Source organism: Rhinolophus ferrumequinum, assembly GCF_004115265.2.
Source record: "Rhinolophus ferrumequinum isolate MPI-CBG mRhiFer1 chromosome 13 unlocalized genomic scaffold, mRhiFer1_v1.p Super_scaffold_3, whole genome shotgun sequence".
NCBI lineage: Eukaryota > Metazoa > Chordata > Mammalia > Chiroptera > Rhinolophidae > Rhinolophus > Rhinolophus ferrumequinum.
The window spans coordinates 802,352-874,440 of record NW_022680356.1 but is presented as its reverse complement, the minus strand read 5'-3'; the positions used below and the strand labels follow the sequence as shown (position 1 = coordinate 874,440).

At 50.0% G+C, this 72,089-nt stretch overlaps 1 long non-coding RNA gene across 1 annotated transcript; it reads right to left on the bottom strand.

Annotated features, from left to right (window-relative positions):
- Positions 1-12,660: 12,660 nt before the first annotated feature.
- LOC117019317 (uncharacterized) lies at positions 12,661-65,094 on the bottom strand. The gene is made up of 2 exons (XR_004422475.1): positions 64,888-65,094; positions 12,661-12,977 (listed from the first exon to the last, which is right to left on the bottom strand). It is a non-coding gene; the product is annotated as an uncharacterized LOC117019317 (long non-coding RNA).
- Positions 65,095-72,089: the final 6,995 nt, after the last annotated feature.

The following is a 72,089-nucleotide window of genomic DNA, read 5'->3' as shown; positions in this document are numbered from 1 at the left end:
GACCCAGTGCCTAAAAATCTTAGGGTGTTGGTAACACTTGCAATGATGGCTTGGGTTTAAAACTGCGGGGTCTCAAACTGTGGCCTGTGGGCCAAATCTGGACCTCTGCCTGCTTTGTAAATAAAGTTTTATTGGAACACAGCCACTCTCATTCCCTTCCAGATCGCCTATGGCTGCTTCTGAACCACAGTGCTAGGCAGAGCGGAATAGTGAGATGGAGGTCACGTGGCTGCAAAGCCTAAAAGAGTCACTACCTGGCCCTTTACAAACCTGAGCTCACTTGAAGCACTGACTCCATCAAGCCCCAATATCATGGGCAGTTCAATTCCGAGTGCCTGTAATTTGGATGGATGCAGGTTGTGCAGTGGTAGGTGATTGATATCAGTGGCCTACACAAGGTTCAAGAGTGAAAAAGGGCATGTGCGTGTGTGCACGCACACATGTGTGTGCAAATGAAGTGGACGAGAGTAGGAATGGGGACGGGGTGGGGGGGAAGTTTCCCTGCTGAAGCACATTGGATTGGGAGCCAGAACAGGGCTCAGATTCCAGCTGCATTACTGGACACGACCTCTGACCCCACAGAGCACTCGGCATTTCTTGTTCTGTATGCCCAGCACGGGGGCAAGTGCTCAACCAGTGTGGCTCCTGTTCAGGAGTCATTCAAGGGAGCCCTAGTCACGGGGGTGGGATGGGGTGGGGAGGGGAGGCCAGATCTGGGCAAACAAAGCCCCTTCCCCTCCTGGATGAATGCCAGGTGCTAATTTGGATCACCTGCATGTGACCTCCCGCCCATTCACAAAGACCAAGTTTGGGCCTTGCTCACCAAGAACCATGGATAAAGCACATGACCGCTGGCCAGGAGGCAGGTGGCCCTGTGAGCGTAGCCCATAGACCAAGAATGACCCCTGGACCAATAGCAAGGACTTTGACACAGGAATACATGACGGGACATCTGCCTTCTAGGCAACACTGAGCAGCCCTGCTGGCCACGGCAAGGCTGGCCTGCAGAGACCCATGTTTATCTGCCACATCCTTCAGTTTTTATTGTACCCAGCCGCCTTGTATAGTTAATGGGGACATTGGCTGAGGTGGTTACCAAGCCTCGGGGAAGGAAGGGAGGTCTGCGCCACCACTGAGGGGGCAGACCTCAGTGTTGTTCAGGTTGCGGGGTTAAAACCACAAGCTAACGTTGTAGCAGGAGTTGGTTGGAGTACAGGCGGCCTGTCCCTCTGCAGTAGATTTATGGACCTTCCTCCGCAATGGATGGGAACGTCCAGAACCAGAAGGACCTCCCGTCCCTCTTTCCCAAACGCAGTGATCATGTTCCTGATTTGGGGCGGTGCACAGAGCAGATCCTGCGTTTGACCTTCACCTTTCAGAGCTCAATCGAAGGAGGGCAGGAAGGAGCCACCTGTGAGTCTGGTGGTGATTATCTGCCCGGATGGTCTATGGAGTGCCACCCACACAGGCCCTGACGTCGAATCCGGGACATCTGACCACTGTGCCACCCACAGGGACTCAGAATTCCTGGGGAAGCCCCCACATTCCAAGCTAGGGACTTGCTGTCTCGTGGTAACACTTCTTGGACCTGATTGCTGGCGACTTCAGAAAAGTGAGGCTTCCTATCTCCCACGTTGCTGGTCGTACCTCCTTTCCACAGTGAAACCAGAAATGGGGAGAGTCACCCCCTTCCATGTCCACGCAGGCAGATGCTGCCTCTGGGTCTCACAGAGTGGAGGTAGGGCGTTAGCCGCTCAGACGGGGATGCTTTCCAGAGGGGGTTCCCTCACGGTACTGCGCGGGGAGCACTCACCCTGCAGTTCTCCCCCTGGACGGGGGCCTGCAGGCTCCTGAGTGAGCTTAGGGGAAGGCGAGCTGGCACAACGGGATGTCTCCCTGCCGTGGGCCTGGCAGATTGGGACACACTGGGGACAATTTTGCCAACCAGAGAGGGTTGTTTCGCAAACTAAGTTCACCTTTATAAATGACTTCACTAAATAAACCCACATGGAGCGCGGGCCTTGCCACTTCCTCATGGGTCCCTGTGGGCAAGTTGCTTGCTCGCTCTGAGTCTGTATTTCTTGGCCTTCAAGTGGGGGTGAAGCTATTACTTTCAATAACTATTAGACTGCTGTCTTAATTTGATGGAAAGATGCACTTCTCCTCAAATTTAGGGGGGAGGGCATCAGAGATTGTGTTTCATGCCAAAGTCACAAAGTCTGGCATAAATCAGACTAAATGTCCCTCCACTTAAACAGGGGGCTCTAAACAACTCCCCAACGTGTTACTCTTAGAGGGTCTGAAAGTCTCGCCTAGAGTGAACACTGCAATGTCACAGCTTTTCCTTTAAAGGCTCTCCAGCTTCTTAGGACTTGTGTGTTTGCTTGTTTTGTCATTTAAGCCCCTGGGCTGCGGCCGATTTAAAGTCAGCACCACGTTGCTTTCCACCTCCTCCCCAAGTAAACACTATAATTTCCCTGTTTGAAATTACTATAAGAAACACGATGTTAACAGCCCCCCAAGTTGTACTCTGGGGAGCCCTTCCCTAACAGAGGACAGCTGACGGAGTTCCACATGTGATGAGCGTATGGTGACGATTGTGGGGACAGCTACTTACCAATGCCAGGAGCATCTTCTAACCTGCCCGGAGCGTAATGGGGTACGTTTGTGCGCATGCCGCAACTTCCACACGAGTCTTTATATAATTTTGCAAGAACTTTCAAAGCAGAGTCACACGCGTGTGTGCACACAGAAGCTGTAATTCACTAACACTAGGTAGGCAGTCTCGGCCTTAAAAACTCCCGTGTCATCATCTGGCTGGAGAACCATCGGCCTCGTCATCACGGAGGATGGGTCTTGTGGGAACCAGACCCAACCACCAACCAGAGCCGTGACACAAGCACCGCCACCACAAAGGGACTTTGGCAAGACTAAAGTGTGTGACTTTCCAATTTAAATACTTTGAAATGAATCAAGGACAGAAAAAAGAGAGCATTACCCACAAGCAGCTGGATTTCTAAAGAACCTCTGACTGACAGCCTTACAAATACATCCTCAAGCTCACCAGCCTCAGAAAACTCTGCTCCTGTCCGCTAAGAAGGAACCAGGTCGGGAAGGGAATGAAACCCCCATTCTTTGGCATTCATCCGCTGTCTTACCTTGTTTGCTTCAGGAGAGAGGCTGTTTTCAAAGCTACAGTTTGCAGCACGGCCAGCTCGGGCTTTCCAGAGCTAAACCTCCCAATGAATGCAGAGTCCCAGGACCTAGAGCCCCGTTTTCTGCAAAGCAGATGTGTGTGTGTGTGTGTGTGTGTGTGTGTGTGTGTGCGCGCGCGCCATGTACCTGGAGAACAGGAAGGGGCTTTACAAGCTTTACAAGCAGAGATAAGATACAATCAGGAGCACAGGCCAATCAGATAAAGACACCACCAACACATGAGGATTTTGGCCAGTTCTTTAATTTATTTGGAAAGGAAAAGTAGGGGACAAGGACGGGCTGGGAGGGTGTTGGGAGCTGACCTCCCATGAGCTGCCTCTCAAACAGGCTTCTGCTTGGTCTCATCCCGTCTTTAGGAAAGGTGAGCAGTTTGGTTCATCTCTCCTTCTCCTTTCCTCCTTTTCCTCTTTCTTCTTCTAAGAAGGCAGGGAGAAACTTTCCTAGAAGTCCTGTCACCACTGCTCTTGAAATATTCATTTTCCATGTCCTCAGTTTACCTTCTTGTATGAGCATTCTTTGAAAGAGATTCTCCCACTGTTCACCTGAACAGACACGGTGTCGTCAGTATAAATAGTGAGGACAGGGAGTGTTGTCCCTAAGGCAGGGGTCGCTACCAGGCTTAGGGACGCTGAAGGACCACCATCACCTGCTGCTGTGCTGATGACAGTCTGTCACAACTTGGCCTGGTGTGAGGACAGGCTCTCGGCCTCACGTGGAAAGGTGCTGGCTCAGGTAGTAAATGGCCATCGACTGTGATTGGATGGCCATCAGCTGTGGCTAGTTAGTTGGCCGTCAGCTGTAACCAGTGAGCAATTGGCCACTAATATAACCGTGGCTATGCTAGCAGAAAGGGGGAGCTAGCAAGAAGATGGTGGCTGAGCTAGCAAGAGCAGATTGCAGAGAGGCGGATGCCGCCAGCGAGAATATAGTGGTATGACTCCCCTGTCTATGGCTCCGTGGGTGTTCCTTTTTGGCCTCACCATGTCCTGTGTTCTTATGTGGGGAGCTGGACTAGAGAATCTGCAGGCCGCCCCACATGACACCTGGAGAGGGCTTCTCCCTCTGACAATTTCAGAGCAAGTTACAGATCCTGTGTTTTGACAACACTTCCATGAGGCTTGAAGACCAGAAAGTCACATCTTCACTTAACAGTTCAGGAAGTGACAGGGCAGAGGTTAGATGACACATTCAAGTGAAAAGCTCGTGCGAGAATCCAGGTCTTCCTTGTTTGGGTTGGTTCCTTGTCACCGTTCTCCTTTATCACAAAACAGCCTTGCACAATCCGTTGGCAGGGTCTGTGTTTGCAAACATAGCTGGCTCTGTCCGCCACCTGCCTGGAGAAAGAAAGGTGGCACCTGGCAGCATGTGGCTCATGCTCTGCACCCAGGGCTTCGGATGCCTCCTTCCTTCCATCACAAGGTCTCAGAAGTGACAACGGATGGACGTATGAAGCAGAGGACCAGGGACCGTAGGGAATGGCCCGTCGCAGTTTCTATTAGAAAGACACATTGGAGTTAGGATTGCCTGTTTTTCTTGTCTCAGAGATCTTCCACAGAATGACTTTCCTCTCTCTATTATGTTGTAAGTTTTCCTAGTTTTGAACAGGTGTATTTACACATTTTAAAGGTTTTTTTTAATAAATTAAAATAAAGCAATTTTTTGGTGGCTAAGTGTCTCCTGATGCAGAGTTAAGATGCAGAATAATGAGGGTTTCAATCCCGCACAAGACTGACAATTAACTAATAAAAATTGTGGGTTTTTTCCTATTTGCTTAAAAGTCAGTTCTCAAAAAAACAATTCATTTACTCTTGGTACCCTGTTTACCGCAAGGTTAAAATTTCAGGGAAAGAGAGGCATCAAAATATTTACATTAAAGCAAATCAGTGTTCCTATACCATGTCTGGCTCTGCGGATTCTGGCCCCAGCCCTTGTCACACTTGTCACAAGTGGAGGAAGCGGGGCTCCAGCCGCTGGCCCTACACTCCTGCCCGCTCTCTCTCCCGCTACTATAATTCTCCCCCCCCCCCCCCCCCCGAGACTGCTGTCTCTGCTACCTCTGCTTTCTAGATCTTTTCTTCCTTTTGATATTTTATGGCTTAGGTCATTAGCGTGTTTTTACTGATGGCATGTTTCTACTACTTGATACGTTTATTTTTTTAAAAACCCTCAGTTTTTATGATGTAAGATGGTAATGCTGACAGCCACCGTTTGCGGATCTGTGCTCTGAGCCAGCTGTCATGCTCCGTGTCTTCACGTGTTTCTGCAAATGCCCCGTGGATGCATCATCTCCCGTGGATGGATTTGGACACAGAGGCTAGATGGACTGAACCACTTCCCAGGGACCCTGCAGACCAGAATGGTCTGGTCTGTCCAGTCTATTTCTCCAACCCCAGCTACGATCATGTCTTCTGAAATCCTTTCCTGGATCAAGGAACAGCCGATGGCCCTCAGCTGACTTGAGCAATGCTCTTTCTGAGGGGATAGCAGGTGAGGGCCAGGCAAGGGCGGAGCGGGCAGTGGGCAGGTGGCCTCCCTCACCTGGCCTGAGTGATTTGGCCACCTGTGCCGTCTGCTCAGGAGCAGCATTACTGGGGATGCTAGTAAGAGACACAGACACCGGACGTGAGACTTGCAGCGCCTCCACGGCAGTTGGCAGGGCACAAGGAAGGGGCTTCTGTTCGGATGATTGCGCCCTGGGCACATCCTTCCTGAGGCCCTACTGTGTGCCAGTCACCAGCTGAAAGACGTGGCCCAGTCCTGTTCTCAATGGCTTCAGGCAGGTGGCTTGGGGCCTGTGCCCGACTTCACCTCCACCACACCCACCCATGCCTCCCCCCGGGGGGCCCTCCTCCCCCGTGGTGCTATGTGGAGTTCTGCATGGGCCTGAAGAGCACATGCAACCCGCCCTGAGTACATGCACCTCTGTCCTCCCTCATACGCTCAGGAAACACCCCCCACACCCACTCCACACACCCACACATGTGCACACCACAGACACCCCCATGTCATGTAAAAAGAGAACAGACCCGTTATTTCAGAGAACCACACACCATACATGTACACCCACATATACATGCATATGCACAGAAATGCACACACACCAGACACACACACACACACACACACACACACACGACGCCCACAGGCAGTCATACACACCAGAAAGGTACGTACACACACATCCCAGACTCTCCCCACACCCCCCACACCCTCTCCACACACGCACACCAAACAGACATCCACACTCAGCCACACACAAGCACACTTACCACAGATATGCCCACTGAACACACACATTCACCTACACTCTACCACACACGTGCCATATCCACATCAAGGCACACACACGTGCCATAGGCCCCACACGCCCATCCACCCACACACCACACACACCACACACCGCGCACACTCACAATGCATACCACTCTGTTCACATGACCACACATGTGCACGCACACACGTGTACCCGCACACACGTGCACATGCGCATTCTCACCCCATTGCTGGCTCGGCCACTCTGAGGCCATCCTACCAGAACTGCGGGTAACCTGCCCAGGGCCTTTCTTCTTAGAGATGATGGGTGTGAAGGGCTTTGTGTCTGCGCGCAAATTCTTGGGGAAATAAAATAACAGATCTAATGCAACCTGTGACAGGGGACCATGGAATTTACTGTCCAAACCAGGATGTGTCTGAGAGCGAAAGGCACAGCTGAAAGTAATTAACAAACATTAATTTGGTTCCTAATAGAATAGGACCATCCTGGTAACCAGGCATGGTCCCCTCACTTGAAGGAACCAAGAACAGTCATTAGTGTCGAGTTCTGCTGCCTGCAGAGGTCCCAAAGATAAAATAACAGAGTAAGAATTAGTGTGGGCTCTGGCTAGACACTCATAAACTATAAACAGTCACCAACTGGGTTAGTCTATTTCCCTCATTTTTACTTTCCCTGCTCAGATGGCAGCAGCGCCCCTTCTGTGGGGTTTGCTAGCCCTTCCCCGCCCCATACCGCTCGCTGGTCCTCTGTCGGCCGAGTGGTGAAGGCTGGCCTGGGCCTTAGAGCTGTTCACTGCTCCCCACCCCCTGACTAGCGGCCCAGAATGACGACGGAACCCATTTTACCAACACCTCTTCCCCACTGACTAGAGGTGGGTATGTGTGGGGCTCTGGAGATAAAGGTGTGACCACAGAGCTCTGGCTCAGGGGCCCAGAGGGGCCAGCAGCTCCTGTCCTCTGCCTTTCTGACCCCCCTCTCCCCCCCACCCAATCGCACTGAGGAGCAGCAGGCAGTTTTCAGAGAACCAAGTCTGTCCTCAGCCCGGCCCTCTAGCGAGTCCCCTCAGGAGACTCTGGCGGGGGCAGGGCCAGCCTGGCTGCAGCATCCAGGCGGAAGAGGCCAGGGGGCCGCCACACCCACTGAAGCCAGAGGGGGCCCCAGGACAATGGTCATGTGACCTCCAGTTGCCTGCTGCTTTCAGCTGTGCTCTGGTGTCTTTCTTCCGAATGCCCTTACCACTCACAGCCCATTTTAAGGAAAAAAGCACTTGCTTTTGCACATTTATAACATACAAAGCACAGTATGGTGGAGGCTGGGGAGGCCCGAGCACCTGAGTTAAATCAGGAGGCACCATCACGTTCCTAGTTCCGTGAGCCTGGGCAGGCAAGACTCAGTTTTCTTCACAGAAATGAAAGGATGGTGACCCCACCCTTGTGCCTGCTGTGAGGACTTGAAATGATGTCATGACCCACCGAGCCCTGGGTGGCAGCAGGGGTTAGTTACTCTGAAGGCACTAAGCCACCTACTTGGGCAGCCACTGAGAACGCAGTACCCATACGCCTGGGGAGGAGGCAGGGGCACCGGGCAGAGGACGAGCCACGGGGACTCAGGGTGGCTTTTGAGTTCCTGCCAAGTCATGTAAAAAGAGAACAGACCCATTATTACAGAAGTGAGAGCGTCACGCGCAGGTCGACTTTCAAGCAGTAACCAACATCTCGGATTTGGAGATACTTGGGAGTCAAGGCCAGATATCCCCCAGGTTCACCCCCTTCCACCAGATCGAAGCCAAGGTGACCCCAAAGCACTCAGTATTAACAAGAAAGGTTTAAGCCTAGAAAGTTCAAGTAGAGCCATTCGTCCAAAGGCTTCAGCACCAATAAGCATGAAAGTCTGGCTGCCTTTGAAAACCGAGTCAGAGAAGCCTGCCTGGAGACTCCCGTGAGTGCAGCCAGGCCAGCTGTGTTGGTGCAGGGCATTTCTGGCCAGGTGCTCCCACAAGGCAAAGGGGACAATGCCCACTGAGTCCCATCTCCCCGGAGTCATGTATCTTACTGGCATCTCTGATGCAAAGGGGACACGTGGCCCCAGCAGCACTAGGAAAGAGCTACCTGAAGGCCACATGGGGGGCTTGCATGTGAGTCCATGGCCCGGGGACATCCAGGGAGCGCCCCCCACCCTGGAGAACACTTTTGCTGTGTGGATGTAACCTCGGAGCAGCTTGCAAACATCTTCCGGACCCTGGAGTGAGAGGGGGAGGGTCTGGAAGGCTGGGATCGAGCTCCGGCACCTCCATTTCCCAAGCCCTGGGCCCTGACAGCTATCGAAGCGCACACTGAGTCCGGCTTCCGGGCAAACCCAGAGGAGGTATCATACAGGCTCCCAGAGTTGGGGACGAAAGAGGTGGTCTCAGAGGCAACATGACTTCTCTGAGAGAAAGTCATTCCATGCTAACCTCATTTCCTGTTTTGACGAGCTTCACCAGAACAGTCGATTAGGGGAATGCCCCAGAAAGTGTGTCTTGCTTTCAGTAAGCATCTGAAAACCTCTCATTGTGTCCTTTGTACATAAGATACACAGATGGGCAGGGGTGGTTGTGAGCAGGAGTGTTCACCGTCGGCAGGACAGCTCCCCAAACAGGCCACGCCCTGGCGTCACGTCAGCCCTGCGGCCTCTGTGACATGGCCAGGCTGGCCAAGCCACCAGGCGGCCTCAGATGGACAGGCTGCTCAGCGTTTCCTCCCTGCTGGCAAGTCTGCTTTGAAATGATTCTCAGCAGTTCCACACTTAGAGAAGGCGGAGGACTTCAAGTTGTCAGTGTCTGTCTGGGGCTGGGGAGCACCAGTTATGTCATTTGAATGTTTCCATGAAGAGCCACAGAGCCCTGTCCCACGTTCTGTCCACTCGCCATGCTGAAAATAAGTTGGAGGAAGAGACACAGAAGGCGTGTTTATCCAATTTGCAAATCACACGAACCCTGAGGAGAAAGCAGCCTCAGAGAGTCACTTTAGAGAGCTGGAGGGACCATGGAGCGAGTGGGGACGCCCGTGCCTCTTTCAGCAACACGATCACTGCAGGAGGACACAGTCCAGACCCCTCAGTGCTCGTCAGGCAGCCACGTGCCCAAGCGTGAAGAGGAGACAAGACAGCGAGCGTTCCAGTGTTTTCACCTGTCCTTCTGAAGGCTTTCCACAACATGGAGCTATTAGGCTGGCGCTAAAAACCCCTTCTTCCCTGCTTAGTTATGGCCTGGTGGTGAGGGCGAAATAAGTCAGAGTGGGTGAAGTGCTTTGAAAAAGGGAAAGCTCTGAAATTCAAAATAGTATTATTTGTCGTAAGGTGCTTTCCCTCCAAAAAAAGAAAAAGAAAATCTGACAGTCTGTGAGCGATAAGCAGAGAATGATTCAGCTTGGGCTCTGCTTCTCCAGCTTTAACCCCAAAGTGGTTAAGCTTGCTGAGCGTCTCCTAAGCCTGGCCTCCCTTAGCTCCAAGCCCCTCCTCTGGCAACCTGCTTTTCCAGAAGTTCTTCCGGGAAGGCTGGCTTCCCAGTCTTAAATTCCAGGATCACTGTGGTTCAGTCATCATTCGGCAAGCCTCCTTTCCGGGGTTGGGTCTTCAAAGATGCACGCTGACTGCCCAGCCAGAGTGACCGCTGGACGCCCAGGGTCAGGACCTTAGAGTCACAGGCATGTCAAACTCTTTGCACCCTTCTGGGCAGCGTTGCCCAGGCACACGCCCTGGGTGGGGCACAAGCTGTGGCTCAGAGCGGACATGAAGGATGCAGGCACTGCCTCCAGTGCCTTTCAAGCTGGTGTGATTTCACTGGGGGCTCGCAGGCTCAGAGGCCCCCCCAGGCTGAGCTGCCCGTAAAACTTTCTATGATAACACACGTGCCTTGTGTTTGCACTGTCCACCATCGCAGTCACAGTCACATGTGCATGTTTACATTTAAGTTAATTACAAGTGAAAATTCAGTTCCTTGGTCACACCAGCCACATTTCCAACAGACACGCGGCTAGGGGCTAACGTGTCAGACAACACAGCCCTAGCCCACAGTTGTCAGCCTTGGATACACAATGGAATTACCTGGGGAGTTTTAAAAAACTGACATCTGGCCCCCATCCTAAATTCTGATGTAAGTGGTCCTGGAGGGTTTGGGCACTTGGATTTTAAAAAACTGAGTAATTTGGATGTCTGGCCAGGATTCAGAATCATTGCCCCAACTGTCTAGAAGTGTGTGGTCATTTCTCTCCTGATTTTATCCTTGTGAGTGTGTGACTTCCTTCTGCTCCAGGTTATAAATGCCCTAGTGGGTCAGTCTCTTGGAGGCTCAACAGTGCAGGGGAAGGGAAACATTCATCCCCACGAGATCCCCTTGTGCCAGGACACAGGTACATCCAAGGGGTCTGATTTAGGTCTGTGTGAGTGCCCCCAAGGGACATCCACAAACCCACCACTGGGCCTTGGCTCTGAGCGCTCTCAGGGGCTTTGTCCTGCTGTCCCCACACCCTCTGCGCTGCCTTCTCCTCTTCTAGAACCAGAAGTAGAACACTCAGAGAGGGGAGAATATACGGAATCTCCGGGCAGGGTGGGATCTGTGACACCACGTCATCTGGTCCCCTACTGTTCTGCTGAAAGAAGTAGCATCCAGAGAAGTCAGGTGGCTCACCAGGGACAAGAGCTGACAGAGGCCATGAGAGCCCACACGAGAACGTGTCCCTCCAGCACACGGTCACCTTTAATCTTCCAGAAATGCAAGCAAATAAAATTCGACCTCAGGACATTTAGGACCAAGTCAAAATTTGTCTGAGACGAGAGTCTGATTATTCAGGGAGCATGGAATTAGAACAGCCTTTTCTGCGGGGTGGGTCTGGGCAGAAAGCCTGGCTCCTCCCCTCAATGCTCGCCACCTCATCAGAGGTCAATGGAGGCAGTGTCCTCGGCCACCAAGCAGTTGGGCTGCCCAACACCAGCGTTGAGATGAGAAGGAATAAGATAGTAGGTGTGGTCCCCACAATCATTGAACAGAGTGCCAGGCGCTTATTCCAGTAGACAGAATAAGACCTGCCTTTATAAAGGTGACACTGAGCGCAGGCAGGTGGGAGGCAGACAGCTAACTAATAAATGAACGATCAGGGTAATTGCAGACAGTGGTAAGTTCCATAAAGAAAAGAAAATCGTCACAAGGTAGAGAGAAATGGGAGGGGCTCTCTCAGGACATGGTGGCCAGAGAGGGCCTTCGTGAGGGGACGTGTGGGCTGAGACTGGTGGTACGTACCAGGCCCCGCGCACAGGGGTTTGAGATTATCCTCACGGCATGTGGTAATTAACACCAAGAAGTGCAAACAGTATACACCGTCATTTAAAATTATTCTTGGATGCCTGCTAAGTGTAAAAGGGAAGATGAAAACGAGTACTGGGAGGAAACGCTAATGGCCTCTGGGCCAGGTCCCTAGGAGGGTGGAGCTGTCCTACTCAGGTTGGGAAGAGAGGGGGTCTCCACAGAAGGAAGACTTTGACATTTACCCCTTCTAAAGGCATATTTAGCTGCCAGTTCCAGGGCTCAGCCTTCATGGAGGTTCCAGGAAGTGAGGATACCCAAGTGAAACGGCAGGGCTGTCCATCCACGATGAACCCCACAGCACCCCTTCCCTCCATGAGCAAAGCCCCAGCAGTGCCGCTCACAAGAGGTGTTGGGGATGCCAAGCAAAACCGGTCCCATCCACTGCTTCCTCTCTGGAACCTGGCACACAGTAGGCCCCAAGGAAACCTGCGTGGGATGACAAAGTGAGTGGGTGACGGATGTGTGGAGGAAGAAGGGGAGGCAGCTGAGGAGACAGAGGTCTCCCGTCGAAAGCTCAAGGCTGCTGATAGTTTTGAGGACACCATTTTCAGGCCACGATCAGAGTGCACCCACTTTCAAATGTCTTGCAATGCTTTTCCCAAACACCAGTGTGCTATGCTGACTTGAGATAGGTCTTCTAGAGAAGGAAAAGAAAAGGCAGGGCAAAGAAGGCCGAGTAATAACAGACTCAAGTTCAACACAGTTCTCAGGATGTCATAATGATCTGTGTGTGGTTATGGAAGATTTCCCTGTGGTCCCATAGAAATTAATCTCAAACACTGGTGTCCTTTAAATTTGTGTTTAAATATGGCTAATAAGCAAACAATTCTTTTTTTTTCAGTTTTGCTTTTAATGAAGAAAAGGGATTAAGACACATGGAACCTGGCCAGATAAGTAGGAAACCGCCCATATGAGACCATGGACGTAATGCCACAGACGCATCACCAGCGAACACAGAAGCCTTTGACATCCAGGCCTGTCAGAGCTGGAACCAGGGCAGACCGGTCATCGGCACCCCTGCCATGGGCAACAGGCAGCCAGGAGAGGCGTCGGAGGGGGCTGAGTCCTGATTTTTTTTTTTTTTTTTGTCTGTGTCATTTTCGATCAAGTGTGTCATAGAGCTTCCTGTTTCATCTCCCAGTTATTCTGAAACACAAACATGCATGAAAAACACAGGTCACTGCCAACCGCATTGAGAGACAGTCACTCCAGTACAAGGAAACCGAAAAGGGAAAGACAGATTGTAAATGCCACAGTGAGCTGGCGGATCAAATTTATCAGCATCTATTCAAATAGTGATCGTCAACAAAAATTGAGGGTGGTGATGGGGGGAGGGGGTGGCATCCGCTTAAAAATAATTCAGAAGACACTGAAAAGGCAAATGTTCCCAGAAGCCCACTGACTGTTTACTGGGTCAGGGTCGACTCTGGGGTGACCCTGTGGCCCACCTGGAGTCACACTGGACTTTCAGGACAATCTTGTGTGTGCCTGGGTAATGCCCGGATCCTCCTCCCCAGGGTCCAAAGAGATTTGAAGGAGGTCACCAAGGAATTGCCATCCCATGAGGATGGTCCAGGTCGATGGCACCGACCCAAGTCCTGGCTCCTCTCCCCATCCTGGGAGAGACGTCCTCCCGGGTGCATGAAAGCATCATAGCAGACCAGCTTGTTCCAGGCAGCCCCAGTGAGGCAGGGGAAGGGAAAACAGAGGGGTCCTTGACCAAGCCAAGGCCTGAAGATGGCCCCAAGGACTGTGGCTCTGCTAAGTCTCACCTTGCCACTTGAGACCAGCATGGTTTGGCTCCCAAGAAGCACATTGTTTGCCGAAAGCTAATGTTCCCAAACAAGTGGAAGGGAACTTGCAAAGACACACAGAGGGAGGGAGACTGAAGAACAGATGGCATCTTTGTGGTTCTCCACAAGCCAGCTTTGCCCTTCAATCCCAGGGCAAGCACTGCTATGGGTGGAGGGTCAACCCCAATCTCCCCGCTGGGCCCCACCATGTTGTCCACACAGCCAGTCCTGATGCTGAGAGTAGGGGAGTCCTGGATACACACAACTTTCTTGGGGCCCACCCATGCCCTGCACACATGGCCTGCCCTGATGCAGCCCTGAGCTCCCCAGGAGAAACAGCTGCCTCCGTCCTCCCATCCCCTGACCGTCGTTGATGGCACAGAACTCCCTGTGACAGGGGAGAAAGTGCATGCTTTTGGAAGAGCTCATCCTTCCCCAAGCATGGTCCCACACAAAAGAGCCTGAGAGGTAGGAAGTAAGGAAAACCGTTTGTGTTAGTGTATTGTGTGTATCCCACACATCTGTGGGGCACAGTCCTCACACCCCAGGCTTCAGGGCGTGGGAACACTGCTGAGGACAACCTGTGGCCCTTCCGAGAGCACACTTCTCTTACCTGCATCACCCCACTGCCCTGGCACTGAGGGCCAATTGTGGCCGTCTGTGTTTATCTCTTCACACTTTGTATTATTTTTCCACAGTCTCTGCTGGAGGGCCTGTCCACAGGAGTTCGCCCATCCACGCCAACACCTGTAGCTGTTGTTTGTTCCCTCAAAGTCTTCGTTTGCTGGTGGCAATGAAATAGTAGGCTTTGTGAGAGGTGATGACCCTGTGGGATCCAACCTCCTGGGGAGGACTCTGCCTTGGTCAGTCTAGTGGGAAGCCAGCTTCCTGGAGCGTGCTCGCATTTTACAATCCCGGATGAGGGCCCAGGCTTTCACAGGCAGAGCCTGCTGGGTGGGCCAATTGAGAAAGGAACTAAGAAATGCTCTGTGTGGTGGCCGGATGGCTCAGTTGGTTAGAGCGTGAGCTCTGAACAACAGGATTGCCGGTTCGATTCCCATATGGGCTAGTGAGCTGCGCCCTCCACAACTAAATTGAAGACAACGAGCTGCTGCTGAGCTTCCTGAGGGACGGCTGGATGGCTCAGTTGGTTAGAGCGCGAGCTCTCAACAACAAGGTTGCCAGTTCAATTCCCGCATGGGATGGTGGGCTGTGCCCCCTGCCACTAAAGATTGAAAACAGCGACTGGACTTGGAGCTGAGCTGCACCCTCCACAACTAGATTGAAGGACAATGACTTGGAGCTGATGGGCCCTGGAGAAACATACTGTTCCCCAATATTCCCCAATAAAAACAAACAAACAAAATCCCCCATCCCTCATTAAAAAAAAAAGAAAAGAAAAAGAAATGCACTGTAGCTGGTAGCCGGCGTGGTTGGAAGGGGGAAGCCTGGTTCTGTTAGTTCCCCACCGAAATGGACAGGGTGCTGAAGAACTTGTACTGTTCTCTGTACCCCCACTTCTGAGTGGGGTGAGAAACATAGGGCAGCAGCCACGGCTTCAGCATGGGATTCCCAGCCATGTGGACGTGACCAAAATCAGAGTGAGAGGTGGTAGGGCCTTAAGGATCATCTCACAGGCATTCAGATGGAGGAAGCTGGCAACCTCCTGAGGTCACACTAGAAGGGACACCTTTCCTACCCGGTCCTAGATCCACGGCAAGGCCTGCGCTGGTCTGTCTGGGAGCTCTGGCACAGATGAGTCGGTCCCTCTGGACTCCATGTTGGTCTGGCTGTCCAGCGACCCCAAAGATAGCCAAGGTCCATCCAGGAACTTTAAAAGGCTTGTGCCTGCTTCACAGCCATCACACGTGTGGCTCCCCATATGCCCATGTGCACTGGGCGTGGGTGGGGACCACCAGCACCTCACACGTTGGGTCAGTCCTGGAGGAGCTTCTGTCCCACATTCTGCCTTAGTCTTTCTCCAGTGTGGCTGAGCTGTGCTGCTCCTACAAGTCTTTAGTATTCGAGGGACTTGAATATTCCAGTTAGGCCTCCCCACAGGTACACAACGTCACTGTCCCTCGTGTCTGAGGGATGGCCTCAGGGTCACACACATCCCACTGTGAATGTGGTCCCTCACCAGGGGCCTCCAGTGTAGCCCAGCAACCTTCTGGTACTCCCCGAGAGAGCTCCCAAATCATGCTCTCTGTACTCATGGCAAGCAGAGGAAAGAGACTGAGAAGAGGACAGAAACAGCAGCTCAGGCACCCACCCCCAGACTGATGGTTTCACAGGCAGGGCATTTGCCCAACTTGGTCCAAGCCTCTACTCCCCAGGCAGGGGGACAGGAAGACCACAAATGTCACTTGGCTGTGACACTCACGACGCTGCCCACACATCATGCTGAGAGGCCATACCAGATCCCCAGCCGCCCACGGGCAAGATATGCCCCGAGCCTGCTGGGCAGCGGGTTTTCCTCAGCACTCACAGAACGAGCCATCAGTACACATATCCCGACAGGCGTGACTCCCATTGGATCTGACTGTGTTGGAAGCCCACCTTTTGAGACTGCAAAGTGCCTTCCCAGGAGGTTGTAGTAAGCCAAGGTGCTCAGCTCTCAGGAGGGTTCCATTCTCACCACACAGAAAGTTGAAAGCCGGAGGGCACGCTCAGGAAATCCTCACTGTCTGTCACAAGCAATGGGGCATAAGTGACATTGGTCCCTTGTGTGAATGACGAGGATGTGTGCTGCTGGGGATGTCAGGCAGGAGAGAGGAGCCCATGCTGGAGGCCTCTGCCCGTTTTGAGAGCGGAAGCCACGTAAGGCCGTAACGCTGAGCAGACTCAGAAGCTTTTCTCGTGGGACCCCCAAAAAGCAGTTTTTGCAAAGTGCTCCACACACTGCAGACCTACTTGTGGTTCAGAAACAGTCCATGTCCCTCAGCCCCCAGGCAGCAGGGTGCGAACCGGTCTCTGGGCGGCCCCAGAGCTCACCCAGGTCCTCCCGCCAGACACCACTCCTGACGTGCGCTCCCAGCTGAGCACCCCACGACCTCCTCAGATCCCACTGTGGGGTCCATCGCTCCCACCCGAGGGTGGGGGGCATCCGGCCACGAGGGGTAAGCGGTGCCCTCTTCCAATCCAGCATCCTGACAGTGATGCTTGGCTACCTTCGGGGACAAGCATCCACTCACGGGTGACTCCAACCCCTTGACACCCTGAGGACCTTGGAAGCTTGCCCACCTTCTGGGACAGAAAGGTCTCTCCCTCTGTTGGTACCAAAAGTAGAAATAGAGATAAGGGTGGGCAACCCACAGGCTCCCCACGCTGGATTATTTCCTGGCCCAGCCACACCACCCCTCACCGTGGCCACTTTCTCTATCTATAACAAAAAACCCACTCTTCAAGAACTAAACTTCAAAAACATCTTAGCAGATCTGTAGTCGGGTTGGCATTGTGACAAGTAACCTTGCTGTCCAGTTCCTGAGAGATGCACAGGGTCCCCTGAAAGACTGGCTGTACAAGTCCAAAGCCGTGCTCGGACATGAAGGGACTCTCAGTGTTAGGGGACAATGCAGACAGCCAGCAGGCTTCGGAGGACTTTGAGGTACCCAACCACTGCCGGCCATGGCCCTAAGAGTGCCTCTCCGTGGGGCCTGTAGGCCAGCAGCAGTAACCTGAGTGCTTGCTGGCAGTGGGAACCCTCAGGCCCTGCCCAGACCTGCCCACTGGAAACTGTGGGCGGGGCCCAGGGACCTCTGTTTTCACAGGCCCCTGAGATTTAGACCCATGCCCAGAGTCACCAGTGGTGAGTGAGGCCAGCTCCTGGTGGTGCTCTTGGACACGGGGCCGTGGGCTCCGTCCCCCATGACAGTGAGGGACTGAAGGTTGCTGTCCACTGATGTTCTCAGTTTAGTGTCCACACTCTTCATGGACGGCTGTCTCCTGAGAACCCCTGTGGGGGAAGGGCAAGCCACCCAGAAGCCGTCCGAGACAGTCAGCCAGTTCGGTGACCTGAGGACTGTATGACCCTATTCCTCCCTTGTCTCCCTCTCCGGTGCTGCTTCTCTGCACGGCCTGGGCAGAGCACTGTGGGGCTCTCTGCCCACACCGTGGACCCTCCCTGCTCATCACGTCCTGTGTTAGACGCACTGCACACCCTGGGATCTCCCTGCCCCTGCTCCTAGCCCTCTTGACCCCAGGAGAATACTGGAGCCCTGAGGTTCACAGGCATGTCTCTCAAACGGGAGAACAGAAAATGTGTTCACCACCTTGACCTTGCTGACTCCACCTGGGAGGAGAGGGGAAAATGCTTCACCCTGACATCTGACCAGGCCCAGGTCGGGGCACCAGCAAAATGTTCACCATTGGACAGGTAAGAGGCAATGTACGGCCAGGTGAAAAAAAAAAAAAGCTAAAAAAAAATCGTTTGTTTATCATTTTAAAAAAACTAACCTCATACAGGAAGTACGAGAAGAAGAAGAAGAAAAACACACACAAACTCAGGCTACTACGACACTGAAAGTGGCAGAACTGGAAGTGCACACAATTATTACAGATAAATGTGTGTTCCTCAGAGTCCATTTCCACTTGGTGGGGCACTGAGCGAGGGTGGGGGCTTGCAAGTGATCTTGGTCCAACAAGAAAGGAGACCAAGGGTCCCCAGGCACAGCCTTGGCAGACACAGGACAGTGCACACGGCAGGGCCTTCCTACAGTTGCAGCTGTCCCTCCAGACGTGGAAAGAAGACAGCAAACGTGGAAACTGCCATCAGGGATCATCCCACGCTCCCGCCTCTCCTGCCCCACGGTCTGCTCTCCTGAGTGTTTCAGGGGTAGACAGGAGCTCTGAGACCGTGATCCTCTCCCCCAGCCCCTTTCAGAAATGCTGCCTGACCCTCGATCAGCCCGACAGACACCACATTCAGGCTGGTGACCGTGCAGCCCTTCAGGGCAACAAGCTCACACTGCTTTTGCTTTGAGGACACTGAAGTGAGGCCACCAAGGCAGGCAGGATTCAGGTGCACACCGCAGAGCCATGGTGCCCTCATTGGAATGCGGCTCAACTGGATTTTAAAAATAGGGGCAGGGGACTCACACTGTCCACCCAAGGATTAGAATGAGGGACACAGGAAGCCTAAAGACATTTCCTCTTCCCAGCACAAAACAGTAGGATGGCCAGAAAGGGCCATTCTCCCCCATAATACAAGTAAATCCACACACTGTAAAGTGTGCACACACTGAGAAGTAACCAAAGGATTTCAAGTCATACTGTCACTGTCAAAGAAAGCCAGGGTCTTAAAAGAGAGGGAGGGAGGGAGGGAAAAAGGGAGGGAAGAAGGGAGGGAGGGAGGGGGAGGGAGAGGGAGAGAGAGAGAGAGAAAGAGAGAGAAAAAAAGAAAGAAAAAAGAAAGAAAGAAAGAAAGAAAGAAAAAAAGAAAAACTGCACACCAAAATCTCAAAATAGAACCAAAACCTGCAAATCATACTCAGGAGTCTATTGTGAACCCATGTTGAACACCCTGTTGAAAGGTTAATAATTTTCCTACCGAAACTGAATGTGGGTTGTGAAAGAACATTAAAATGAAGAAAATTTCCCCGTGGCTGCTATTCTATTATCGCCAAAGCCATCAGGTTTCATTTTGAGTTATTTGTATTTATTTGTGAAAACAAAGATTAAATAAGTAAAAACATAAACCTCATCCCAATGATTGCTCCGGAGTGTCTGATATTAAGAGAGAGAGAAAACAAAAGAACTAAGACTATCTCACACACACTCAAGGCAAAAAAGTCAAAACAGCAGGGGGAACAAGACGCTGCTGTCTCCTGTCGTTTGAAAAAATGTATTGTCTTGTGTAAAACATTAATATTTGTTTACAGTCTGTGACTATAATTTGAAAGTCAGTGTTTCCTTTTAGTTGCTGAAATTTTTGTCAACTGTGTGCTCAGGTAGAGAAGTGTTTTTTTAAACTGCATACTATAATTTTTGTTTTCTACTTGCAAGAATGTAGTAGCAGCCTAATAATTCAATGTTGAAGACTTGAAAACAAAATGGAATTTAAGTGCTGCTTTAAAAGATCCAATTATGAGCTTTGAGACCTTCACGACCGGCCACAGCCCGGGTGGCATGGAGGGTGTAGGTGAGAAGCTGGGCTGTACCCAGATGGATCCCCCCTGCCGCTGAGCAGCATGCTTTCTGAACTTTTAGAAGAAACTCACTAGATGAAATGGTTAAATCAGAATCTAGGGGTGAGCAAAACCTTCTCTTCACGTACTTCCAGCACAACATAAACATCAGAATGAAAAAAAAATAACATGCAAAAAGAGCTTCAGTGGTCTCACATCACCGAACAAACTGTTTTTCTACCTATTTTGTGTTGCTGGCTTTTGTTATCAGCCCAATCGGCAAATTGTGGCCAATTTTGTCATGGTTTAAGCAGACATTTTGTTCCCAAAGTGCTTTCAACATTTTAGCTACCAAATATAGTTTATGAGAAATTGAACAAGCCACAATACAAACAGAAAAGGTACTTATTCTTACTAAATTAACCCCTTTTTAACGTCAAAATGACACACACACATAAAAGATTTTAAAAAAGAATTCTAGCAAGTTGAAATTCTGAAACAACCTAATCAGACTTTTCCTGGAAAAAAGAATAATTCATGATTAACCTACTGACTGTATTTTGAAACCAACTACAAGGCATTCCCCGATTCTGACACCTTGAAACTTGCTTTTAATGACACAAGATGGAATTTGTATTTTACATACACACACATCAAATATTGTTTGAACCCTGCAGAGCAAAATTCTAAAGGAGTCGACTGAATTATGCTAAGACAAGATGATCGGTTAAGCAGTTATTTACTACTGAAAATAAATGACACCCACGTAGTTCATCTTATATATTAATATTGAAACCAAATGACAGTCTTATACCGCAAATCATTTCATCAAAAAAATAATGAAACTAGTTTAAATAAAAACACAAGGTTTTATTTTATGAAACATTAAATATGAAGATCAAAATGATAGAAAGCTGGCAGGGCTTTTAAAATTTTGTTTCTGTTTAATTACAGCAACAAATTGAGAATGAAAAAAGAATGAAAAACTCCTTGCTAAAAATCTAAGAATTACTCCTTGGGAAAAAAAGCAGACTTTCAGACAGAAGACTGAAGAAAAGCCTCTGTCTGCAATCCCACTTCATATTTGGAGGCACATCAATATGTACAACACTTTTAGACTTTTAAAATACCAGCATGCCCACACACTATATCTCAGATTAAAACAGGAGAAAAATGACACATTGTGAAACCATTTTCTAAAGCTTCTTTTCCTGATAACACTCAGGCTCGTACAATCAAATTAATGTTTCTAAAAAGCCCAAACAACTCTCCATAAAGAGACAGAATTGTTCACAACAGCCTGCACACATTTCTAGATGTTTCAGGCAATACTTAGAGCATCAGTCCTTGCTATTTACACTTAGAAAAGTTAAGCTGTTTTTAATGTGTCTGTTAAAAAGAAATACTACTCAGGGCTCTGGCTACATGGAGGAACAATTTGAAAAACAGCAGATCAGCCCAGCATTTTCCTGATCTCAAACAATTTAAAAATTAGTTAGTTCTTCTCTCCTACATTCTTTGCACAAATATGTATTCTCACAATTTATTCATACTTAAAAATTCTTAAAGAAGCAAAGAAAGGAAACTCCACAGAGAATGAGAAGTCATTGCTTCTGAAAGTGGATTTCTTCATAAAACAGAGACCAGCAAAGAAACACTGAAAAGAACTAAAAACCAGTAACAAAATTCAAGGGCAGCACTGAGAATGTATATTGGTTGACAGGGGACTTAGCATGAGGAATTTTAAATCCTAGAGAAGATCAGGCACATTTGTGTCAGTGCCAAACATTCTTAGTTTGACACTGCTCTTGGTAAACTTGAACTGATGGCAGTATCAATGTGATATCACCTTCTGTCCCAGGGAATGTGTTCTGCTGCTTAACACCAGACCCAAAGCATGGGATTCAGAAGTTACTCTTGGTGTTTTTATGTGCCAAACCCTTTCTACATAATGCGACTATTCTGACACTTTAAATCAAGAACATACAAACCAAAAAACCTTGAATGAACACTATAGTTAAAGATGACAGGGCATAAGAAGACTCTGGTAATCACCTGAATTTGTCACTTAAAGACATTTTCTGTATGAGTGTCTTGCCCTGGCATACCTGCCCTGACCGCCGGCCAGCATAATCGAATGCTCACATTCAGAAGAAGCCTGAGCTTCACTCAAACTCGCCATTCTTTTAACCACACAGCTCCCCTTCCCCGACAGAAGACCTGGGAAGTGATGGTGATTTTAGTCATCTGGAAAGAGTGAAACATGACATGTTCTTCAAGCACTTTCTTCAGACCCGTTGTCATTCTAACTCTGTTTTACCACAACTAAAAAGGCCATGGTCACGGAACAAATTCAAGTTCACCCTCAGTCGTGTCTGTAACCCGGGAATTTCTTACGAGCAGAGTTGCACAGCACAAAAGCTTTCACTGAAGAAATATTCAAAGCATTAAAAAAAAAATTCCACTTTTTTTTTTGCAAGTATATAAATCAAAATGTGAACTTTTCCAAATTAAAAATTAATGGGTTTAGCACAATTACTTCACATGCAGCCAGCTAACTTGTTCTTCCTTGTTTTCACAAAATGCATTTATTAAGATATTAAAATAGCATTGTTATATTTAGGGGCACTCCTGAGTCTAAGTAAAATAGAGTTTTCCTCTCATTTACTAGATAGATCTTTTTACTCCAAGTCAGCCGTTCACGTATGAAATTATGACAACAATTTTATTACAGTAATCTGGTTTTGAGGGTTAGGGCAAGTCCAACTGTAAAATTAGAAAGACCAACCTTTTTTTTTTTTTAAGCAAGTAATAATTTCTAGAATCTAGAAATAACTACAACTGGAAAAAAAAAATAAGAAAGACAGACAATAAGAAAGAAAGACAGAGCAGCCCAGAAACTCAGAATTCTTGACCTGGAAACAAGGGTCTCTCACATTTCATTTTCTATTTTCCACAAAGAAGAAGCAAATAGCTTTCTAGTCTCACAGTGGAATATGTAACAAGTATAAGAAATTTGTAATATATTAAAAACTGATATATGTAAGTGAACACAAAGACATGAATTGCATTTCTTGTTCATATGAACCCAGCTCACTGTGTTGGAGATAGGATGAGTTGACGAAGACAGAGCAGATACTGGACTTATCATTTGGGTTATAAACTCAGGTTAGAGCTAAATAATTCTCCTCTGATGGTGTCTGTTGGCACAATTAAAAAACACTGTGGATGTCCCTGGACCGTGAAGAGTGTAGTGTATTTCTGAGCCTAAAACCTTTCATTGATGTTGGCTTGTAAGCTGTTTAATTAGCTGTAGAATGCCAATCTCTTTATCAAAGCCAGCTGAAAACAAAACTGAGAGAGACAGCTTGTGGTTTCACAAAAATGTATTTACATGAAGTATATTTTAAAGGGAGTTCGATCATTAGGTACGATGTCATCTGTGATGTGCGGGTGGATTTGACATTTAAAGATGTCAGAGGTTGTCAGATTTATCTCCAGTCTATACTTAGTTTAGAAGTAACCACTTCTGTGAGCACATCTTGTTTTGTTGATTTCCAGCCTAGAAATCTGAAAAGATTTAACTCTTATTTACCAAACACAAATTTTTTCCATGTCTTCCCACTTCCTTACCTAAGTTCTACTGAAAAGAAAGTGGAACTGTGGCTGATGAGTGGACTAGAAGCCCACCCTCACACCCCGTCACCAGGATGGTGACAGAGGTTGGTGACTACCGTGGACAGAGTGGTGAGGGAGGGAACTGTTGATAAGCAGGGCATTCCCCAAAGCAGGTTGGAACCTTTCGGTCACTTCACTGCCACTAGGAAAGAACATTCTGATAAGACAGACTTTCCCTCACTTAACACTTAGAATTGTCGGCAACAAGGAAAACCCAGAGTGACACCAAATGTTTTACCATGAGTCAAGCTGTCTCCATAGAAGTCATACCAGAGGGCCGGTCAAAAGTCCCAGGTAAACAAACAACTGCCCTCAGGTGCCTTCACCCAGGCGCCAGGCTCAGGCATTTTGTCAGCTTGTTTAGCAACCAAGAATTAGTGATTTGTATGTCATTGAGAGATAGCTCAGGGAATCTCCATTTCACTGTCACAAGAACGATGTCTGGTGTATGAATCAGTCACTCATTCACTCGCTTCCAAATGCCATTTCCTGTCTTGCCTAATTTGTTGGGAATGGAATTAAGCTGTAAGACAAATTAAGGTCAAGATGAGCCACGGCACACCCACGTGAAATCCACACTCTGCAGCCAACAGCACCCTGAACCACAGAACCCCCTGCGTGGTACCGCACAGGTCTCTCACAGAAAGGGAAATGGCCGTCAGCGTGCTGTGACAACAATGTACATTCAAATAGGAACTCTGCTCCTTCCACCCTCCACCTACATCCCCACTGGGGAGGCCAGGTCCCCACCCCAGGACACAAATGCAGGGGTTATGCGCAGTTAGCAACACAGCTTTTAAAAGGTTACAGAAAAAAAATTGTTTTTCATAAAACTGCATTTCTTATCAATTACTTTCCATAGCAGTCTGCTTTAAAAAGGGCTTCTCCCCCAAACCTAACTCTTTCATTGTTAATTATTATTATTATTGTTGTTGTTGTTGTTATTTTTAAAGGAGCATAAAATCTGTCCATATAGGTTACCAGTCAACCCCAGGACAGCCCAGCCAGAGGACATCCCCATGGGGACCCTGAAAGGGCAGCTGGAAAAGGAAGTGGGCAGGGGTCTGGGGACAGCAGAGGACAGTAAGGATTGCCACCTATCACCTGCTCCTCAACTGTCTTCTTCGTGGGAAACAAACTTTATTTTATAAACTCAAAGTCACCTGGACTTTGAGAATGTGTTTTATTTGTGTATTAAGGGCTTTCTTCCCCTTGCCTATGCTGTGGGTGTGTTTGAGAAGTGTTAAGACCAGGACAGACCAGGAAGCTGGTCTCCGGGGGGCAGGCAAGGAAGGGCCCTCACCGCCGGCAGCACCTGGGAGCTCAGCTTCCAGATCCGGGCCGCGGTCTGCCAGTGCCTGTGAACAGCAGGCTGGGGTTCTGAGCCAGCGCACAGAGGTCCCAGGAACAGCTGGTCAGCAAATCTGCTTCATGGATTGGTTTTGCGAAGGACAAATAAAGAAAAAGAGTTCCAACACAGCAGTAAGGCACTTGTGATGGAGCTAATCCAGAATGGCCAATCTAGTGTACAAAACAAAATGTGGAATCTCCCATTTCAGCAAACCAACAGGACGTCCCACACAGCCCCATGCTTCCTTCCCACCTGCCTGGGCCACGGGCATAGACAAGACGCCAGTGAGGCCACATGCGGCCCTCCCTTGTGGCTGCCTGTGCTGTAGACTGTTGACACTGAGTTTGTTGGGGACACTACTTGCAATGCCTTCTTTCTGCTGCTGCCTGTTGCTAGGGAATGAGCACTAATCCTTCAAGAGACAGTGGCAGCAATTGTCACTTTGCAATGAGCACCAGTGACATAGTTTGGTGACAAAGTAGAAATCATGCTTAAAAACGTCCTCGTTTGCATTTCCCTCAGAGAATGGCCACATCGCCCAATCTGAAGCACATATTTTCTTCACTTAATGTTGGACTGGTGCCTTTGGAACAGATCTCATGTCCCTACGAGTTTCCGACCTTCCTCTCCAGCCTTCGTGCCCCTGGTGACTGTGGCCTGAGGCTCACTCACTCGTCAGACTTTATTCAGTTTTTTTCTTTTTTTCTTAGAGAGAAAAGCAAACCACATCGTCAAAGCATTTAAGAACACAACCCGGAGGAAACTGTGTTTCCAGGCTTTAAGCAGATGGTCTTTACCCACAATTTATTTCCAAGAAGTGACTTGGAGACCACTGTCATTTTCACGAGGATTATTTAGAAGCGTAATGTCAGAGTTGCTCCAATGACCTATATTTGCTTCTTGCCAGTGATCAGTAAAAGAGTAACTTCTGTCCTCAAACCTAGACTCACCTCTGTTCTCCACGTGGCTCCCCAACTCTTTCCTGTCCCTTTCATGGGGTGGCCACAATCTGGCCTTGCTGGGTGCCATGACCAGGAAGCTGGTCTCTTCCAGATGTGACCACCCACACCAGATGGGAGTCATAATGTCACTTTGTGGGTTAAAATGCACCTTCTCGTTCCTCTCCTGGGAGGATGGACTTGTCACTGGGCAACACGTGGGCTTGGTGTTCAGGCTTGCCTCCAGTCGCCGGGTCCTGCATGCTGAGATTGGCTCCATTGGGCTGTCCGGGAGAGAGGGCAGTGTCTCTTATCCCCACTCACACGATGTTTGCTGCAAGCTGGCAAAGAATGTGTGAGACTCCGCCCCATGGGCTCGGAAGTGGCAGGAAGGGTGCAGCCTGTCAGAGCAGGAGGCACCTTCATCACCTGGGAAACAACTACAATTCCAAAATTGATGGAAATTGGTTCAGTGAGATGGTGAGACTGAAGGCCACTATTTGTGGGGGTACTGTCCTGGGCAAACCATGGAACCTGGTGAGTTTGCCCAACGCTCTGAAGCAAATACTCTTATTATCCTCATTTAGAGAGAAGGAAGACACCAGAGAGGTGGTTAACCTGCTGCGTTTTGGCCAATGAAGAGTCAGGAAGGACTGGGGACTCTGTGTGACCACACTCTGGCCTCCTTCCCGTGCCACCTTCACTACCATGAGAGTCAGTGATGACACCCCACAGCCCATGGAGCCTCTCCTGCACAGGTATCGGGCCACATCCCCATGTGCCTGCCTAGACTGCCACTTCTCCAGGACAGACCGCAGGGCCAGCTGGCCCTGGGTCACCAGCACCAAACACTGCGGCTGGAGCACGGTGGACATTCCGCACGTGTACACAGGACCCTCAGCGTTTGAGAAGTGGTTTGCCACCTCCTGCATGTGAGGCCTTCTTAAGCAAAGAGGAAACTGTCTTCCTCTGTTGGGTGTTTGAGTTCTTGAAGAGCAGAAGTCAGCAGATGTATGAAGGCTCATCGCTCAACAGGGCTTGGCCAGCCTCGGGTTCCCACCTGTTCACCGGAGCCCCTTACGGAGGGGCCGAGGATCCAGGACGGTGGAGGCTTGCTCTTGGTTTGCTCTCCGTATGAGGAAGGGAATTAGCTCACTGTGACGTCATGAAAAGGCCCACGAGAGGGGTTGGAGGAGTGCAGCTGTGGTTGTCTCCCCATCAGATCTTTCCCTCTCCCACAGTCTCCGACCACGCCTTGGAATCAGGGTTGTCCTGGGGCGAGCCTTTCAGCATCACTCTCGAATATTAATTCATTGCTTCCTTTACCCTCCACAGTCTGCCCAGGTGACTAGCAAGTCCCAGGATGAAGTCCTTCAGGTCCATGCAGACTCAGAAATCTTTCCAAAGACGTCCTGTTAACCATATCAGAAGTACCTTGAAATAAAACAGAAAAAGAAGACTACACCAAGGTTGTTTATCCAATTAAATAACATTTCCCTTTGCAGGTTTGTGTGTGCAATCGTCATAATAAAGGGTAGAACGTTCTGGCGCCCTTGATGCAAGGTTCTGCTGAAGAGTCTCATGAGCAGAGATCCAGAAAAACAAGAGGGCTCCTTGGTGATAGTGGCTGTTAGTGACTGAGGAGGAACCGCCGTTCTCATGCTGGGTCTATTCGAGGTGCGATGACTGCCGCAGGGAGTCAGGGTGTGGGGGCACGAAAGAAGGCTGTCATGCCAGGAAAGGGATCCAATGGGTTTTCTCAGAAGTCAGAGGCTTCTTAGATTGATTACCCCAGTGCCATGATTCTCTCCCCTCTGGGTTTGCAAAGGGTCTTTCAGTTCACAGGGGCGGCAGGCAGGGCAGGTGGGACAGGTAGGGCAGCCGGTGGGGCAGGAGGGCCGGTTGACTCAGGCCCATTCATTTGTTTGTTGTTTATTTAACTGACAGAGGTTTCGACAGACAGAAAGACCCAAAGAAGTGGCTGCTTAGACCAATCACAGTGAGAGGACCCACACCCTAGTCCTAGGCTGTCCCAGTGGGGCTGCTGGGGCATCAGGGAGGGGACATCTTGCCCTATAAGACACACAGAGGCCTCAGGACAGAAGGCCAGTGAGCCCAGCATTGGGTTACAGGTCAAGGAGCTGGCTCTTCGCACAGGGCCCTGACTAAGCACTCAACACAAATTGTCTGGTCTATTGTCCAAGTCCACATGCCGGGTTCATGCTTGGCACAGAACAGACACTTCATGGATAAGAATCAACTCACTGCTCCTGTGCTAAGTGGGGCCCAAGACCACGTACCCCTGGGGATTCTAAAGACGCAGGGTAATGTCAATTGCCATCAAAACTTGGGTATGATTAGCAAGAGGATTCACATTACTGAGTAAAACTGATACGCATTTAAAGATGTGTTAGAGCACATGCAGTCAGGTGTGGGGCTCTGTGAGGGAGTCAGCCAAACTCGGGCAGCTGAGAGCGGGATACCTCGTGTAGCAGAACAGAAGGAAAGAGAGAAGGACAGCTTTCTTCCCTTCCCCAGGAGAGGCAAGCCTGGGCCAAGCCTACTCTGGACTTTCTTGTCCCTGGGCGTTCTCCCTGCAGCCCATGCCTGCCCAGCTCCCAAACTACCGAGCGCTTCCTTTTCCTCCGCCTCCCCCACCCTGCCCTTCCCTGGAAAGAAAGGGGAGGTGGACTCTGGGCACTGGGTCTCTGAGCACGCCTCCCAGGCGGGTAGTTAACACAGTCTGTGGGGCTGGGAGAGGGGAGGGATGTTTGGAGACAGGCCTGTCCCACTGGCAGGCAGCTTACAAGATTTCTCCCAGGGGAGCCCGCAGACTATTTCCCCCAACCAGGGCCTAGCCCCACGTTGGGGGAGCAGACGGCCACAGCTGGAAAAATAAAAGTTGTGTTTCTGTCATTTGTTGCTTACCTGGGCCTGTAGACAAACATATTGAGGGGTGGTTTCATTGTTTAATTCATGCTTTTTTTTTTTTTAGAAAAAAAGTATAAAAATACCTTTCTTTTTTTAAAAAAGCAATTTGTGTGCATTGCTTAAAAAATGCAGAGAAAAGTGAAGATGAGGACCCAGACAGAAAAGCAAGAGGGAGAAGAGGAAGGCGGAGGAGAGGTTTGGGAAGAAAGAAGGGGAAGAAATACAGAGAAACCACACAGAGGCCACCTCATCCAGAGAGAGCCTGGAGGGAGCCAAAGACTCATCGTGATTCAGACACTTACTCCCTGGAGTTTTAAAAAAGCAGCTGTAGAAATTCAGGGGAAGGAGCTTTGGTCATAGACAGTCACGATTTTGTGGAGCACAGTCCTTTCACATTTGGAGAAGACCCTCTTACCTTGTTATACAAATATTCCTTTGCCTCCCTAGTGTCTTGACAGGCCTACATCAAGCAGGTCAGTACATGAAGCCAGTAAGAGTGATCTCAAGACTACACATGACACTGAAAGCCCTGCTGTGGCATAAATCTCTGCCTGCAAGGGAAGAACAAATCCTAAGGGTGACTCAGGGAAGGCAGCACTTTTAATAAACTATAGTTCTAATGAAAAATGTTTCTGTAATAATGACAATTCTGCTATTTATTTGGAAATCTGTAAATTACTTGGAAAGTCAACAGATTAAAATAAATAATAAAATAAAATAAAGGTGCCCCCATTATGACTTTGTATATAATTCCCAGTTGTGACCCCATAGACTACCACACAGTGATACCGAGGCTTTCGCAGCACGCTGACCACCATGTTTAGGAAGCCATGGTCTGAACGCCAGGAGGAGAGGTATGGAGGGGTCAGCAGGCGTTCAGCAGCTCCCAGCCCAGGGGCTGACCTGACAGGCCTGTGGCTTCGAGGGGCCCTGTACAAACCCACCACTGTCACCTGGGCCAGCAGCCAGACTTGGCTCAACACTGCCAGTTCCTCCAGCTCAGAGGCTTTTCACTGTCACCTTCTTTGCAATGTCACTAGGACTGGTCTGACAGTTTTTTGTTATTTTTTTTCTTTCTGATAAGCCCATTTCATACTCTGATGGCTACACTCCTGGTGGGGGTTTGGAACTATATTTCCAACATTAAATTCCAGGACACCCTCCTTTGGTTTCACCCCATTACTCTGGTTACCCTTTATCCACGCTAAATCTTCTTTCACCTCCAGGGTATCGGTCACCTTCACACATTGACAGTGATATTTCTCTTCCCATCCAAGCTCCACGATTTCTCCCTCAAGCCTCTTACTCCAGCATTCTCAGTGACATTCCTGCAGCCAGTCTCTCAGGCTCTCTGCCTTTCTCTCCCCTCCACGGAGGTGCTCCCGACTGAATGTGCGTGGCCCATTTCTGAAGGAGCCCAGAATCAGGAAAACTTACCAGATTGGGAGAAATATTCTTCAGTCTGTAATTCCCAAGTAGCTGAATTGCAAAGCGAAGCATGGAAAAGGCTGGAACCACATTGACATTGAAGGGGATAGTTCAGGCTTCCCACCAGGGTGGCAGGGTGGCGTGCCATCGCCCCTGATAAAGCCCCCAGAGGACTGCCTGTCATTCGTGCTGTGTTTCTCTGAATGGCATTTACCTGGGCTACGGTGGTACGGAGCATCCGTTTGCTCCTAGCAGGATGTATTTTAAAAAGTGAAAGCCAAGTTGGCTTTTGAGCTGTAGTTGCCTCATTTAGAAAGAAAAAGTATGTCATGCTTTTGTCTCTGTGACTTGCCTGCCTCACACGTTAGGCATTTGTGGTCCCTTACTCACAAATGATTTCTTCGTTCTGCTTCGGCTCCACCCGGGACTATGGCTGCTGACACTGGGCACAACGTGTGACAACAAAAGCCGGCACGGTGTGGTGCAGCCATTAGGAAGTGGTACGTTGGGCACAAGTGCAGCAGCAGCTGCTGTGAGATTAAATATGATTCGTGGGAATCCACTGAGAATCCACACTAGCAAATGCAGCTCAAGAAGTTGTGTGACTACAGGAAATACACAGTGGAGTAAAAGCTGAAGGCATGCCGTAGGAAAGGCTCGGCACATTGCGTTCCAAGGCCGCGAAGTGGTTACTGAAATTTGTTTCATGCGGGTTGGGCTTCCCAAGCTCACTTAAAGCACTTACACAGATCACATGGATAATTCTCACACAAAACTCCCTTCATAGGATGGCACATTAAGAATAACAGATGTAAACTGTTCACGAGGTAAGATTGCAAAGCATGGGCGGAACTTGTCACATCCAAACCTCACACACAGCAGCCGTGTCCAGATGCTGGGAGAGCCCGTGGCTGCAAACTGCTGCTGGGAGCCACTTTGGTTTCAAAATCGATTTTCCTTGTGAAATGAAAGCCACCACCCATGTAATGGCATCTGAGGTCACGGGGCTCGGTGGGACCAGCCCCGGGTCTGGACCCTCCCCAGAGAAACACCGTCTAAGTCAGGAACTGGCTAGGTTAAAGGCTGCGGGATTAAAACATCCTCACACAGGTCTTTCTCTCGGAGCTAATCTAATCAAAGGCCCATTGCCTCTGACCATTCTGGGGGAGGCAGCAAAGGACCAGCTAAAGGCCCTGCCATCTGGGCTCCTCTGTCATCACTCAGGGGGTAGACACTCCCTCTAGCCTCAGCTCCCACATCTGTGAATCCAGAGGTCTGAGCTTCGTGGAGCCTCTTGAGATCTATAACTTTTATAATTCCGTACAAATCCCACCTAGCGTCTAACTTTATTATACATAGTAATTCAAATGCCCTGTTTCCATTCCACACATGTGCTTTTTTTTCCCACTGTGGCGAAATGTACATGACATAAAATTTACCATTTAACCATTTTTTAAGCCTACAATTCAAAGTCTCTCGGCACATACATGATGTGGGGTAGCCATCACTACCACCCATCTCCAGCACTTTTGTATCATTCACGACAAACAGAAAGTCTGTCCCCATTACACAATAACTCCCCACCCGCCCTACCCCAGCCCCTGGGAGCCCTACCACACCTTCTTTCTCTTTGAATTTGACTACCCTAGATATCTCATATAATTGGAATTATCCTTTTTATTTTTTAATTCAAAACACCCTCAGCATCATAAGGATTGAACAGGACCCCAGTTTCTGATGCAGTGTCCCTTTTCTGTCCGGCTCCATTTAGTTATACGAAAACAGAGCTGGCCTGAGCAATGCTTTTCACAGATTTGAAAAGTGGAAGTTGAGTCCAAACACATAATTGCACATCAAGCATATGAGAAATGTCAGGGACTTGCTGTTTTGGTTGGTAAAAGACACACTTTTAAAACTGGTATCTTAAAAGTCATTTCAGAAGTAAAGTAAACCAGGCTGCTATCTCCTACCCCTGTGAGCATCTGCACACAAGTTTTTTTCTCGCCACTGAGTGAAGTTACGAGAAACAACAGGAAACCCACGGCGGACCCCACATTAGTCCCCGGTGACCGTAAGCAGAAAATACAGTGAGTAATTCCCCTGAGGACAGGGACTGAAGTTGACTATGTGCAAAAAATAAAAAGGAACCAACAAAAAAAGAGAGGGAAGAGAGAAAAAGAAAATATTTTCTTCGTTGATAGAAAAGGCAAGTTTTCGTTTTAAAATTCATCTGCTAGTAACCAAAGTTGTTGCTAAAGATGGTATCATGTGCCATTTGTTTTGTACAAAAGAGCTACGTACACCTTGCTAGTTTTCTTGACTTGTATACTACAAAATGAGCAGCAGCAAGCACATAGAAAACACACATTTCATAGGTAAGCTTGTATAAAATATTAATTTAACAGGTAAGCAAGTATGAAATATTAATGTCATGCAACCCGAGTGAATATGAAGGCAAAAATCACCGACCCAGGGTGTGAATTATTGATTAATGAGCACTGTTTACTAGATCACAACAACAGCAAAACATGTGAGTGATCACAGGACAGTTCTAATTTGAAATATAATCCTACATCATTTTTATCTTAGATCTGAAAAAGCCTGATGTTATGCAAAAACTGTTAAGGCTGAACAGAGAAGAAAAAAATGAAAGCCAAATGCTGCATTTTAATTCAGAAGTGGGCAAATGTCAGCTAGTTTTCATTTCTGAACCCTCTCCTGTTGGGGTTGTTACACGATGCCCTTTTTGACACTGAAAAGAAATTGAGTTCAATCAACTACTATTGTTTCTCTTTTTTTAAAAAAAAAGCCTCAGATAGTTTGTGTATGTATTAGCTATGTAAAATATACAACATATAACTATATAAGGTATATAAATTATTACAATAACCAAGACGAGTTATTAATTGGTTTCCCAGGGAAAGGAAAATTTTCCAGAAAAGAAAATTCTTGATTGGGCACAATTAATTGTAGCCTTTCTTAATTTTCTGGAAGGAGGTTATACACTTATATTTATAGAAGAGAGTAGATTCTGTGGACCAACACACAAACACGGAAGCTCTAAAACCACACCATGAGGTCCTCCTGCTTCCTCCTGTCGATGGAATCCAGCAATGACCGTGGACGGCCAAAAGGAATGCCACCTGGGGCCACGCAGGCAGCTGTCCACCCCAGGGCCAGGCTCCGCATCCAAGCTCCCTCGCCCCGTAGGATTTTGAGTCACTAGACCACACACCAAGCAAGGAGTGATCACTTAACAGAGAGAAAATAACTGTTTAAAATGAAAGCATTATCAACGGGGGCCTAAGGCTGGTAAAATGACCTTCGGAGAAATTTCAAACTGAAACAGATCGAATTAGTTTTCAAAGCCTCCAAAAATGTAAACTGTCAAAAACAGCAAAGTGCTGATGAGGGTCGGTGCACTGATGGAAATCCCAACGTTTCACAACAGGGCTGCAGCAGGCGCCGGATGGTTAGTCGCTGCCCTTGGTAATAACAGTCACACTCCCGTGTCTGATGGCAGGAGCCAGGGGTGTGTGACTCCAAGGACCCTAGGGTGGATGTTTTATTTCACACACAACCCCCACCACCAAACGCTGTGACCAAGTGGGGTGAGTGTGCTCCCAAATCTCCATGGATCTCAGACTCAGCTCCCATGGGACTACCAGCCAGGCAGGGCCCGCACTTCTAAAGCATCTGCAGGAGGGGGGCAGGGTGGTGTTCTGCGGGTGAACACAATATTTTCTAATGAGTAAGACTGAAATCAGTGAAAATGCTCCACATTCAAGAGCAAAGTAACTTCTCGGCTCTGTAACCACGAGCGCAGTCATCTAAGAAAAGACTTCATAATTTATGAAAGTTGAGCTCCAAAAGACAAAAGTAGCCCAGTGTTCTTGGCACAATATGTAAACCCGACTTGACTTCTGGGGTTTTGACATTTCACCCATATCTGTTCACAGACAGGGCACGGGTCTAGTCTAGTCTAGGAAGCATTTAGATGCTTTGTTGCTGGAATTTTCCATTTACTGACAGGGGCTGACTTCGGTGGGCACACTTCTTGACTCTGAGGAGAAAATAAATGTTAAAAATAGGAATGAAAGTGCCGAATGTCTACGTACTCAAGCCTAGAACGTGTGATGTGCCAGTGGGGCTCCGTAGAGCCCGGAACGAGGACTGCTACACTTCCAGAGGCAAGGGGGGCCATCTGTAAGAGCCAGGCTTCTTTCCAGCTCTGCCATAAAAGCTTCTTTCAACATGGGGCTCAGCATACGACCAACTGTGTCCCCTCTGGAAACTCTGCCCTTCTAGAACTTAGCCAAATGCTGCCGCAGCTGACATTGCCCAGATCTTCCCCGATAGGGCTGGACCCTGAAGAGGCCGCTGGGCTCTGATCCATGAACGGTGGTGCCCAGGGCTCTGCCCTTCTCCAGGTGCAGACCCACCGAGGCATGGGGTGCACGGGTCCATGCGCTCGGCCACGGCACTGTTCCCTGCACGTCCTGCCCAGGCCCACCCTCCAGCAGCCACCGCACCTCCACCTCCTTCTAGTTTTCAACACTGAGTTACACTGAGTAATAAACACAGAAACAAAAGGATGGAGGAACCGCCCAGGACAGGCAACTGCTCCAGGAGCAGAGGCTGGGGTGAGATGACTCTAGGTGGGTGAGAATTCAAAGCCTGGTGATGGTGCAGGGGACACTCTGTGTGTCTCTGCAGACTGGTGGCTGTGTTCCACCTCCCTGGCAGGACCTTGGGAACACTCCAGACAGAGCGTGGCCCTGCTCCCTCTGGAACCTTCCTATTTCCTCAGTTTCCCCTTCCTGCAACTCTGCACCCCTGTTGTGGGAGACCCAAGGAGGTGGCACTATAGTGGGGGGCAAAAGGCTGAGGGTGTAGGATTCCAGGCTTGGTTCTGTGAGCCCCACACAGGATAGGGGCAGGCTATGGAGGACCTCACAACACCCCCCAGTCACGCTGGGACTGACACCCGCTCAAGACTGAGCACATCCCAGGCTCCTGGGCTGGCTGTGGAGCTGCTGGAGCTCCTGAACCCAGCTCACACTGGCCAGGACCTGCTGGGGTCAGGGCCTGGGAGGGCAGGGCTGCCTTTAGGTTCTTGCCTATTATCTTGTCTTAGATCAGGAAACCCAGCAACGGTTGCCGTGATTATGAAAGTCATTCTTTTACACAAATAGAATAAGATTCAGATTTTCATTAACTTATTCAAATGGTAACAGACCAGAGTCGTTGCTAATTAATTGCCCAAACCGTAAACAAAGATGGGCACCTTCCTAGTAAATTGCTTGCTCCTGGTTCTTACACACACACACCCACACACACACACACACACACACACAGAATCTTGTGTCCTCAGCATGAAGAGCAAAGAAGAAATTACATTTTCCATAAGAATGGCCTTATTTTCACCCCCTTAAAATTCTACAGCTTGGTTCAGGACAAATAAAGAGGAAACTGCTGGAATGTGCTCAGGCCCCACGGGTCCCGGAGGCTGAGGCCCCCGCGGGAGGCCAGCTGCTTCGCAGGCTTGCAACCGAGGCCTCTCATTTCTTTATTAACACCACCACCTACAGGGACCGCTCTGAATAGGACGGTGCCGTGTGGCCCTAGAGCTCCAGAAAAACAACCTTCAGAACAATTGCACCACATTTTTTTTTCAACTTCCTGTTTATTAGTATTTTATCTAAGAGCAGAACAAAAGTCTGTATAAATGGGGGGAAAGAAAACAAAAGCATACACTAGAAAGTCTTACCATACACTCACAAAATAGCTTTCCAAATGCTACGCAATTTTGTTTTTTTTCATTGAACCCACTTCAGGTCTTCAAATGTCTCTGATGACAGAGGTTAAGATGAAATCAATAGAATCCATTATCTTTTACAAACTACATATCATTTAAATGGTTTTTAAGTGGGCCTGTTTTCTGCATATCTGCATGGCAGTATTCATTTCTAACTGGAAAAACCTACAATTTATTAGTAGGATTTTGCATTTTGCGAGACACGCCCACAAAAGCAATGACATCACCAGCATCTCCCGTAAGGTTACTGAGCTGGATTGTGTTAGAGAAAGACCAGGGTGTGCCATCAAGGTGAAGGCCGTCCATTGAGGTTCCCAGACCTAGAGGTGGTCAAAGGGCTGAGACATCTGTATTTCTCCTCACTGCAACAGGGCCCCAGCTCGGGTCACTCCAGCTGAGACAGAAGGCCATTGCTGAGTCACAGCTGGTTTCTGTGAACTCCGCCCTTCTTCCTTAATCTGACCCAGTGCTCTCCAGGCTCCTCCTTTGCCCACGGTTTACACACAGCTCAGGGCCAGTGGCATTGAGGGAACAGAGACCAAATGGCCAGAGAACCTGATGGCTACATTTTCCCTGGAGAATGACCTGGAGTGTACAGTCTGTCTTTGTGGATGTGTGTTCATCAAAGGCCTAGCTCCTAAAAGAGGAACCCTCCTCTTTTATTCTCTTGCCCTCGACTCCACTGGGTCTCATTTACTTTCAATAGTTCTAACTTCATGTTTTCCCCACTCAAGAAGGACACTTACAGATTTGGGATCATCAACTCAGGGAACTGCCTAAGATTTTTTTTTCTATGCCCTGATAATACGAATTTTATTATTATTTACCCTCCATGTCTGGGTCTCTTGTGTCATTAGCATCAGCATGTGCAGCTTTGCCTAGGTATTCCTGACCCCAGTGACCTCGCTCACATGGCAATGAGAAGGACTGTATAAGACGAGGTCTCCTATTATATGGGGTCACAAGAAGCCTGACAGGCAAGCAGGATGACCTTTAGGTGATGCATTTCTGCTGGGGGAAGGCTTACACCTTGGGCATGGAGCAGAACAAACATTTTGTCATCATCGGAAAGTATTAGTGCAGCCATCCATTGGCTCTAGCTAAGTGACACACAGAAAAAGTCAGACACAAAACTTCTATGTCTGCTTCACTGGCAGAAGGTGTGGATGCATCACAGAAGAAAGTCGTCCGCAAACATAGAAGACAGCTATTTGGGCCAGTGAGGAAGTAGCGCGATGCCTGATACCAGGAGCCGGGGTTGCAGGGAGGGCGGTGGGAGAAACGACGAGGACAGGCAGTCTGTGACTAGGAAGCCTCCTGCCACCAATTTCCTGCTGGGCTCAGAATAATGCACCTGATGCTCGACGTGTAAGGGGCTACCTTGTAAGCGACCGAGGTCCCAGCCCGCCTGCAAAGGGATGACTGCTGTGACAGGTGATGTATCAGTGAGGGCTTGCAAGTCAAGAATTGGCTGTTTTGCACACCAAAAGCTAACATTTAGTGAATCGCCTGTGTCACTGAGTAAAATCTCGTGGACGTCTGTGGTTTGCTTCCCTGTGTCCCATCCTCAAACTTCACAACTCCACCCCCAACAGAGGAGTGGTGATAAGGCGGGTAAATCCATCAGCACAGCACAGTCCTCTTCCCACTGTGATTGGCTCTGGGATAGGCACATGACCTCAGCGGGTCCAATCAGAGTGAAGCTCAGCACTTTGGCAGGGAATGCTGGGACAAAAGCTCATTTCTGCTGGATTGGACCTGGAAGTACAAGTGGCAGCCACCTTGAGACCACAAGACTTGAGTCCGAGAAGGGAGTCAAGTGAGCCATGAGGAGCAGAGTAAGACTGAAATGTCTTGACTTCATTTGAGCAGTATCTATGCCAACCCCTTTCCGCGATGGCTTACTTATGTGAGATGATGGCAAGGTCTGGATTTTACTTAAACCACTCTGAGTTGGGTTTTCTGTCACTTTTAACTGAAAGACTCTTAGTTGAATCAGAAAGGCAATTATATACCATATACTGCAATTATATACTACCCACCCCTAAACAGGAGGGCCCGCAAAGTCCAGGTCTTTCATAATGTACCCAGTGTTATTCCACAGCCGTCCCACTTAACTAAAGACATGGAACTGTGCACCAGAGGGTTCAGTAAAACCCAGGTTCTGTTAGTGCATCGGCTCCTCAGCATGATGAGAGACCGACCCTTCACCCAGAGGGGAAGCAGGCTTTCAGGGACGCTTCGCATTTGTACAATGATTATAAAGAAAATTAAAGTGGAAGTGAAAAATACAGGAAATGATAGAAAGCCGATGACATGGTTTATTGGAACAGAGAAGGCTAAGGAATGACAACGGACTACACGATACCATCATTAGACTTCTATTTTCAATGCTATTTCTCATCCAGCTATTTTACAAAGCACCAGTTCCCTCTGCTGTTTTAGGCTCAATATTCTTTGCTGTGGAATCTGATCAAGTAGGATGGAAGATAATGCTTGACAAACTCAACATATAAAGACTATTGGTTTTCATTTTATAACAAGTAATGCTGATAGGTTTCTTAGCAATAATGTTTTCTCACTGAGGTTTAGAATAGCTCAGCATAACCAGGGCTTTCAAAAGGTGCTCACGCATTCTAAACTTTGAAATAACAAGAAATAGGAATTTAACTTTGATCAAAGCACATTTTTAAAAATTTTCTCAATAGCATGAGATTTGATTAGCTACACAGAACAGTCCTAATTCTACGGGCATCTGCTGGGCCTTGACATTTGCTCTCTCCTGGTGTTTCATTCAGTCTTCACTGTGCAGCCCTGAGTACAAGTACAAAGGGCCGTGAAACGGAACGTAGGATTTAATCTGACACCAGCCCACCCGACCCTATCTAACCTCCCATCGGCAGTGGCTGAAAAGCCAAGGAAAGCTAGTGACACTGACTTCAGTGGCCCAGTCAGGCCAGAGCGCCCCCACCTAGAGGCTGCCCCCACCGCCCCCACCGCTGCCCGTGGGCCTCACTCTTCACAGCTTCTTTGGTCTATGAATGCATTCTGATCATAGGAGCCCCAATTCAGTCTCTCTTTACTTTTTAGGGAGGTATCTGGGGTGCTGCACGCCCTGGCTGAAAGCCTCTGCCTGGCTCTGGGACACACCAGGTCCCCCTAAAATCTCACCTGCCCTGTGGAACTCTATGGGTGTGGATTCTGAATTCCTTAGAGACCAGCTTGTCCACTCTCATTTTACAGATGAGGGAGCTGCTCTCTGTCCAATCAGATCAGTCCCTCATGGGCTTGTCTCCAGGTAAAATCCCAATCTCCTGGCCCATCAGAGGTCCTCCTCTGCCCCCCAGGACAGAACACTGACATAAGGGAAGGAGGGAACCCCTCATCTCACCATGCCCATCAGTTACCCACCAGCCCCTGGTCCTCCCACTGGCTTGGAGCTCCAGAGCTGACCATGCCAGGGTCCCCACAGTGCTGCTCTGGCGGGGGAGCCCCCCTGCTCAGGAACCTCCAGTGCTCCTTACTGCCCCAACACTGAATTTAAATTCTCTACCCAGGTTGAAAGAAACCCCATATGGTTTGCTCCTCCCGTAGCTATGCAACACTCTCTTCCTCCCATCCATCTATCCGTGCTTTTACTCTACAAAAATACTGGACACTCGTATTCAGTGGCTCGGGCTGCCATAACAGAGTGCCACGCACTGGGGGGCTTAAACAACAGAAATTTATTTTCTCACAGTTCTGGAGTCTCACAAGTCTGAGACCAAGGTATAGGCAAGCTCAGTTTCTTCTGAGCCTCTCTCTTGGCTTATCCACGGCCGCCTTCTCTCTGTGTCCCCACATGGCGTCCCTCTGGGTGGCTGTACCCTAATCTCCTCTTCCTGTAAGGACACCAGTCATATTGGATTAGCATGCACCCGAATGACCTCATTTTAATTTAATTCCCTCTTAAAGACCCTGTCTCCAACCCAATACAGTCACATTCTGAGGTACAGTAGTCCCCTCTATCCATGGTTTTGCTTTCTGTGGTTTCAGTTACCCATGGTCAACCAAGGTCCAAAAATATTAAATGGAAAGTTCCAGAAATAAACAACTCATACGTTTTAAATTGTACACCATTCTGAGTAGTGTGATGAAACCGCAAGATGTTCCTGTCCCTCCCGCCCAGAACGTGAATCATCCCTGTGTCCCCATATCCATGCTGCAGGTGCTACCTACCCATTAGTCACTTATTAACTGTCCTGGTATCTCAGTGCCTGGATTAGAGGCACCCTTATTTTCCTTAATGATGGCCCCAAAGCACAACAGTAGTGACGCTGGCCTGTCGGATACGCCAAAGAGAACCCAGAATTCGCTTCCTTAAAGTGAAAAAGTATGTGTGTGTAAGAAAAATCACAGTATGTACAACGTTCAGAACTGTCCGTGGTGTCAGGCATCTACTGGGGGTCTTAGAACATGTCCCCCATGAATAAGAGGGCACGACTGTACTGAGGTGAGGACATCAACATATGAATTTGGAGTGTGACAACCCAGCGCACGACAAGCACAAGAAGGTGCCATGGGACCTAGTGTGCAGCTGGGCACCATAGGCGCCAAGCCAATCCTTAGTTTTCTAATTCAAAGCACCCAAAGGGCGTGAGGGCGTCTGGCTTCCCCACATCTTTCGGGTGAGTCCCGAAATGTACGTTTCATGACTTACTGGGAGGCTTTCTAGTACCAGTCAGTGAACTCCCGTCAGTATATCCTGATGAAGTGTTCTTCATATGTACTGATTTTACTCACTGTGTGCCCTGAATCTCGTGTATGAGAAGTGGCGTGTTCCTATGTGGGGTGGGAATGACACCCTCACCAACCTTGACCACACAACACTGGAGTGAGAGCGAGAAGGTGAAAAATAACCAGGGTCCTTTAAAACATAGTGTTTCCTTAGGTGTGAACAAAGGGCCCTTCCTGGCTGAGCTAAACATCAGCTCCACTCTGAAGCCCCTCGGACATCGCAGACACAGCCCTCCGAGTTCTTCTCTGTGCTCCCATATGCTTTGTTCACTGTGTGGCTTAGAGACACATGCACTCTGGGATCCCATAGTCTGGCTTCAAATCCAGGCCCTGCATCCACCTGCTGTGTGACCTTGGACAAGTTACTTACCCTCTCTGTGCCTCTTTTTCCTCGTTTGTAAAATAGGGATCATAATAAGACCTCACTCATGGATTGTGTGAGGGTAAAATGAGGTCAGATCACCCACATGATGAACTGGGCCAGAGCCTGGCACACATTTGGCCCTCAGGAAGCAGAAGTGTTAATATCATGTTTTCCTTCACAACTGTCTGCCCTTCCAGACTGTGAACTTCCCAAGGACAAGGGTGGCATGGTGCCTGGGTCATAATAATCATCCAGATGATGTTTGTGGAAATAAACACATGTAATAACCCAATTCTAGTTTTAAAACTAGTTTTCCCTCCTTCTTCCAAAATGTAACAAGAAAAGTAACACAGACCAGCTGAAAATTTTGAGTGAAGCCCCCATGCTCCTGTCTTTTGGCCTCATGCAGAGGTTCTCAGTGCAAACAGCCCATAAATACCTAATAGAATTGCACTTGTGTAAATTGCCTTCTATTCAATGTTCCATACAGTAAATACTTTTAAACAAGACGTGGATGGTGGAAGCAACACTCATGTGGCAGAATGAAGAGCAGGGCCTTCATGTTCACCCTGGGCCCACATACCAGTGCTCCAAACTGATCACTGACAGGTCCCAGAGAGCCAGCGCGCGAGCGAGCGCCCTTCCTGGCAGCCCCCTGCCACCTCCTCACGGCCCTCCCGCCCCGTGACAAGGCCAGTCTCAGAGCTGTGACGCTCATCTTCTGAGCCTGCGTCGCCATCATACACACACATTCTGATAGTAGTTATATTTGTATTATCTGCTAATTTAAAAACTACATGTAAAACAATTTATATTATTCGCATTAAAAGGGCTCCTATATCATAGAATCCATAATTCCAGAGTCATTATTTAGTTACTTGCAATGGCTGACGTGCAGGTGTGGTTCACAGTCCCCAAGAATGTCCTGGGTCCAAGGGCTTTGCAGTGGGGGCAGCTCCCAGAGCACCCCGCTGTCTGCCAGCAGGGAGCGAGGAGATGGCCAGCTGCTGGCTGAGACACAGCAGAAAGAGTCATGGCTGTGAAGGCTCTCTCAGGTCTACAGGAGAACATCTGTTTTACGTGGAAAATCTGGTCCTTCGAGCAAATCAGTCCTGTATCAGAACCATCGTGGTATTATCCCCCAAATCACCTTGCTGCTTTGAGACTTCAGCTAGCCACACGTGACATACAACTGTCAGATTCCTACCAACTAGCATTGCCTTGCAGACCTCAGGGGGGCCAGATCCAGCAGGGAAGCTGCCGGTCCCCGGGCTTCTTCCATGACCCCCGGGCCTGGGCCGTCTGAGTAACTGTGAGCCATGAGCCATGCTGGCCCTCTGTGTCAGGCTCTGGGGCTCTCAGGCTGACTCAGAGCTGATTCTCAGGAAAAAGAAGAAGCAGCTCTTTACACACGATAAGAGCCCACTTTTCTGATTTCCCCTGGCACACAAGATGAGACCCCACAGAGCCAGGCTCAAAGGGGCATCAGGAGAAAAGGATGCTGTGAGTTTTTTCCCAGGTGAGTGAGGCTAGGGAGCCCACAGGCCTAAGCGCCAGGGGTGATTCTGGCTCATACTTTGCCCCCACCCCTCGGCCTGGCCTTGCCCCTGCCCCGTGGGCGGTGAGGCACCACATGTCAGTGGGGGCCGCCGTGGGCGACAGCACTGACGTTAGGAAAGCAGGCCCCACCCACAGGCCGGGGTTTCAGTTTCACCGTTATGCAAATTGTTTTCCTTGCCCACACCCACACCCCCACCTCACACACTCACTCTTCACTCTGAACTTAAGGTGCACACCAGGCGAACGAAGCATTGGCACCATATTTTCTGTAAAATGCCCAGGTGCAACTTTGAAACAAGATTCTCCTTTCAGAAGGGCGATCGGAATATAAAGTGATGAATAGTAGCAATGTCAGGAGTAAAGCCTCAGACTAACACCAAACTTCTAAAAGAAATGGAGCCTCTAGCAACCCGTCAGGAATTATACAAATGGATGGCAGGAGACAGCTGGGGGGTGTCTGGCGCCTTCGGGGGTCCAAGGGGAGACAGGCCCCACCCAGGTGGACAGAGCCTCCGGCACTTCCCGTTCGGGGCTCTCCTGGGGAAAACAAATGTCTGGTTCTCATTCAAGTCACATTCTAGAAATGGGAAAGTGCAGTCATTTGTATCTACATTACGTGTGATTCATTTGCAATTTAAGTGACTTGGGGTAATATCCACTCAGAGAAAAAAACCCAACCAGAAACTGTGTTAGTACAAGTTGGAGGGGGCCACAAAGGGGTGTGTCTTCCTTTCCTCTCATGTTAAGTGAATTGTTTCGGGATATTTTTGTATGAGCTTTAGATCAGAATAATTCTTTAAGCTGTAATTGTTACCACTTCAGTTATGAGACTCAGTCTGGGTGAATGACTCTGACTGCTTTCCTAAAAGATGACAAGGGTTTCCCTCCACAGAGATACAGGAGGACGTTTGCAGAATCCTTACTTCTACTCCCATCAGAGACCTTCTTCCTTGGTCCCACTAATACTCGCTTTCATTTTCGAGGTGCGTTTGCAGGGTTCGCGTGATGCTCACAGCTGCAATGAAGTGACTGATGACTGAATTATCCTGAGTGCAAAGGAAACCTACTTCATTTATAAGAAGCTCTTAAAATAATTATGAACTAAACTGCAGGTGGGGAACTTTGATAAGAAAAAAACTACTGAAGTACAGACGCCTCTGGGAAAGCCCCAAGTCGTAAGAAATCCTCTAGTGACTTGTCACTCAACTAAAGCTGCTCCTGACTCGCCCTGAGAGTGGTGCCCTCCTGCCTTCACAGGTGACAGATGAAGCCCATGCCTCCTCAGAGGGGCTCTCAGCACACTTGGAGGCCGGAGACAGCATCTGCGTCTGTGAAGGTCACGGCGTGAGGCCAGGCGGAGGACACTGGTAGCTGCACAGCCGACATGCCCTGGCCATCCACACTGGCCTGAGCGCCACCCATGCGTTAGGCTCAGAAGCAGATGTGCTCTGTCCCCACTGTAGGAGAGAAGCCAAGGCATTGGAGAGGCTGGGTAAGTCGCCAAGATTCTGAAAAAAAACAGAACTCAAGGCATTTGTTTCTGACCCCTGTGCATGGTCATGTATTTGGGGGACAAAAATTCTGCCCAACTTCTGAATGCCATTTACTCAAGACTGTATTCCATTCCCGCCATGCACAGGTGGGCTGTGGCTGTCAGCCCTCCCTGGTCTGCAGGGACACATTTGGTTAGTCCTGGGCTGTGACATGAGGGATCTCATGATTTTCACACACCAGAACCGCGTGTTCCAACAGCTCTGCCAACAAAAGTAGCTGATGTCTGGGGATAGTGAATCTTGGTTCAGGTCTCTCTAGTGTCCTGGCCTGCAGGGAACCCTTGGGTGGACCGTGGGACTCGGGGATCCCTGCAGAGTGGGGACCTTCCCTCTTTCCTGAGGAGCTTGGAGATTGCCCCTCCATAGCTGTGGGCTCCAGAATGGGACGAGGCCCCTGCATCCCAGCAGGGACATCAGTGGTCTTCACATGTACATTACAAAACATTGCACATTGGTGGTCAAACTTACGGGACTGTCAGTTCTCCCAGAATCCCCCAAAGCGAGAGTGAATGAGTGTTTGCTGGATACCGGGGCCATCCCTGGGACCCGCTGTTGTGAGTAAGTTTCTGAGGTCCAGAGAGCTCCTTCCCCTGGGCCTGGCCAACAAGCTTCTCCCCCGTGGAAACACCTTTGCAGGGCCTCCCATCAATCCGTGAGGGCAGGGTCCTCTGGGGCAGCTCGCTGTACTTCGGAAACGACTCTGATTCTCACGGACATTCCTGCTTCCGATCCAACAGAGAAAGATCAAATAGGTGGGAGTTCGTTTTTTGCGATTCAAAAGATATTTCAGAATGACTTCCAGAAAAAAAGAACCACTGAAGACATAAGAAATGAAACTGAGTTGTTTGAGATGCCCAGGTAGGTTCTGAAGGTGCCAGGGTGACCGTGGTAGGTTTGCAGGAGGAGGAAGAGATAAAACTCTCTTCCTTTGGACAGATCAAACCAAAGGAAGTTGAGCTGCCAGCCATCTCAGAAAAAAGGGAGGCCCTGACTGGGATAGAGTTTATGGAGAGACTCAGGGGTGAGTCAGGCAGGTGCTGCGCAGCCCTGCGCTGGGGGAGGTGGGAAGAGGTGAGGTTGCGGAGGGCCTGCGGTCAGTGTCCTCTTAGCTCTCCATGCGCATGGGCACCTGGCCCCGCTCCTGTGGCTATTTCCCACTTACAGTCCCCATGAGTAGATGAGGTGATTTCACCACCTGTCCCAAATTCCCATTGGTAATAGAAAGTTACACTGGAGCATTCAGTAAATGTCCCCTCAAATAAGTGTTTAGGTGCATAAGTGTATTTCCGTGCAGGTATAAACACACCTGCGTGCGATTGCTCCCACATAAATAAATGGTATCTGTACACACTGCTCATCCGACGGTGGTGGGTGCTACACTACTTCAGAGCTCAAGATGAAGGGGTCTCGTCAGGCCAGGCGGGCTTGTGCTGTGGGACCCCTCCCACGTCCCACAGCTCAGCAGCTCACCCCAGCCAAGACCTGCTTCTCACTCACTCTGCACGTCCCAGGGAAGTCTCATGGCCGGGCGTAACTTCAGAAGGGCTGGGCCATTACACTCCGCATGTGTGTGCTGGACAGGAGAGAACGCTGTGGACAACTGCAAAAAGCCACAGGGATGGGGAGGGAAGGGACAAGCAGCCAGCCCAGGGGCCGGGGAGGCCTGCGTCTGGGCTGGGCTGCCCTTCCTGAGCCAGGCTCGCGCTAAACGTTCGGTGAGCATCTTCTCATCTGAGTCCCTGGGGCTGGACGGCGAGGGGACTGGTGGGTCTCAAGAATAGGAGACCCCCCAGAGACACCCGTAGCCATAGGGTGGCGTCTAACTGCACGTTAAGTGGCGTCTGCTGGTCCATGTTTGCGATGGGTTTGCACTCCCAGGAAGATATGCCTCTAACTACTGAACAAAGAGCTTGGCTTGTGGGAGGAAGAGCAGCTTACGCACTGCTATGCTACCTGTCCTCTGTCGAAACGACGGTCAGACCGGGCAGGGCTCTGAAGTCGTCAGAGAATGTGGGATGTGCATGTGGGGAGAGAAAGAAGCAGAAGAAGACAGGTTTACCTCACGGAATTGCCGGGCAGGCTGGCAGGCCTGAGACCCAGGGAGGAGTTGCAGGTGGAAGGCCGTCTGTCAGCAGAATGCCCCCTCCTGTGAGGGACCTGCGTCTTTTTCTAGTCGGGACTTCATCTGTTGGGGGATGCCCACCCTGCTTCCCTCAGTGTCTGCAGATTCAGATCTTAGCCTCGTCTAAAAAATACCTTCAGAGAAACGTAGACCAGTGTTTGGCCAGACATCCAGATGCTGTGACTCAGCCAAACCCAGCTTGACCACAAAGGTAACCATTACAAGGATGATAAACAGCAGGTGAGGTAACTGAGTCCCAGGATGGGGGGGGGGTAGATGATGACAGCTGGGCCCCACCTCCCACCCCGGTGACCTGCAGCCAGCTGGGCCCTCAGAGACGCCATGCTGGGCTTCTCACGTGTTCACAAGACATGGCTATTCTTGTGGCTACCAAGGGCAAGAAGGTGACTCCATAAACCCTGAACCTTTTGCTTGCCCTTGAGAAGATTCCAAAATGCCCAAAGTGATGCTTTATAAGACCCAAGAAAATGAGTGGACGAGGCCCAGGAGCCAGTGCGTTAGTAAGACTGGTCACATCCAGCTTGTCTCATTTTCTTGTGGCACGGTCTCGAGCTGGGTAGATCAAGGAAATAGGGGCAGCAGTGCACCGAGACTTCAGCAAATCACCCAGCAAGGAAATCCTAGAAGTCAAGATGGAGAAGTATGTCCACTAACAAGCTTAATTTTGCGGCTGTCTGACCCAAGCATTCTAACGGTGTGGCCTGGGGAGCCGCCTTCCTCCAGTTATGCTCCAGGTCTCCATCCTTGGCCCTGTCCTGTCCACCCCTTTCCAGTGACATGACAACACCACAGGCTGTGTCTACCAGACCTACTGACGACCCATCCCCTGGGGGAGAGTGCCCACATTGACTCACAGACAGTACCCGAAGCCTTTGATGGGACCGGATTGTGGCTTAAGTATTCCAAAACAGAGTTGAATAAGGCTAGTATTAGGTTATATACCTTTGGGTGCAAAGAAACCCTAGCTCCATAAGTATAGCGTACAGGAGACTTGTCTTTTGTAGCAGAAATTAAAGAGGAAAAAAAAAATCTCACAGGACTTCATTAATAATCAATGCAGTGCTAACGAAAGTATAATGTGGCCACCAGGTAAGCAAAGGGCCCCAAGGGGCCAGGTAGGGTCCTGCAAGGGGGGTGGTGGGGGCCTGTCTGCACTGGGCTGCCCAGACTCACCTGAAGCCTCTGGTTTCTTTCTAAGACCCACAGTTTTAGAAGGAAGGAGCAGCTGAGGCTATTCTGGGGGAGTGAGGGGATGTGTTTGTGAGGTGCAAGGCAGTCAAGGGAACTTTGGGGCTGGGACTGTCTTGGGGGGACATGAGAACAGGCAGCGTGAACTGTTCTGCACCAAGTGTCAGGACATGGGTCAGAAGGCAGCAAATTTCCAATAAACAGGCTGGTTCAATGAAAAGCAGACTTTGTAGCCATTAGGAGATGCCTGGCGTCTGGTCCCTGGAAGGGACATCTCAGACCAGAGGGCAGAGGTAGAGAGGGGGTGTACAAGATGGTTGCTGGGTCCTGTCTAACCCTGGAGGGGAGTCTAGGGAAGGGACAATGGCTTGGTGAGGTGCCCAGTGAGCAAAAGAATGATGTACTGACATTTCCCATGCACCTACTTGGCACCAAACTCTATACAGTTTTACATTTAACTTCAGCAACGGCCTCTGAGACAGGTGTCACCATTCACCTCCACCCCACAGAGGGACGCTGCATCTGAGGGAAGCACACTGACGTGGAGTGGCTGCTACGTGGTGGGCCGGGGATCCCCGTCCTACCCGGTGGGCCCCAGGGATAAAGAGCCGGCGCTGCCCAAGGACGGGCTAAGTGCTTGTTCTGAGCCTCAGACAGAAGGAAAGTCTGGGAGAGACTGAACTTCATTCCGAGAGCCCTCAGCTCGATTCCTCCCTGTGTGGGTAGGACATACAGGAGAAACTAACAGCAAGAACTGCAAAGTAAAACCCATGAAAACCATCAATCTGGGGCAGAACAAGCCAAGAGCACCACCAAACAGAGCTAAGCCTTTGGAGGACGAGGACACACAACTTGAACCTGAAAGCTGCGTGGGAGAGGCTGGTGGGGGTGGGCCCGCTGGAAACCTGAGCTGCCTCGGGAACAGGAAGCGCTGCCTGTGACAGTGAAGCTGAGTCCAGAGCTTCAGGAGGTCCCAGCAAGGGCAGCTGAAACTGACCCCGAGCGCTGCTTCTGTCAGAGCGACCAGATAGGTCTGGTCGTTCAGCAGGCGATGCGGCCTCTTATTATGGGAATAAACCAGGGGCTCCTGGGCTCCCACAAGCACGAGTCATCTCACCTACTCACACTTGGCTGGGATCCACATCTGTAGAGATGAATGTGTACTGTTAGAAACCAGAAAGGGATGTGACACTGCTGCTAGCAAAATTCTGACTTTATAGCTTCCAGATTTACAGCTGGGAAGCCGGCAACGACGAAGGCGAAGGTGAGCAAGTTTCATCCCTACATTTGAGCACGATGATGCCAACTGGATAAGCACGTCACCTGGCCTCTTGCTGCATAATCCATCCACTGGTGACAAAAATACACGAAAGGGAATCTTGTAAATGCTTCACTGCCAACGAATTGCTGTGGGCTGAATTGTGTTCCCTGAAGATTTATGCTGTAGTCCTAACATGCAGGGCCGCAGAATAGGACTGCGTTTGTAGATGGGGGCTGTAAAAATGTAATAAAGTAAAATGAGGTCATATGGGGGGCCCTCATGCAAAGTGATCAGTGTCCCTACAAGAAGAGGACATTGGGACACATAACATGACCGAGAGGTGACCGTCTGAGGACACGGCGCGCAGGCACTGTCAGCAAGCCAAAGAGAGAGGTCTCCGAAGGACTCACACCTACCAGCACCCTGGTCCTGGGCTGCCAGCCCCCAGACCTGTGAGCAAATGCCTTCTGTTGTTTCAGCCACCCTGGCTGTGGCATTTTGTTACAACGGCCCCAGCAAATCAATGCACATTCCAAAACCACTTTCGTTTTTCTACATGGTTACAATCAGTTGCAAGGCGTCTGGGTTTTCTATCTCCCGGGCCATCATATACAACAAAAGCAGCGCCAGCTGGCAGGTGCTCAGAGGACCCTCAATCCACATGGTCTCGGCCCACACGCCAACTCTGATTTCACAAAGCTTAGTAATGTCCTTCCAGCGGATCCTAAAGAATAAGGGAAATGGTACAGAGCCAAGACTTCATGACAGCCCAGAAGCACAAGCACAGATGCACACCCCCAGAGCTAGCCAGGCACAGCTGCATGGAGAAGCCGTTGAATCCATGCAACCCTGTGACAAATCTGTGATGATGAAAAAAAGCCCTGAGCGTCACAAAAGAGACCCCAGGCGGGAAGTTTGGAGCCACACTATTGCTGTACTATGCGGTCAGTCTAGAACATTCCAGATGGATCTGGGTCTGTAAAACAAGGGAGTCCTCTTGCTATTCGGAACCAGCGGGATCCGTGCTCACAAGCCGGCTGGTCATGGAGTCACAGCCTTGGGCACAGAACTTGTTAAAAAAGGGCCCCGTGCATCATTCACACAAGCCCTATGGCGTTCAAGTCGCCGTTTATGCTGCTTAAGGTTCAGTTTTCAAGCTCTTCTTTTGGAAAAGCTTTTCAGGCCCATGGCGCCTTTTATGGATGTTTAATAGAGTGACAGATTGTGGGTGAGAAGCTTTAGCGACTGTCAGGTGGCATGAGCGGGTGGGGGCCTGGCTGGGTCATGGAGGCAGTGAGGTTGGCTCAGTGTGCTTCCAAGCGCAGTCCCCAAAGGGAGTGTTGGCTGGGGTCTGAGCAGTATCAGCCCTGGCAGAAGAGCACGTCCTTGAGGCTTTGCTGTGAGGGGCACATTTACATCACCGCAGGCCTGTGTGAGACCCGAACATGAGCTGCAGCTAAGAAGCCTTACTCCTCAGATGCTTTCTGTCTCAAGCATGAGCATCAGGCCCGAAACCCTGGGACTTCCAAACCACAGGGCTTGTTTGAATTATCACCTTGGCTCTGTATTAACAACTTAAGTGTGCAAAGCTGTGAGCTTCCAGGACAAGCACACACTGGGCTTCGCTGGTTCCAAGTGGCAAGAGACGCACTTGTTTTAAAAAGCCAGCTCCAATGGGATAGGCCTCACTAACTGCATGTCACCTGACCATGTCTGGGACTGAGCTGTCCGTCACAGTGGGTGGGCCGGCCTGTGCCCCGCTTCTGGTGACCACAAAATGGCTTCCACGTGGACAACTGGCCAAAGGAGCCAGCCGCTCTGCTCAGCCATACACACCTGAGGAAAGAGGGGGACCCTGTAACATCCTTAATGCTGAGGCCACAGAAACGGCTTCCACTCTGTGCCTGTCCTCACAGTCACCCTTCTGACATCTGTACAGACTGGTCAGGTGTCACCATGTGTTCTCTGTTCTCAGAATGTCAGTGGTGACATCGGCGGCCCACAGTCTCACAGCTGAGCCATTTCTCCACGTCACCACTTCTATCCTGCTCGTGGCTCTTGTGTGTCTATTCCACTGCCCCACCCACCATGGCCTGGCCCTTCCCGGCCACACCAGGCGTCCGTGATGCTGAGGGCACGAGAGGGCACGAGTGTCCGCACGTTTTTACTTCAACTACCCCCACAAAGCTGATTTTCTAAAGGTGCAATTCATCATGCTATCCTCTGCTTGAAACCTGTAAGAAGCACACAGAGAGACACGCTCACAGATACACACAGAAACATAGACATACAGACACATACATGCACACAGACACATAGAGACGAACACAGACAAGACACACACACACACACGTGCTCCCTGCAAATGAAGGGGCTGCCTGTCGAGGCTCTAACAACCCCACCCCCGCCAGCCAGGACACACCACGTGCCACAGGGCTCTGCCTCTGACGAGGCCATTTCTTCCATGTGGGGTCTCTTCCCATTTCTAAATTTCCATCCAAATATCACTTACCTTTCACCTCGGACTCACACATTCCTTCTAATCTATAACTTTCACATATTTTGTCCCAAATCGAACTTTTTGGAACTCTGGTTCCATGAAATTCTCCAAGAAAAGGGTGGGAGGGGGAGAAGTGTCCACCACCATCTACTTTAGCAGAGACTGCCTACTTCATGCCATTTCAAATATTTACAAAGCATAGCCAAAGGCTCTGAGAAGTCCTGCAGTCAAAAAAAAAAAAATTCTCTTGGCTCGCCCTGGGTGCTCCCATCCTATGTCTGACTGGAGACTATTTGGGGCGTAGCACGTAGCACTTGGTACACCTCCCCTCCAGCGCGGTCCTGTGGACACTGATACATTATGAACTACTGACCCACAGGGGCCCGAGCACACCGGCAGAAAGGCCCCTGCAGCTGCATACTCTGGGTGTTCCATTTTATAAGCCATCGTGTTGGCTGAGCTACCAGCATCCAGGGACCCTGCAGCAAGGGCCCATGGCTGGAACCTGTTCTGTGACATCCAGAAGCAGAGCTCACCCGACAGCTGTGAGTCCAGGAGCTGCTGGGTTGGGATCCTGTCCCCAGTGCTTCCCTGATAACTGGACAGCGTTTCCCCTACATGGTGCATCCCCTCTGACTGGTCCTCTCCGGTCCCTGAATGCCAAGGCCACATGATGCCACCTGCATAGGGAGGACCAGAAAGGGGCGGAACATGGTAGGGCGGTGACAGAAGGACCCAAAACATGCCACTGCCCCACTCCCAAGGGCCCCAGGGATGGGGGATGAACTGGAAAGCTCGTGCAGCAGCCCCCCCGGTGGAGCGCATTTTAGACTGGGGTACAGAGGTCTCTCTCTAGCCCTTCGGGGCCCGGCTCAGTTCTGGGGACCTTGTAGGACCACAGTGTATCTAAGCATCAGTTCAGTAGTGCACCCAGGCCTCCTGCTGGCGGCCCACTCTCTCTGCAGATCCTTCTGGTACAGAGAACCTGCCAAGCACAGCAAGTCACATGGCTAGAGGCCTTTAATGGGACAGGATTTCACCGCAAATTCTCTCCTGGCCCCTTCACTTCTCTAAGCTGCTTGAAGTCATATTTTATGAATCATAAAGCAGTAGGGGACAAGTCACAAAATACACCAACATTTTATCTCCCGGGGATGCTGCCACCTGGGGAGCACTGTACTCGGGGACTGCAGGCAATGTCTGGACACCCAGGGAACGTGCTGGGCTGCCACCAAGCTGCAGGTCACGGACACATGGGCCCTCACTCAGAAGCTGTTAGGAATTTCAACCCAGCAGCAGCCCACTGTTAGAGCACACACGCGCCTTCTGACACAGGCCTGAGCACTGGGCCAGCTCAGACACCGTGGAGCTGGCCCAGCCACCGTGGAGCTGGCCCAGCCACATCTGCCACAGACCCAGGAAGGACAGCGCTGGAAACTACGTGGTGTCTCCAGTGACAAGACAGAATCCCCAGCACCCTGGAACGCCTTCCCTAACAGGGGAGCTCAGGCTCCTTCTGGGGGCCCTGCCCAGTTTCCAGCCTGCAGAGCCCTCAGCTGACAAACTGGGCCCTCTCACCAACTGGTTTGATGCCATGTCCATGCTCTGGTGGGATCTCCTTCTTGAAGACTGTGCTACAGATTCAACCCAAATGTATTTCACCTCTTCCAACTCCTCCAAATAAAACTTAAAAGCTTTAAATGTATTTTTAGCAGGAAAAGGTGGACTGCTTAATGAATGGTGCCAGGAAAAATTGCTGTCCATTTAGAGAAAAATTAGACACACACACACACACACACACACACACACACACACACACACGCACACACCCGCCCCACTTCAAATCATAGACAAAAATAAATCACTATGGATTTGGTATCCTAAACCTCAAAAATAAAATTATAAAACAGCAGGAGAAAAAGTATGTGCGGATATTTATATAATCTAGGGTGGGGTAGGCAAGCCAAAACCTGAGTATCAGGATAATAATAACAGATCAGACTATATAAAAATGAAATATTTCTATAAAATAAGACACAGTAAAAGTAAAAATCAAGCAACAGACTGGGAGAAAATATTTGCTGCATTTCTATCAAAGATTTAAAACCCAGAATATTAGAAGAGCTCTTATAGAACCACAACCAAAAAAAGAAGAAGAAAAAAGAAGGAAGGAAGGAAGGAAGGAAGGAAGGAAGGAAGGAAGGAAGGAAGGAAGGAAGGAAAAAAGAAAGGGAGAGAGAGGGGGAGGGAGGGAAAGGGAGAGAGCAAGAGAGAAAGGAGAGAAAGGACAAAGAATAAGCAGGAAATTTATAAAAGAATCATTAGCAGGCCACACACACCCGCCCTGGATCAGTGTGCTAGTTTATGTATTTGTTTTCGAAATCAATATTCTGGAAGCTGTGTTTAATCGTTTACATTGTTTTTTTTCAGTGACAGCTGCAGTTTCATCAGTTATGCCATGAAGCTCTTCAGCAGGAGGGCAAATTTTAAACACACCCTAAAGGCAGAGCTCTCCTGAAGAGAGACAGCTGTGCGTGACTGCAAAGGTAGGTGACCATAAAGAAGATGAGCAAAGGATGCCAATGAACTGCACTGCTCCAGATTCTGAAGAAGTGGCATTGTGTCACTTAAGCATTCTTAAATATACACAGAGGGAAAGGCCTGGAAGGAAACAACCCTGAGGGAACAGCAGATGTGCTAGGTTAGGAGTACAGGCATCATTTTCTTCAGAGCCCTCTCTGCTAAAGTCCCCCCCCCCCCGCCCCGTGTCAGGATGGCCCGCGGGGGCCCAGCAGAGCCCGCGCTGTCCTGGGGCTTCCCCCAGACCTCCACCCACAGGACACCTTCCACCCGGAACGCTGATGGCTTCTTCAGGTACTACCTCCAGGGAACAAGCTATCCACACTCCTCACAGTGTTTTAATGGCCTTCTGCCTCGCTTCAAATGCTGCCCTGAATTTTATAATAAAGAAGTTATTTAAACATTTAAAAGCTGTGGCAACCCGAGGTTCCCAAACAGAGGTGGACAAGTCCCCAGTGCAGCACACACGCCGTGCCCAGCCTCGCTCCGTTCCGGCCCCGGGGGGGGGGGGGGGGGGGGGCCCACGCTTGCCAAGGCTGAGCACGTGGGCCCCACCCGTGCGGCCTCTGTGCTGAGTCTGCGCCCCGTGCTCTGCCTTTGAAGTCTGGTTTCGATCTCTTGACACAGACTCATTGCTGAAGGCGACCCTCATTACTAAAATAACTTTCCTTGAAATGCTCTGAAAGCTGCTTCTTGACTGTAACTGCCCCTGTGTTATAAGAAATGCCTGTGTTTGTGTGTGGTTATGTCTTGTGTAACCGACTCCACTGGGTTTTTGAGGTAAAAATTGTTCATTTTTGTCATTTCCCAAACCTGACATTCTTTCACTATAATGTGGCAAGTTCTCAGTTCTTTCAAGTCCCCTTTTCTTTAAGTTCTCGTGAATTGATGGTTCCTGTTTTTCTGAACTGCTGGTAGACCCCGTGCTGCATTAGGCTCACAGTCACCAGTAACTAGGAAACTCGGGGAAAAGTCCCCACAGAAGATGTGACCTCCGGGCCTGGCTCTGTCACTGTAAAGCGGAGTGAACACGGGAAGGAGAGAAAGGGGCAGCAAGGTGACAATGCGGGTGACAGTGTGAGGTCCGCCTGCTCCCCTCCGGAGGAGGCCGAGGCTCAGTCACCGCCCCGGGGGTGAGCCCCGCAGGCGGGCACAGGACACACACAGAGCAGGACTCCACCATGGACGAAGACAAGGCAGGTCTTTCCTTTCCTTTTTTTTTTTTTCCAAGCAAATGTAAAGACCAAATTCCATTTTTGAATCTCTGTGTTTTTGCAGTTCAGGGAAAGTTAAAGTGAGGACACTGTTTGCTTAACCAAAAGATGATTTCCTGCGTGCTGGTTACTCACTCGTCCATAGTCAGCAGACGTCCCCTGAGCTGGCAGTTTGTTCTGAGCTGGAGCTGGGGGGCCTCCTGCAGCATCGGGAAGGTGTCACTGTATCCATCTCCCGGAGTCTCTGTGAGCAAGCACCACACAGGGCCTCAAACCACAGAAACCCATTCTCTCCTGTTCTCAAGGTGGGAAGGCTGAGATCAGGGGCCACGCTCCCCCTGAAGGCACAAGGGCAGTCTGCCCCAGCCTCCTGCCTCCTTCTGGAGGTTCCTTGGCTGTGGCAGTGTCACCCAGTCCTCACATGGTGTTTCCCTGTGTGTGACTGTGTCCAAAGGTCCCCTTCTTGTAAGGACCCCAGTCGTATTGAAATAGGGGCCACCCTACTCCAGCAGGACCCCATCTTAGCTACTTTCATCTATAATGACACTATTTCCAAATAAGGTCTCATTTTGAGTTATTGGCAGGGGTAGGACTTCAACCTATACATTTGGGGGAGACGCAATTCACCCCATACCGCTGAGGCCTAAATGATGACTCACAAAGTCTGGGCTCCCACTCACTTTCTTTGTCATTTCCTCGGCCTGTCTCTCCCCCAGACTCATTCTGAGGTAAGCTGCCTTCTGAATAAACACAGGCGTTTGCTTTCCTACCCATCGGTGTCAATGTCTATGCTAGAAAGAGTCAGATGAAAGGTGGCTGAAGATGTGCCGTTGCATTCAGCTGGAATCCCGTGCTGTTAAAATGCTTCTCCTGGGAAGTGCCTCTCAGGGAGGCTCCTGGTTGCCTGGCCTGGAAAGGAGCTGCAGCTGCTCTGCCTCCAGGCTGGCCCCTCACCGCTGGGTACTCGGAGGTTAGGTGTGAAAAGCCCCACAGACCTTGGGTTGCTGCTGCGTGAAGACAGCTGTCCCAGACTTGCCGGCTGTGGCTGTGGGCCTGGTCTGGATCTCTGGCTCACCCAGTTGTTGGCTATGTGACCTCAGTCTCTGCTTCCTCTGAAAAGTGGGGCCATGTAAGCATGGGAGGGAGTGGTGGAGGCAGCCATGGGCCCCTCTAGAGTGACCATTTCTGTCCTGTCCAAGTGCCCCTGTGATGGACTCAGCTGGTGCACAGAGCAGGCAACACCCACTCTGAACACGGAGCAGTGACGGAGCGTCCTGGTTTGCAGTCACCTCTTGTGCGGCTGGGTGGCAGTCTGTGCTCATTCTGCGCCTCACCTCTGCCCTCCGCAGGCACTCCCAGGGACTTCAAAGGGACCGCCACACAGGGACAGCCACTCATCTGTCAGGCGCCGCTCAGCACACCAGCTTGAAAGGCATATCTGAGGTGAATCAAATGCACTCGACCCACCAACTCGAGGATGTGACTGTGTATACACAACTAAAACATCACTGGTGGACAAAAGAGCCTTCACACACTCTGTTGTTTAAGGTACCTCATTACCAGCTGCCCAGGGCTCGCCAGCCTCCCCAGACACGCTGGGCACTGAAGGATGAGGGATAAGTGGGCAGAGAAGGGGGCCTCCCATTGGGCGTCTGACTGCGTCTGAGTCATCGGTGCCTGCCGCAGTTGTCTAGGGGGTCACAGCACTCCCCTGGGTGTATGGAAGGTCTCACTCTCCTCACACGCACATCACTGAAACCTGCACAGCGAGGTGAGCTGTCCCCAGAAGCTCAGTGCTGGCAACCTTGGAGACAACCCCAGTGGAGGGCCACAGGTGTCTGCTCTTATCTCCCCTGACCCACAGATCTTCTGGTTAAGGCGGAAAAGGGTACCTCTCTGATTTGCAGACACTGTGACACTTCACATGCTCTGCTCGAACATCTAGAGGTGAAGTCTAGCAGAAAAAACAGGATAACGTGCAGTGCTACTTAGGGTTCACAAAATCAAAAGCCAGCAAAAAAGTCAGCCCCTTAAATGCAAAATGAGGGACCTGTGGGTTTGCACACGTCCCCACACAAAGAGGCAGGGAGGTCGGTCAACTGCAAGTACAGTGTGGCGTGTTGGCTAACACCTCCGCCTAGTGTCCAGTACCAGGGGGTCGCCGTACTCACGCGAAGAGAAATCTGCCGTTTGTGCCAGAGAAGGCAGCATGGGTCACGGTTGATGGACACCTCGCTGCATGGTGCACGTTCAGGAGCCACGCGTGGGGAGAAGGGAGAGCTTACACGGGCGAGGTGACATCCACACTTGGAAGGGCTGTGGCGTGGACTTGTATTGTAATTCAGCAGTTTGGGGACAGAATAACTGCTCAATGAGTGCTACTGAATGTGCTGAATTAAAGCCGTAACTATGGTCATGGCTGTCACTCAGTGGCTTCAGGGGGCAGAGCTAGGTCCAAAATGTGCACATGCCAGTGGGTATTGCAGGGCTGGGCAGGGCTGACTCTGGAGGGAGAGAGGGGCTGAAGCATAGATTCGGTGGCCCCTCAGGGCTCACGGAGGGGGATCACTGTGCAGGCAGTGCCTTCCAACCCAGAGAATTCCCAGTGCAAAGTGATGTATGTCATCCTAACAACGATGACGACGAGTTGGGCTGTTGGGCACCGGCCATCGCGGGTCACCTCACCACGCCATACAGAGGGTCAGAGGCTCGCTGAATTGCTCGTGGCCACACAGCTAGCAAAGGGGAGCCAGGACTCCACTCTAGCTGCCCTATGCATCCGGGGAAAACAAAGCAAATGCGGAAACCTAGTCCTCTCAGATCTCCACTCAAATGTCTTCTCCTCAGAGGGACCTCAGAGCCCACCCCAGACGTGAGCGGCCCCTCTCCTGCACGGCCCACACCCTTCTCACAAGTACATGTACTTATCAGCTAGCTGCCTCCATAGGTCTGTTGACAAATGAATGAATGAATGAATGAGTGAACCTCTTTGCCCAGCTGTTCAGGGATCTATAGCAAATGCTGCCCCTGGCGTAGATGAAATGAACCATGGAGGCAGGACTGTGAGGCCAATTCCTGAGAGGCCACATTCGGAGCACATGGACCATTCTGGGGGTGGAGATCTGGGCTCCTCAGATCAGTAGTAAACAGCAAAAAGGCATCCATTCCACGACAGCAGGTGATACTATTGAATACCCATGATGTGTGACACTTTTCTAAGAACTTTTCATGCAGTAATTCCCTCCATCCTCAAAACAACCCTCTGTGGTAATTTCTTCTGTGTTTCTATTTCACATATTAGGAAACTGAGGCCAGCAGCCACGGAGCAACTTGTCACAGGCAGGGAGCTGACTGAGTGCAGCACTGAGTGGTGGCCTCATCACGCTTTCCCGCGGCTTCCCCACAATTCATAGTTAACAGAACTAGTGCAAATGGCACTATGCCTAGGGTCACGGCCAGGAGCAAAACCCTGGGCCCACCGTTGTGAGGCCACCCCTGCAGGGACCAGCCTATGTTTCTGTGACAAAGCCTTTCCATGATTGCTCTCACCCTCCCCAGGCTGACCTCTGCGTTGGGCACAGAGGGGACAACACCTGGGGTCCACAATACTCTTAAAAATAAAGTGTTTTAGTTCATTTTATAATTAGAAGAAAACCCTGAACATGATGAAAATGAATATATAATGATGAAACCAGTTTCTGGATGACATTCATCTTTATACCAAGACAGTCATAATAGGTTTCTCCATAAGGAAGGGGAAACGAAGGCAAAAGCACCTGGGCCCATGGACCCACTATGCAGCCCTGGGTCATTTTCCCTTAGAGCAGGCACATGAAAGGCAGCTCCACACAGAACAGACCCCGACATCCCAATGCAGCCTCCTAGTTGACCTACAGGTTAAATTTCAGCAGTGATTTCTCCCACCGCCATCCACATCATGTAGGTAAATCCACTCCAAAAACCATCAATCTCCAGGAGGCAAAGTGCCTGGCCTGCCAACGTCCTGTGACCATCTGCCTTCTTTGCCATCCTTAGCACTGGCTTCCTTCTTCCAAGTTGTTTTATGGTTTCAAGACGGCTGCTGGAACTCCAGTCATCACCTCTGCATCTCACACAGGAGGAAGGAGGGCAGTGGGGGGCAGAAGGTTAAGCCTCTTAGATGTCAGGCTCCTCTAAGGAGCTTCCCTGGAATCCCCACCTACCCACTGGCCACCTGATCCATCACGGGGCTGCAGGAGGAAGATGGAGGAGCCATCCATCCTGTCCTCATGCAGCCTCGTGCCCCTGATTATGTCACCGGGTAACGGGGTGGTGTGGAGCACAGGTTGTACGGTTTCACCTTCTCTGGCCTTTGATCAGGTTGAATGATGTGAATAAACCCTGCTCCTTGGAGCCACGCCTCTTCTCTTCAGCCACTCTGCCCTTTCCTGGACCATCACCTTGCCATGGAAGCCAGGTTTCCTGGCTTTGCCTGGGACTGGAAGGGTGTGGTTTTGACTTGAGCGCAGTGTTCTGAAACTGCTGGCGGCGGCCAGGGTGAGTCATGAGCCCAGACATGCTGAGATTCCCAGTGTATTTTCTGGGGCGCGTGCTCAGCATGGACTCGATTCTGCAATGTGGTCCCTCGAGGTGGGAGGTGCCGCAAGGGTGCCTGTCTCCTGGAGCACTTACAATGGCCTGATGGTACTGGACTTCTGTCTGTTTCATCAGAAAAACATAAATAGGAGAGGCCTTGTGTGTTGGTCCACCTCCACATGCATAGGTCAAAGAACCATGCCCCTGGGCTCCAAGCCGAGCTCCTCCGCTTACTAACCGTGTCACCCTTGAGGCCTCCCTGAACCCCTCGGTGTCTGGATGATGGGGGTGAAAATGCTAAGTACCGCACACAATCCTGTGAGGGCCAAATAAGTCATAGCTGCAAAGCACCAGAGCAGAGCCGGGCACCAAGTAAGCATTCAGTAAACAAAACAGTGTTCAGATTATCATTACTTTATTGGATACATAATACATATTTGTGCCAGACATGAATGAAAAGAAATGCTATTTGGGTATGACAAAAAGCAAACAGTGCTTTCTGTCCCTTTGAATGCCCTCCGCTCCTCCAAGTTGTTCAAAACCCTTGAAGCCACAGGCTCTGTACCCTACCCCTCCTGACACTTCTGGTGAGAGCAACGCGGTTCTTCCACAGAGTGGACCATGATCACAGAGGAGCCATTCACAGGACTGAGAATCTACTTTTCTTCAGGAGCACTCTGTCGTGGATGGTGGCCCATCCTCTGTCCATTCTCCTCTGCTTCCTGTGTTGTCAACAAGTCCCAGCAACGTGCCCAGTTAAAAACTCTATTTCCCAGGCTTTTTAAAGATCAGATAGCCAAGGAAAGATGAAGGCTGAAAGGGTTAGTTGGGGATTCTAGGAAAGCTCCTTAAAGGAGCCTGACATCTAAGAGACTTAACCTTTGGCCCCCGCACCTCCCACTGGAATGTAGTGGTGATGGCTGCAGCTCCAGCAGCCTTCTTGAAACCAGAGGACATCTTTGAGGAAGGAAGCCAGTGCTAAGAGAGCAGAGCAGGGAGATGGATGAATGGGCTGCCCGGTGACCCTCACTCTGGACAGCCTACTTCCTGTCTTTTTCTATCTGAAAGAAAGTAAGCCTGGCAGTCGTTGGAGCCACTGCTATTTTGTGCAGTTTTTCTTTATATCTAGCTGAATATGTCTGCATCCCTCTCATACTCTGTAAATAACTTGTCCAATGAGAACAGCTAAAATGAGACCTTCCTCCCTCATTAAAAATTCCACTATCTTAAGTATAATGAACATTTGAAAGGGCAGGGTGAAGGGAAGAGCTAGAAGTCCTGTAGCAGAAGCCCTTGCTTGCAGGGCAATCGACCCCGAAAGACAAAGGTAAGCAGGAAAACCACAACGGATGAGATCTGCCATCACCACTAGTGCTTCCAATTATACAAGATGCAATAAAACCCACTTTGTGAAATCAGAGGAATCCTCTGAGACCAGCCAGGCCTCCGGCCTGCTCCTCCCTCCTGGCACCCAGCTTCCTCCGGATCTGTGTGGACTTCCCCTTTCCTGAGCCCTGTGGTATAACCGGAACCCTCCTGCACCTGTGGGTAGCCCGCCCGCCCGCCCACGGCGCTGTGGGCAGAGAGAGTCCTCTGGATTGTGGCACAGGGAAAACCCCCCACAAATGAGCACCAGTCACAACTGACCAACAGTACAGTAAAGGCTCAGCTCTCCAAGCCTAACCTCTCCGAAAGAAGACAGAAAGCACTGGGCACCTTCCTTTGCCCGGGCAACCCCAGGAAGGGCGGCTGGGCTGAATGAGTGTGCCAGTTTGGCTCCGAGGCACTGCAGAATCTTCAATTACCTTCAGAATAGTCAAGAAAGGGCCATGTTATGAGCACCCTGGTTTTAGTTTTAAGTATATCTTACTTAATATTTTTCAGTATGAGTCAGCTCCTTACACTGTGATGATTTTCAAGTAATCAGAAGTTGACTGTAGCTGGCTTAAGCAGGAAGTATGAATACAGAATCCAGCTGCTTCCACCCTAGGGGCAAGTCTGAGGCTAGTGGCCTTGGCTCTTCTGGCCTGTGGCCTCAGACTACTGGATTACCTTCCTGGTCCCTTGCTTTTCCTGACGCTCTTTTCCTGCTAGAAGGAAGGGGCTCCCCCAACCAGTGCATCTTTGAAGAATATGCTCTCCCTGATACACCTGCCTGGGAATCCTGGAGCTCAAGTGAGTCAAGTAACCGGCCATCCTTCCTTCCTCTTGTCCAGGGTGTGTGTGTGTGTGTGTGTGTGTGTGTGTGTGTGTGTTGGGGATAGAGGTAATCACAGAAAGTTACTACAATGTGGTTGGGCTAAATAAGATGGGAGCTGTTTTTACTGTGAAGATATTGCCGACAACAATGATGATGGTGATGATAGTGATGGCAGTGATGGCGGTGATGGCAGTGATGGCAATATGATGAAGATGGCTGTAGTGATGATGACCCTGACATCTAGAACCCCAGGTTTTCCTGGAGAAAGCAAAGAAGCATTTCCCGTTTACCTAATCAGTAACTATCTTGTGAAGACAGAACACGCCATGGAACTGATGACATGGAAGGGCTCTCATGTCAAGGGCATAAGAGCCAATTCCTATGGATGCTGGCGGGGCAGAGCCCAAGGAGAGATACACAGGTGTAGGTTATACTTCTGAGTTAGTGACTGTGTCGTTAACAGTTATTGAGCCGCCCGTAACTCAGGTGCTAATCAGTCACCACGGATCTTCACAAGAACACACGAGGCAGGTACTATTACCATTCAAATTTCATCACAAGGAAGGTGGGACAAAAGGAAGCTAATAACTTGCCCTCAGGCTGAGGGCACCTGACAGCAGGGTGACCACTCCCAAATGTCATCAAACTGTCGGTGTTTTCTTTTTTGCGTCGATGTCCTGTTAAGTATGTGATCAGCTTCTGACATAGAATGTTTCCCTCTTCCCTCACTGCTGCATCCAGTCAGAATCAGCAACTCTCAGTAGTTGGAAAAATAACAAAGCAGCAGGTCACATCAAGAAATGTTCTCTTTCCCAACATGCCCACGGCCTTATTTCTCGACTCTTCCTCCTGATTACAAAGTGATAATATCAGTTCACACCGGGCTTCTTTCTCCTGGGTAAGGAAGGGTGAGTGCCCAGATTCTACATGAAAGAAGATACTCAACGTTCAGGATAAAATCAGCCAGCTCAAGCCACCGCCCAGCAGCACTTATCCAGGAGAATGTGACGACACACGTTGATCCCTGTGACGACACACGTTGATCCCCCCAGGATCAACACACACTCAACAGCCAGGATTCTCCGAATTGGGCCAAGAGGAAGTGCATGCGTGGGAAGAACTGAGGCACCAGCGCAGGTGTCAGCCTCTCACGGCCCTTCTCTCCATGAAGATGACCTTTCTCTAGGTGCTTTCGAGGACGACTCAGTGAGAGAGTGAGAGTGAGAGAGACAGACAGAGGTGCCCAGCTGCTCCCCGACCTTGGAACCCCATGGGCTCTGCCTCACTGAGGCCCCAAGTCGGCACTGCTAGCTACATTGGGGTGGCGGGGTCCTGCCTGAAAAGTCATGGTGCTAAGTCAGGGGCTGTGAGCCCAAGGCCTGCAGAGGCCAGGTCTGAGTGGAAGCTGGTCGAGCTGGCGTTGCTGGGGTCCTTGTGTGTGTACCTAGTAAGCACTTGGCAGACACCCATCTCAGTCCTCCATGCATCCCCCCGAGGCAGGCGGGCCTGGGGCTGGAACCCCGAGGCTTCTAGAGGCGAGCAGCCGGATCGGGGTCCCCACCCACAGTCATCCAAGCACGAAGCCCTGACCCTGGGCAGGCACAACCGAACTCAATGGGGGGCTGCATTCCAACAGGATGGCATTTGTCCCTTGAGCTGCCTGCCTGTAACCCCAGCTATTTTATTTGGAATTTTCTTAACATTTCTCTCCCTTTGTAAATCAGAAGAGCAGGTACGAGGGAATCCTGTTCTCTCACTGCGAGGCGACAATCTCCCCACCCTACGTGCACATGCAGAATGCCCGCTGGAAGCTCAAGCTGGGAGTGCTTCTGCACGTGGGATCTCAGCAGGTGTGACGTCACAGGGCACCAGCAGCCGCTTTAGCTCTGAGCCACACCAGCCCGTCATAAAGTCTGCATTTTTTAACAAACTGTGTACTCATCCAGGCCCATCGAGGTACAACCTAAAATATATCACTATCAGCCAAAGGATCTGGTCCTCGCATGGGGACCCCTTAGCCAAAGGGCCTCTCAGTGTGACAGAGGAGCGGTGACTAATGCTAGGAGGGGCCCCCCAAACAGGGGAGGTGTCTGAAGTGGATTTTAACCAAAGACCAAACAGCCAATTCGTCCTAAAGGGGGCGACCAGCCAGTGTGTTGTGCTGGGGGGGTGATCAAACGTTCTCTTAGCTCCACCAATTTTAGAAATTGGGTGCTGACTCATTACTAACCTAGGACGCCCACGCACTCAAATGACTGTACTGAAAAAGCTCTCTGTCATACTCTGCTCACTGATGTGCAGCTTCTAAAGCAAATTCGAAAAATGTTTATCATAAGGTCTTGACATTGTAACCGTTTCATTTACAGTAAGTAGAATGATGTTTTAAAAAATATATATTTCCTGTATTTTACTTAACAGTGAAGCTAAGCCTGATCAGAATGGTGACAGCTTGAAAAATACATGTTGAGGCCACCTCAGGCCTCCATGACTCAGTTGCCCCAACCTCACCCCCTGCCCAGTCCCCAGCATTTTTTCTTTCTGATTCGACCAGTTTGTAACACTCAGTGTTAAGTGAAAGGAAAGCCATACAGTAAATTCCTGGACTCATTCATACGCCTTTTGAGAGGAAAGCCAAAATTCTCCCTCTCTATTGTGTTTCTTGCACTAAAACTGGGCAGCTGACACCATGCGGCCAGAAACTGCTCCGAGGCTGTTTCCTGCAGCTCTGAGAGGCGGAAGCTTCCCCTCAGCACCCGTGGGTTAGCACAGATCCCCACCTCTGCCTCGGAGCTGACTGTGGCTCCACACAGGGGTCTCTAACAGCTTCTTCTCCAGGCAGTCATCACCATCTCTTCCGAGACGACATACTGACAATCACCAGCCCAGAAACTTCCCCAGACAATCAGGCAGAAATGCAGTAGCTATGAGGGAGGGGACAGAGGGAGCCACTTCTCCCAAATGGTGGCTCCTCAAAGTCTGAACGAAACACAGTGTCCATTTCAAGCACAACAACTTTGACACAGCGGAGACTCTGAGGCAAACTGCAGAAATGATCATAAAAATGACAAAAGCATACTCACCACAGAGGAGCTGATGCTTCCACCTCCCCAGGAAGGGTGCTGTGACCGTCAAGAGGCAGACGCCGGCTCAAGCACAGCCTTCCTGAACTTCCAGTGTGAAACTTAAAACGTAAGGACCATACAGTCACTTATTCCCAATGATGTCCACACGACTGAGACAAAAAAAAAAAAAAGAGAGAGAGAGAGAGAAGGAGAGAGAGAGGCGCACACCTCAGTCTTCATTCTCATTGGAACAAGATGACTCATGCTGACTCACAGCCACCACTTCCTCTCCCGACATTCTGTTCATTCTTGTGCGCGGGGTTGGTCCGTTCCCAGCGTCTGAGCAGCCTTTCCTGGAAGGACAGCCTTCCCGGCCCTGGCAGGGAGACCCACAACCTCACATGTCACCTCAGGGGAAAGGCTTTGTTTGGGAGAGTTGAGAACAACTGAGAAGTAACATCTCATGTGTATTTGAATTTCAAACATACACTGAAATTTTGGAATGTATCAAAGCTCATGTATGAAACTCTCGTTCTTTTCAAGGCCTTTCAGGGAAGGGAGAGGAGGAACGGGATAGGGTCTTAGTCTTTAAGGAGGTTTGGATTACTTTGTCCTGGTAATGCGTATTTCCATCCAGGTTTCCTTCTGCATCTCTTCCTATGACACAATAAATTGCAGAATTTAAAACCATGATCTCTTCAAAGCTGTGTCAACCCATGGTCATTGTCACCAATTCAACACCAACAGGGACCCTCAGTTTGGTGTGCAGTGAAGACAGAAACTCTATTAAGTGCAAATAGCTCATGGCTGTGGAGCAGCTCAATAGCATTACAGCTCAATTATGAAGCAGCATGGCTGGCAGGTGGCCCTCGGCCCAGGTGGCTCTGCTACTCTCTGCTCTGGCCCAAGAAATCTTTGGTGCTCCAGCCTGGGAAACACAGTCTCCAGTTTTCAGTGGAGGGGGAGAGTACGCTCTCTCAGCCAGAGGGGAGCTGACTTATATAGAGAGCAGTCCTCGCCCCGGTCCCTGATTCGTCCATCCTCATGCAAACGAGGACTAAATCCTCACAGTTTGATTGGTCCAAAAAGCTCTGTCGGGATATAGCTGCTTGGCTCCAATGGAATGGGAAAGTCTCAGTCCTATTGGTTGAAATAGGATTCCAAGAACTCCTTTATAAGGGCTGGTTGGGCCAGCAGGAACACAGCCAGGCAGGCAGCTCAGTGTGGGCTTCTCGCTGAAGCACTGCTTGCATGAGAGGCCCCTGTGGAGAAATAGCTGCCAGGCTCTGTTTTTAAGTATGAACCCAGTGAGCCACCAGGAGCCCTTCTTAATAGATCTTCTTTGTCAGGGTCAACAGCTGTTTATTAGGAAGGTATATGCCCCATTTTCAGGACTCAGTGACTTAACAAAATATTTTCTATCCATCTTTCAGACTTCAAGAATATGCCAGATTTGAATATTAAAAGGTATAACAATTGAATTTTTAAACATTGTTGATAAATATTTACATGCAGAAATGGAGTAGCTTCTGCCTCTCAGTTTTCTTTGGAAGGGTGCCAGGTGGGGGAGCCTGCCACCACTTCCCACATTCTGAAATTATGAGAAGAAGTGGAGAGAGCAGCACCCATGGATGCTCAGCAGCCTCTGAGAAGCCAGGAAGGTGGCTGTGACTGCATCAGGCTGACCATGGTTTCTGGACGGTGACACACACGAGGCCGTGGGTGAACACTACTGCCCTTAAAACTTTTCGATGGAGAGCCTACTGCTGCGTGGACCATACTCGGACACCCCTGAAGCGTACAGAGCAAACAAGGAAGTGACTTTTTTTGGCGGGGTGCGGGGGAGGGTGATGAAAGACCAGGCACGTGCGTCTGTGTGCAGACCTAGTGTCCACTGACAGCTGGGTTCATCTTAGGGAAAAATACTTGTTCATTATTCTATATCTCAGGTCTTATAATAGGAAAATCAGGGCATTTGCTATAAGACAATACCAAGTACTTTGAGCTCCTTCTGAAAGTTGTACCGTCTCAATCAATGAGTCAAATATCTTTGGTTTTTGCAGTTTGGGATTTTTGTTGTTGTGTTGTTGTTGTTTTTCCAGGAGAGTAGAAAACTTGTTCGCTTTCTGGAACTTAGGCATATCTTCATTGTGCAATTAACTGCAGTGTTTAAGAGAGTGAGGTGAGCGGGGGCAGAGCAGCCCCCTGCGGGACACATCTTAGGCAGTGGGCCCAGTGGCCCCTGAGGAACAGGCAGGATGCCAGATGTCTGCAGGGCGATTGAAGCAGAGGATGTGTGTTGTTACTTTTGTCCTCTGTATGGAAACTCAGCCTTTATTTATGAAAACTTGTATTAAGTCAACTCATTAATGTCTGGGGGAACTGAAAAAATATTAATTTATAAAACGACCAGGAATGAATTAAAGAAAGTTGACATAATTGGGAAATGTCAGCTCGAGTGGCAGCCACACCCTCCTGCTGGACGTGCCCTGCCAGAGGCGTCATCACTTTATCAGTGGTTTCTTCCACAGCAACATTGTTGCAACAAGTCTTCCAGAACATTCCAGGGTAAGGCCTTAGACATGAAGCTTGTCCTCCACCCAAAGCAACAATATGAGTGACCACCATGGAAGGTCAGTGGAACCAGGTCCTCCTTACACAGTGTCACGCTGGATAGTCCCATGAAAGCTGTGTCTGAGTTCCCAATGGACCATCCACCCGCAGCTCTTTTCATTTGGGCAGGGAAGTGGGAGCGCACATTAGTGTGAGAGGGAAGGCCTCTCCCAATGTATTAACACCCCCAGGGACTGCTTATACAGAATGTTCTAGAGCAGTTTCTCTTCAAGCTGGCTCATTCCTGCATGTTCCACCAGAAAAAGTACAACAGTGACATTTTAAATGTGGAAACACTTTTAAACAATCTGCAGGCTCTTTCTCCAATAAAAACAGCACTGCAAAAATGGAGGTTTCATTGAATTAGGAAAATAAACAAGTCACAGTCCTCAAGACTGCATTCTAGCGTGCCATGGGGTTGTCATAAGTGCTAAAGACTCACATTTGGAGCATTCGACGTGTGCCCATCAGCCTCCTAAACACGCATGAGCACTACAACCTCTGATCCTCGAAATAGCCCTGCGAGAAAGGCGGGGACGTGTCCGCACTGTCCTGCAGAGCAGTGAGGCACAGAGAAGGCCAGGGGCCTGCCCAACGTTGCAGAGCCCACACGTGTCCCCACGCCACCTGGGGTCAGAGTTCACATTCCTGTCTCCCAGGCCTCGTGGATTCTCGCAAAGGACTGCCGAAAAATCTTTGCACACACAGCTCCGTGCCTCACACTGCATTCTCCCAAACTCTGCAGACACGTGTAGAGTGGAGGTACTTTCTATTCATTTGAGAAGGAAACAAAAATTTTAGCCTTGAAGTGACCTGTCCTTTAAGATGGTAACAATTCTGATCAATGGAAAGGGTCGATTAGAATTACCCATTGGCAATTCCCCAAGAGTGTATCATGACACGGCACATGACCCCGGTGCGCCCACAAACAGTGCTTGTCCTGGGGCACGCGGGTGAGAGGGAGCGCGCCCACTGGTCCCCCCTTCCCTGGAACAACAGGTCTCCTCACCGCCCTCCCTTGGGGTAGGGTGAGGCCCGCCCCGCGCAGCACATCCAGCCCCGCCCTCTCTCCACCTCGCGTCTTCCTAATCAGACATAGGCCCGTGCCCTCCAACTTCCTTAGCCTGCCCCTGTCCAGGGGCTTAAACACAGGCCCACAGCACTTCTATCTGCAAACACCACCCCCCTGCCTTTGGTCCTCTGGACTAGACCCCACGGTGCCCCCACAGTTCTTCCTCCCCACCCCACCTGGTAGCAGCATGATGTAAGTTGTGATGGACTTCACCCCACACCCAGGGAGAGTCTTGATGGGACAAAGCAAAACAAGGGAGTGCCACCCGTTGCCACCACGACTGGATCCAGGGCGGGCTCCCGGGCCTGTGTGGGTCAGGCCATGGCTTCTTGCAGCCCCAGTGACAGGCCCAGGGGGCTGAACTAGAGTGAAGCCCAGCACTCGGGCCATTGCCTCAGGAACGACAGGGAAGCATGCACACAGCTACTCTCATTCTTGCTTTCAAGCTACAAAAGTCGAGGACAGAGCATTATAAAGAAAGGAAGAAAAAGGATTTGGAAGAATCGTGAAGTGCATAATACATAGTTGTGCAGGATGTGTACTGCACAAACCCAGGGAGTAAATCCCCATGGGCCATGGTGCCGCAGGGCTGGTCACAGTCCCAGGTGAGACCTCCCTGACACCATGTAAGGATCCCACAGGCGGTGTGATAAAGAGAGCTGGAGGGAGGGACAGAGGGAAGACACTGAACCTGCTCCCCCTGGGGACTTGGGGTAGAGAAGGTCAGCACTCACCCAGAGCAGTTCAGGGACTCTGACAGCAAGGGGACACCTGCAACTGACATGATGGGAGGTCAGAGTTTAAGTAGGCAGTGGTTTTCCTTCCTTGTAGGAACTTGAACTCAGTGGTACACTTATAACTGAGGGCATCTTAAATTCGATGGAATATAGTCCATCAAGCCACAAGACTGGCTGAGTTCACCAGAGGATGTGTGTAGGGAAAGAAAGCAAGAACTGAGCCCCTGGAGCCCTGCAGCTGCAGGGGGACAGGCGTGAGGGGGTGCCGGGGGCGGGAGAGGGTGGCCCCTGGAAAGATAAGTGAAGAAGGTGTTTTCAGAGGAGATAGTGATCACTTGTGCAATCGCCCCTGAGAGGTGATGGAGGGGGTTGGGGTGTGGCGAGGGGGTGTTCGTGTCGGAGGGGGTGTGAATGTCTGAAGGGAGGGAGAGAGAAAGGGGAGAGAGAAAGAAGACAATGAGTGGAGACACCGCTGGCTAGAAATGGGGCTGTAAGGGGAGGGGCAGTGAAGTCAAGGAAAATTTCCTTTTCTGTCAAGAGAAGTAATAGCTTATCTGTATACTTACTGATTGAAATGAATTAGTAGAAAGGGAAAAACTGACAATGCAGGAGAGGCTGAAGGGGAGGGCCTGGCCTCAGTGAAGGAGAGCCCACAGCCAGCACAGGATGTTTGGCGGGGAGGTGGCGGGGGCACAATACACGTGTGTCCCATGTGCCATAGTATGTGTCATCATCCGTGATAAAAATGACATCACATTTAAAAATTCAACAAGTACTACACCAATAGCATTTTCCTATGAATGCCCTTAAAACATTACAGCTGAGACCAAAGCCCTCTTTTATGGGGAGGTGGCACTTTTCACCAAGGTAATGGGAATCCATTAGATGGATGATGGAGGTCGGATTTGAGGAAGTGGAGAAGAAGTGTGTGTTAGTAAGAAAGGGAGAGAAATCCTGGAGAGAAATGTTGACAGTTGCACAGGTTGGAGGATGGACCAAGCCCATTTCCCCGAAGGGACGGTTGGTGTGAGGACATCAGTGAGAGGGCAGGTGTCTCCCTTGGGGCCTGGACCCAATGGGCTGAACTGACTGTGGAGATGGGTGCTCTGTGCACCGAGCTAGGGAGACCAGCGGCCTAAGGGCTCTGCCGGGACAGGCCGGGGAGTGCAGAAGTCCTGCTCTGCTGCACACACACACACACACACACACACACACACACACACACGCACGCCCTTGAGATCCATCCAAGTTGCTGCGTGTATCATGATATTCCTTTCATTTCTAAGTGCTATTCCACTGAATGGATTTCCCAGAGGTTTTCATACATTCACCTTTCAGGGACACACGTGACAGACACAGCTGCTGCAATCATGTGAGTGTGGGGTTTTGCAAGGACCCACGTTTTCATTTCTCTGCGGCAGACACCCAGCAGTGGGACTGCCAGTCTGTTAGGAACTCCTCTCTGTATGGTGACTCCTCTCTTTTAGAAACTCGTAAGTGGTCATTCTCCTCAGGTGAGCCCCCTGTTATGTATGTCCTGATGCTCTTCTTGCCCTCGACTGCTGTCTCTCTCCTCCCCAGGTGCCTCTGTTCTAGGGCTATTGGCCAAGGCTCCTAGTCCTGGTTTCCCCCTGCTCTGTCACTTGGAGACTCCATAGCCCAGCTCACAGGCCCATCTCCTGGGCTGATGCCAGCGGTGGTGAGTAGCCGTCCCTCGGAGCCCCCACAGGCACAAATGAGCTCTCTCAAGCCAGGACAAACCTGTTCTACACACCACTGCCTCCATTGTCGCCAACCCCATGACTGTCCTTGTCCTTTGAGTTTTTCATACAGGAACTAACTGGTCATCTGTTTGGGATCCTCAAAGGGGCACTTATGTCTGCATCTGGAAGGGTTTAGATTACGTCAGTTGTTCTCAACTTTGGGTGTGCAAAGACTCCTTTGAGTGCCTGATCAAAGCTACAAATGTCCCTCCAAAAAGAGCAGCATAAGTGTGCCTGACACACATTTGAGCACAGAGATGATTTGTGCTAACCCCAGACTCCTCCGGTGTCCAAGTGTGTCAGGGTTGGGTTCCCTGGACCAGATGACCTCAAAGAACACTCCAGCTGGGAACTTGACCATTTTCATCAACATCTCAGTGGCGCGGGGTGACATCTGACAAACTAGGAAATAGGTGCGAAGAGATTTCCAATTCTCGAGTTCACAGCTTTTCCTCACGGAATTCGAACTCGAAGGAATCTCAGAAATGAGGAAGTCATGGCTGATGGTACAGCCCATGCCCCGAAGGGCGTGCAGAGGGCCGCTCCTGCATGCCAACGGGCAACTGGCCCCCTCTGGGCTCTAACTCCCAGTCTACACCAAGGGAGCACAGCACACGGGCCTTCCCAGGGAGGCGCAGTCCAGACTGGTGTGAGGACAGAAGCGGTCTCCCTCAGAAGAGCACAGACACCCGTCTCTTGGGCACATTGATACGAATAAGTCCCATTCTCGTCCTTTGGTTCATTCCCGCGGGACAAGGTGTGTCTGTGCACCACAGGCTGGAGGATGGCAGACATGGAAGCTGTGTCACGACTGCACGAGGGCCAACCCTGGCACCTCATTGTTTATCCCCAAAGCACCGTTTTAGACTTCAACTGACAACAACAGTGCTTTACGTGACCCCTGTCACCATTGAATGGTGAAAAGAGAAAAAGACAGACCAACACTTGGCCTGGATGTCTAGTAGTTCGTTCTGATTCAAGTCATCTGTGAGCACGGATTCCAATTTGGCCTGAGACTGTTTGCAAAAGAATGAG